The 72,089-nt window shown below is 27.5% G+C and overlaps 3 protein-coding genes across 3 annotated transcripts; all 3 read right to left on the bottom strand.

The window, feature by feature from the left end:
- Positions 1 to 6,624: 6,624 nt before the first annotated feature.
- Positions 6,625 to 8,401, bottom strand: LOC145835003 (kelch-like protein 7). The gene is made up of 2 exons (XM_082942533.1): positions 8,206 to 8,401; positions 6,625 to 7,967 (listed from the first exon to the last, which is right to left on the bottom strand). Exons 1-2 carry the CDS (start codon positions 8,399 to 8,401, stop codon positions 6,625 to 6,627), a joined length of 1,539 nt encoding a protein of 512 aa, XP_082798659.1.
- Positions 8,402 to 17,388: 8,987 nt separating this feature from the next.
- On the bottom strand, positions 17,389 to 19,236 carry LOC145835001 (kelch-like protein 7). The gene is made up of 2 exons (XM_082942530.1): positions 19,041 to 19,236; positions 17,389 to 18,848 (listed from the first exon to the last, which is right to left on the bottom strand). Exons 1-2 carry the CDS (start codon positions 19,234 to 19,236, stop codon positions 17,389 to 17,391), a joined length of 1,656 nt encoding a protein of 551 aa, XP_082798656.1.
- Positions 19,237 to 53,992: 34,756 nt separating this feature from the next.
- Positions 53,993 to 56,638, bottom strand: LOC145834997 (kelch-like protein 7). The gene is made up of 3 exons (XM_082942527.1): positions 56,434 to 56,638; positions 54,875 to 56,211; positions 53,993 to 54,079 (listed from the first exon to the last, which is right to left on the bottom strand). The coding sequence occupies exons 1-3, from the start codon at positions 56,636 to 56,638 to the stop codon at positions 53,993 to 53,995; spliced, it is 1,629 nt and encodes a 542-aa protein (XP_082798653.1).
- Between the last annotated feature and the right edge of the window lie 15,451 nt (positions 56,639 to 72,089).

Here is a 72,089-nt window from a genome sequence, read left to right as displayed (position 1 = left end):
TTTATACGGGTTAAACAAATTGTTATTTTAAACCAAAATTAATTAAATGAACAATTTTTTTAAACAATTAGTCTTGTATAATCGGAAATGTAAACATGTGTAGCATTTAACCAAACAGATAATAATCACTAACCTGTAAATAGTTCAAAAAGTATTTAGTGATTTGCTTGTTGAAATATGTTACTGTCTAAATTTATTTTTTATATATGCCTAACTACTTATATCATTTTATTAGTGATTTTTTCCTTATTTATAAGTTCAGAACTTTCATTCTAATCTTAATATTTTAATGCACATAATTACTTGTGTTGTAAGCAGCTTTAGTTGTTAACTTTACATAAGATGACATTTTGTTAAACTATTTATATCCACAGTTCGACGGGAGATACATAGTAAGCGGATCTTTGGACACTTCAATTAGAGTTTGGGATGCTTCTACAGGTAAAATATAAACTAACAAATAAATTGATTTATAAGTAAAAATTTATTTTGTTTTATAAAATTTACTTATCAATGAGAGTTTGGGAAGCTTCTACATGTATTTTATTATATTTTTGATTAATTTTATTACTAGTTGTCTTCAGATAGATATTTAACTACATGGTATTTTATCTATAATACATTAATATTTTGTTCAAACACTACATTGGATCAACAGGCAGATGTTTGCACCAATTGTTGGGCCACCAATCACTTACAAGCGGTATGCAACTGAAAGATAATATCTTAGTATCTCGAAATGCCGATTCTACCGTTAAAATATGGAACATACTCACTGGAAAGTGTCTTACTACTTTGGAAGGTTAGTTACTTATTTATTATAAGCTTTTGTTGAAAATATAGAATGGTTATGTTTAGTCGATCAATATTACTTATATGACTATTTTAACTAATGTTTCTTACAATCCACTTTTATATCAAGAAAATATTTTGGATTTATAAAAACAATATCAGGCCCATTAAGGTTAGTTTAAAGTTTAAAAAAGTTCAGATATTAATATTTTGCCTTCAAAGAGTTGCAACCCTGAACAGCAATAAATGTAATAAATAAACAAACCCTGTTACACATGGATAGTAAACACGAATCAGCAGTGAACCTTCACTCTTAATTCTTATTAAACAGTATGTATAAAAAAATATATAAAAATAAGTACGTCCTAATAGGAGATTCAAAACATAAAAATAAATAGTAAAATGAATATGTGCATCTACATAAATTTAAGTATTCTAACAGGAGACAGTAAACACGAATCGGCAGTGACGTCACTACAACTTCACGGAAAATTCGTTGTTACGTCATCTGATGACGGAACTGTTAAATTGTGAGACGCTAAAACCGGACAAGTAATTAAAGTTTGTTATTTTATTGTTAATACTGAACCATAATATTTTGTAACACGGTTGTCGAAAAATCTGGTATTCAAGAAAATTTAAAATAAATCTTGAAATTTAAAGAGTATTCACGTGTTTATTTAGATAATATACAAAACATGTATCATCATATGGAAAAACAAATTATCATAAAATTTAAGTTTTATTAAAAAACACATTTAATCTAATTTTACAGTATCTTTTAATGTTTTTATACTACTTAACACGGTTTTTAAACTTAACTTTAAACTAAACTTCGACCCTAAAAAGTGTACCTTAAAAAGATGGAAGAAGTTTTTTAAACAAAAATATTTTAACAATAATTAAATACCACAGATGTTTTTGTGTCAAAACTTTATTCTGACTAACGGCGTTTCACTGCTCTAAAATAAGTTTAAGAACAGATCTATGGAGTCTATAAAATATTAACACACATTAAAAAGTTAACACTTATTGAGACAAAAACATCTGTGGTATATATTCCGACTAACGGCGTTTCACTGCTCTCTAACAAACTTAAGAACAGATCTACGAAGTCTCATAAAAGCACTAAGAATTTTGAAACTCTGTAAATATGTTCTTAAACTTAGTCGGAATAAAGTTTTGACACAAAAACATCTGTGGTATATATTCCGATAAGAAAAAAAAAAAGGAAAAATTTCTCAAAAAAATACTGGCAATCTTAATTATGTTAATAATAATTAAATATATTTTTCAGGTGATAAGAAACGTAGTCGAGTTGGAATCCCGAGGCAGCGGAGGAGTCGTTTGGAGGATTTCCGCTTCCTCCTCCAAACTGGTGTGCGCGGTGGGCAGCAGGTACCAAACTGAAGACACCAAAATACTGGTGTACGATTTCGAGTGACGTCATAATACCTTTTCACCAGTCTGAAGACACCAAAATACTGGTGTACGATTTTGAGTGACGTCATAATAGCTTTTAACCAGTCTGAAGACACCAAAATACTGGTGTACGATTTCGAGTGACGTCATAATAGCTTTTCGCCAGACTGAAGACACCAAAATACTGGTGTACGATTTCGAGTGACGTCATAATACCTTTTCACCAGTCTGAAGACACCAAAATACTGGTGTACGATTTCGAGTGACGTCATAATAGCTTTTCACCAGAATGAAGACACCAAAATACTAGTGTACGATTTCGAGTGACGTCATAATAGCTTTTAACCAGTCTGAAGACACCAAAATACTGGTGTACGATTTTGAGTGACGTCATAATAGCTTTTAACCAGTCTGAAGACACCAAAATACTGGTGTACGATTTCGAGTGACGTCATAATAGCTTTTCGCCAGACTGAAGACACCAAAATACTGGTGTACGATTTCGAGTGACGTCATAATACCTTTTCACCAGTCTGAAGACACCAAAATACTGGTGAACGATTTCGAGTGACGTCGTAATAGCTTTTCACCAGACTGAAGACACCAAAATACTGGTGTACGATTTCGAGTGACGTCATAATACCTTTTCACCAGACTGAAGACACCAAAATACTGGTGTACGATTTCGAGTGACGTCGTAATAGCTTTTCACCAGACTGAAGACACCAAAATACTGGTGTACGATTTCGAGTGACGTCGTAATAGCTTTTCACCAGACTGAAGACACCAAAATACTGATGTACGATTTTGAGTGACGTCATAATTCGTGATGTCATAATTTTGTAATTTCGACATCATGTGTAAAACTACTACTAGGATTTTATAGTATGTGACTAAAACACAAGTTTTCTGGCGTCGCAGAAATATTTTGATTGTGACGTGTGTTTGTTCATGACGTCATAATTACAAAAAACGCCCATGAATTACTTCGTCATTAAAAGTAAAGAAAAATTCACGGGTAACAATGAACGAAAGCGTAGAAGTTGTTAATTCGCTTGATTCGTATTTTATTGAAACGTTTATGAAAACATATTTTTGAAAAAAAGTGATAAATAAAAAAAAAATATAAATTTTCAGCCTGTTTTTGCGCACGTTAACATAAAAAAAAAAAGTTAAATAACCTACTTGTAAAATGCAAGTAAAAAAAAAGAAGCAACACTTTTTTATTTTTTTTACCACGATATTATTGACTAATTTCAGCATGGTTTTAAATTTACTTAATTTTCACTTTTAATTTTTTTCATTGGGTGCTTTTTAAACGCCTTTGATTAACCTCTTTTATTGAACTTTTTTTGTTTGTTTTTTTTTCATTGACTGAAACTTTTTAGTAAATTACAAAATACGAAAACAAATACTTATTAATGCGAGTTTTACGTATGAATTTTTTTGTAATTTTGGACTGAATATGATTTTTTTTGCCAAAATGAACTTAATACGAATATTATTTTTGTTAAACAAAATATCAAAAACTATTTTCAGCATAAAATTTCAATTAGGTCCAATTTTTTATAAAAAGTCCTTTGGAAGCAAATTGTTTTAAATCATATCTTATTGAATATTTTAAACAGTTGACAATTTTGATATTTTTCTTGTATCGTGTTATTATTTGCTGGTGTTTATTTTTTTTTGCATGTTTTTATTTTTAATGTTTTTTTTTGTATTCGAATAATCAATAAACCTCTTACAGCTGTATATTATATTTGTTTTTTTATAACTTTAACAGTAAAATTTAATGTAAACTATGAGTTTTACTTTTTTTTAATCTGTAAGTAATATAAATTATTTTTTAATATTCAGGGTTCGTGCGCGTCAGGCTAAATCAGACTAAGTCAGGCTAAATCAGTTTTTTTATGTAAAAGTTCGACAATCTCAGTTTTTCTAAGTTCAAATGCTTTAAAATTTTTAATTAAAAGAATTGAGAAACCTTTTAAAAGATCAAATTGAGATGTGAATTTAGTTATTAGTTATTAAAAACAAAATCAGTCAGTATTTGTAAAAATAAATGCTTGAAAAATTTTGTTGGAACTCTATAAAATTTTTAAGAATCTTCATTATTTGGTTTTGAGTAAGTTATATACGTCATAATTTTGAAAATTCATTAAAAAATACATTTTAAATATTACAGTTTAGTTCAACAACTTAGCTGTTTGTTTGAATTTTAATACTCGTGTAAGCGTTTCATTTTAAATTTTAATAAAACACAAAAATGCACGTCGTTTTATTATAAATCTTCTGGTTGTAATGTTTTAACTTAGTGCTTAATTAAATTAAACAATTGTGTTTAGTAATATATAATATAACTTTTTACACTAGTAGTAGATCACTTATTTAAAAAATTATCACTGAATTTGTTATGTTAAGGGCAAAGGGGGGTCAATCACCTTTTTCACAGTTTAGCCTTATTTTATTGAGTTGTAACTAAGCTATGAAGTTCTTTTTGCAGATTTTTAAAGTTCAAAAAAGTTTATAAAGTTTTGATCTAAAGCTGGTTAAAGTAGGAGACAACAACAGTACTAATCAGATTCCCAATGCCTCAAATTAAATTCTAAAGTTATTTTCCTTACTTTGAAAAAATTTCAGGTTAAATTGGTCTCAGTCAGGCACTAAGTAATTTTTTTTTGTTTTCCAAAGAATTTATAGCTAGTTCCATCTACTAGTGTCAACATGAAAAGAGGAAAAGTTATTATATTATACCGAACCTATCTATTCTTAATCAACTGCAACTTTTAATTCAAGCTGTAAAATACAAAAATTTAATGTTATTTATTACCTCTGAATACCAGTTTTATACAAAAATGCAAATATAAAACATGCTAACATTTAATCAACAGACTAGTGAAACGTATAACTTTTATAAATAAATAAAAAATTTGCCAATGAAGAAACCAACTGCACAAATTAGAAACCACAAGTATAAGCTTTCTTTAAAATCATGTTTAAAATAATATCCCCATTAAACTTTTAGGTATTGTTCTTTTAGTAATGTAACTCTTAGATCAGGGTTTCCCAGAGAATTTAGGGGACTATAAGCTCAAAGGGGGCAATATTTTGAAACTTACACTAGTTATACTGAGGTTGGTGGTAAACAGTGAAAGTAGGTCTTGGCGTGTTTAAGAGTAGTTTTTTAACTTATACTAGATATTTTGGTAAAACTTCAGAAAGTTAGAGGTTCGTGAGATGTGAAAGGGGAGCCACAAGACCATAATTTGAAGCTTACTTTATATATTCTAGAGTTGATGATTAACATCCAACAAAGACCTTAGGTGTATTTAACATAAGTATTTTGAAATAATATGTTGAAGGGGGCCAGAGCTTTTTTAATTTCTTTAAGGGAGCCTTACCCAAAAAAAGTTTGGAACATCCTATATTAGAGCTATTAACTACCTAAACTACATAAAAGCTATTAGGTATTTCATTTTACATCAGGGGTGTGTTCTTTTTTGAAAAACAACTTTTACGACTCCTGAAAAAAAAAGGAAATTACTTACTAAAAACGTTTATTAAGCAGATACTTAACATGTTAGAATATTTTGCTAAATATTTAAACAAAAACTATTAAGAAATTAAAGTAAGTTAAAAATTTATTATTTGCTGGTGTTACACTTGCTAAAAGCAGAAACTGAGTTAAAATTAGAATTTATCTGTGATGTCAAAATGAATTTAGAGCTTGTGAGAGCTTTTTGTACTAATACTATTTACAAAGTTACATAACGTTTACAAATTCTACTATATTTGTATAAACAATGATTTTTCACTGTTTTCGATTTCGAAAGAAAAATTTACTTCAAAAATGTACAATGCTATTTATTAAACTTTGCTAAAATTAATTTATTGTAAAAAATACATTAGAGTTAAGCATAATTTTGCAAATTTTATAATTACAGTAATTAAAAATAAACTTGTAAAAAAACAGATTCTTAAACGTCTTTTACATTTATGATTTTATAATGTTATTTTATATTTTTCTTTAATTAATTAAGTTTTTAGCATTATGCTAAAAAATAAAGATTTTTAGTTAGTTTTTGAAGGCCATAGAGTTTCTAAAATTTTTTTCAAATACAATAAAAGCCCTTGTTTAAAAGCTTTAATTCTATACTATACGGTGCATTTTACAGAATAATAACAATAATTAACTTTTGATATGTAGTCATTTGTGGAAAATGTTTCCATATCATACTTAGTTGAAGTTTAAAAAGTTGTATGGTGCTATTCAAACTGCAAAAAAAAAGTGTTATTTTAGGGATTTAAATAACATAAGAAACATTAAAGGGCCACAATGTTAAGCCTTTGCTAATTTCAGTAGTAATTTTATTTTACACGGTAAAATAATCGAACCACCAAGCAAAACAATCAAAGAATAACATTAAATTTTGGATATTTAATGCAGTGATAATTAAGATGCAAATCGAATTGCCAGGAAGTAATTATCTTCTCCCATTCTGATTCCTCTGGATCGAAAACAACATATTCATATTTGTCAACAAACGCTATTATCTTACCGCCCTTCGTCAAACATTGAAAGTTAATAAAGTCTCCCCGAACGGGCGGAGCTTGAAGAAAAGCAAACTTCCTGCTGTAAAGATCAAAAACCTCGAAACTTTCCACTCCACTGATCACGTACATTTTGCTCCCGATGCTCATCGAGGCGTGACCGCTTTTTCCCTCCATCATGTCGGGCATGTCACGTGACCATTCATCCGCGCAGTGATCGTACGCTTCAACGGATGTCGGATGATCGAATCCTCCTGACGTCACAATTCTCCCGTTGAATACGGATGACGCGGACCCCTTGCTGCAACGTTTGGTATTTTCAAGCTCCCTTAAACTTTCAGTGCTGGGATCAAAAACAAAAAAGTTGGTTTCTGATCGCGCCAAAATGTAAATCTTTCCCTCCAAGCTGCATGTTGAAAAATTTTCGCAGTTTATCGAACAATCGGGAAAGTTCACTTCGACCCACGATCCAGTCAAAACTGAATAAGACCGCACATACACATTGTCAAAAAAACGCTCGTAACTGAAGAAGTATATGATCCCATTCACGAACTCAACTGAGACCACGCGGATATTTTCATTCATGCGTGCGATCTCAGTGATGAACGAGCGGTCCTCATTTTCCAATTTAAACACGTGATATGCGTCACGAAAGGAAGCATTAAACATACTGCCGCAAATCGCCACCTCGAAATTATCTTGAGCGCAATATCTCACTCGACAGTCCACAGAGCTCGGGTCAAGACTCAGAATAGTTTTATCTCTGATAGCTTTGAGTATAAACCCCTTACTCTCAGCACATTTTGAAAATGTTTTAGCATCTAACAGTGTGTTTAAGGCAGCAGTTGAGAGCAAAGGTAGACGAATTTTTTTCACCAAGCCTAATGTAAGCTTGCTTCTTGATTTTGGATCGTGTTCTATCCAACTGTTCACAGCTTTTGCTACCTCAAGTTCCGAGGTTATATTCAATCCTGAACTAGACAAGATCCTCACAAGGAGATCAAAGCTCAAACCGTCCAACATTTTGTTCTCGGCTAAGTAGCAGAACCACCTTGTTATGAAGTCGAAAGTGCACTTTTTAATTTGTTTGTTTTGGGCAATAATGGAAAATTGATGGTAGAAACAAACGTTATCAATATTCAGGTCAATCTTGAACGAGTCGAGCAAATGTTGCTTGGCGTTGTCGAAATTGAGTAGTTTTGCTATTTTGTAAAGTTTAAAGAAATTTTCGTTCGATAACTTCATATTGCCTACAAAAGATTATTTAATTCTAGTTTTATTAGTTTAATATAAAAAAACAGAAGTTAACGAAACTACATAGAGATGCAATCTATTATGAGTATATTCTTTATTTCTACGAAAAAACCATCATATAATTAAAAGAGAATAGAAAAAACTTTTTACCTATACGAAAAAATTCAGAGAAATTTTTCAATGCACTTTCATCAAAACACAAAACTGCATTTCTTTTGAAACTTTTCACAACATTTTCGTCTTCTGAATTTTCGTTTTCATCGAAGTTCCTGAGAAACTCTTCACAAAGTTCACGGTTCTCAGAGTTCGTGGTTTTTATTTTTTCAACACCAGGTGCGCTCGAGGCTTCAATGTTGCCAGTTGTGTTTTCAAAAATTGACATTTTATATATTTGTTTTAGTTCACTGTTGATAATAAGTTAGTTTAAAGTCATTTGTACGACCTTTATATTGCAAGTTTAATATCTAAACAAATATTGAAAGTAAATATTATATTGATAAGCTTGACGATCACTGATCTAAACAAAAAAAGAAATTAGTCTAATTACTCATAGCTTAAACCATCAAGCTAATCGAAATCTTTGCACACTGAACAGCAAAGAAAAATTATGTGCACCCAAAGATCTGATCTAAGAGAGCCTCTAGTGGCAGAAACACGAAAACACTTTTAATTGATTTTAAAGTACGTTCTTACGCTTAGGAACAATTAACTAAACTTATTTTAACATGTAATCAAACTAATATCAACTGAAAGCTGAATGCCATATCAACTATATCAAACTAATATCAATAAAAGATCAAATGCATCAACTGATATAATAATCTGATATACTGATCAAATACAGCAACTTTATCAACTTAAAGCCTTATATCAACTAAAGCTGAAATTTATAACAACTTTATCATGCAGTCCTCTTTATTATACACTTTTATTTCTACAGCATTAATATAAATTTCCTTTTACAATTTTAAATAAACACATTTCCGCTTACCTTAACAAATACCTAGTACTCTCAAATGTTTCACTAAGAACTAAACACAGACATGAAATAATTTCAACATTATTTTATAATATTTTCTGTTTTTTACATAAATGTTGAACAAAAAAGAAAGAACTAAACAAGTCCAGTTAAGTTTTAAAACTATGTATGTTGTTCTTCTGAGTAAAATATTACTTTAATTTGTTATTTTTCATACATGTACTAAATTTTGTACTCCATTAAGTTCAGAGTTGAAAAAGATTATCACTTCTTCTTTTTATAACAATTAAAAGTTGAAAATTAAGTTATTTCAAGCAGAAAATTTTTCTAAGATTTTTTCTAAACTAACTCAAATTACTTTATTTTAAGTATATAAGTTTATAGTATAACTTAATATACACTGTAGTCACTTCTTTGAGTCCAAAGTGAGTTCCTTCAAATCTAAACAAATAATCAAAGTCAATAAACACCAAGCATTTTAATAAAACTGGTTATAAACAAACAAAATATTAAACTAAGTATCATTCAAACTTTAAAAAAAAATCTGAGATTTTCAAAAAACCTTAAACTATCCTGAGCTTATTATAAAAATAATAATATTATTTTCAAGGCAAAAAACGATATAAATTCAAAAAACTTGCCTTAAAATTAAAAAAAAAACATTAACTTAACCTGTTTACTAAAAAACCCTTAACAGTCTAAGTTTTAGTTTAAATTACAAAAAAAACTCAAACTAACTTACATTATTCAAATTACAGAATAAAAAATCACTTAAATTCTTAAATTGAATAAAAGCTAACAGGTTTTCAACCAGGTGTTTAGGTTATTAAAAAATTAAACATCTATATAATTTTTAGAAACATTTGAAACCAAAGATAAACTTTCGTTATTTTAGAACAAACTTTAACTAAAAGACTAAAAAGTATTTTCTTATTTTACAGGGTATCGAAATTTTACTTGTTATTTTTTAAATTACAAATAAGTACAGAACAAAACAAAAATATATTTTTAAGTCAATAAGAAATTTTGCAAAATATAAACAAATAAAAATTATTATTTTGAGTTCTTATATTATAAAGTTAAAAAGTCCTAAAAGTAGTAAAGTTGAAACATTATAGTAATAAAGAATAATTCTTAGTTGATATTTTAGGTTAAATTCATAAATTATTTTAAATATAAATATTTGTTATAAGCAATATCAAAAAAAGTTGTGCATTTCTTAAAACCAAAACGAAGTCAGTCTGAGTAACCAATAACAGTTTTAGCAGAGTTGCAACTTGTCATATAAAAGAAAAACTTAAGAACTTAAAACTGTCCTGAGTCATCGTGAGTTTTTGAATTCTTTTGGAATATTTTTAAATACTTTATTTTTAAAAAATTTAGATAGAGTCTTTAAAATCAGTTTTTAAACTAAATTGGCTAAAAAATATAAGCATATTAAAACTTAATCAGACAAATTGATTCAAGATTTTGTTTCTAGATAAAAAATTGAATGAATTTTCCTAAAAATTTAAAATAATGCTAAGTTTTCTATAATAAAAAATCAAACTGTCTTTTTTTTTAATTTCAAACTAGTCTAACTTAGCCAGAACTATAGCATCATTACAATTTATCATCAAAAGTTCAGAAAATTATTCTAACTAGCTTTACTTATCTTGAGTATATGGCAACCAAGCATGAGTTACATCAAACTAGTGTGGGTAATCTTAAGTTTATGAAAAAGATAAAGGCAAAAAGTAAAAAAATTATATACCTAATTAATCCTTGATATCTCAAATTATCATTATTACAACAGGAAAAGTTAGATGTAATATTGAAAAACACTTTTCAAAGAAAAAACTGAATCATAAAAGCATTCGGAGGAACTAGCTAAAGTTTTGTAAATAAAAAAAAGACATCCTTAGTGAAATTTGTATTCTTAAGGAAATTTTTACTGGTATGAGTGTGTGGCATCCCTGATTCATACTAAAACCTAAAACTTGATTTAACTGATAATAAACAGAGTAACTATTTTTAAAAGTATAAATATTAGTCTAAGTAAAAAAAACAGCAAATATTTCATTAAATTAGATTGAGACTATCCTGACTTTCGGATAAAAAGAAAATAGTTAACATAACTTCAATAACTGAGAAATGTACTGTTAATCAAGAATAAATATCTTAAGATTTTCATTAAAATCAAAAGAACTGAACAGATAGAAAGTTATAAACAACTTTAAAAATAAGTTTTCAAAATCTGAAACTAGTAAATTTCTCTAGATTAAATTTATTTTAGAAAAGTTACCTAACTAGCCTGATATTTCTAAAAAGAAATTCAGAAAAACCTAAGGCAGTCTTAATTTTTCACAAAAGCTTTAAAAAGTTTAAAGAAGCCTTAGTTTGTGGCAACTCTGTATTAATCTAAACCTATATTATTTTGTATAAATTTTATACGTACTATTCAAATTCTATATAAGCAAAAAAAAAATTAAAAATAAATAGTCATTAATAATTTGACTTATTCAAATTAATGTTTGTTACAAAAAAAAAATTAGCGATTATCAAGATGTATTTGTGGATAAGAGTTTATATACTTTATTGAGAGTTTTTTTGTTAAACTTTGCTTTAAGTATAGTACTTAATATTAAGTAAAATTATTAAAGAAACTATTTATATTATAATGTAAAAACAGTTTTTTAGTGTAAAAAGTATAAAATATTAGTTAATTTATTTAAAATTAGTAAACTTAATTTAATAATATGAGAAAAGTTATTAAAAACAAGAAAAAAATTAGCCCTTTAGTTTAATACATTTAATTCCCTACCATTATTTTAGTTTGATGACAAACAAAACTTCCTCCATACTCAACCATAGACAATAAATGTAGCATCCACATATTTTCTTTACTTGAAAATGTTTTCTTAGCAACATTATGAACTTAAATATGACAATTGAGTTTTAGACTAAATATTGAAAGTAGAATTTTTATTGATAAACTTGACGACCACTGATCTAAACAATAAATAGAAATTAATCTAATTACACATAGCTATAAACCATCGAGCTAATAGAAATCTTTGCACACTGAACAGCGTATAAAAATTATGTGCACCGAAAGATCTATTTTAGGAGAGCCTAAAGTGGCAGGAATACTGAAACACTTTTATTTAATTTTAAAATACATTCTTACGATTAGAAACAATTAACTAAACTTAATTAAACATGTAATCAAACTAATATTAACTATAGTTGAGAGCTATATCAACTATATCAAACTATTATCAACTGAAAAATTAAAAATATCAACTGATATATTGAACCGATATACTGATCAAATACATCAACTATATCAACTGAAAACCTTAAATCAACTGAAGCTGGATTTTATAACAATTTTATCATGCAATGTTAATGCACATTTCATTTTTACAGCGTTAATATGGATTTCCCTTTACACAATTAAATAAAGACACCTCTGTTTATCCTAGTAAATACCAAGTGCTCTCAAAAATTTTATCAAGTACTAAACACAACAAAAACATTTCTAATATACCTGAAAATATTATTATTAAAGCTCAAAAGGTTTTGAATTCAAAAAACTAGCCTTAAAGTTTAGAAAAAAAAAAAAAACTTAACCTGATTACTAAAAAATCCTTAACAGTCTAAGTATTGATTTGAATCTTAAAATACCTCAATTAACTTACATTATTAAAATTACAGAATAAAAATTCACTTAAATATTTAAAATGAATAAAAGCTAACATATTTTTATTCAAGTCTTTAGGTTATTAAAAAATTTGAAGAACTATAAAAATTTTGAAACACTTAAAACAAAAAAATTACTTTAATTATTTTAGAACAAACTTTAACTAAAACAATAAAAAATAATTTTATATTTTAATTGAAGTTTTGCTTAGTATTTTCTAAATTATATATCATTATAGTACAAAACAAAAAATATATTTTTAAGTCAATTTCAAGAATTTTGCAAAAAATAAACAGTTAACAATTATTATTGTTAGTTCTTATATTATAAACTTTCTGATAAAAGTAATGAAGTTGTAGCATTATAGTAATAAAGAAAAATTCCTAGTTAATAGCTTAAGTTAAATTCAAAATAGTTTATGATTTTATATAAGGAGTATAAATAAAAGTTGTGCCTTTCTTAAAACAAAAACAAAGTCAGTCTGAGTAACCAATAACAGTTTTAGCAGGGTTGCAACTTGTCATATAAAAGAAAACTTAAGAACTTATAACTGTCCTGAGTCATCGTGAGTTTTTGAATTATTTTGAAATATTTTAAAAAAACTTATTTTTTAAAATTTAGATAGGGTTTTAAAAATCAGTTATCAAATTCAATTGGCTAAAAAATTTAAGAATATTAAAACTCAAACAAACAAATCGCATTCAAGATTATGTTTCTAGATAAAAACTTGAATGAAATTTTCTAAAAATTTGAAATAATGCTGAGTTTTCTATAATAAAAAATCAAACTGGCCTAAGTTTTTTTTTAATTTCAGACTAGTCTAACTTAGCCAGAACTATAGCATCATAACAATTTATCATCAAAAGTTCAAAAAATTATTCTAGTTAGCTTTAATTATCTTGAGTATATTGCAATCAAGCATGAGTTACATCAAACTAGCGTGGGTAATCTTAAGTTTATGAAAAAGAGAAAGGCTTAAGCTAAAAAAAATATATAACTAATCAACCCTTAATATCTCAAACTATCATTATTACAATATGGAAAGTTAGATTCAATATTAAAAAAAACTTTTCAAAGAAAAATCTCAGTCATAAAAGTTTCCGGAGATTTAATAAAAATATAAAACTATTTTAAAATTTGAAAAATAAAAGAAAGACATCCTTAGTTAAATTGTATTTTTAATGAAAGTTTTACTGGTATGAGTTCGTGGCATCCCTGATTCATACTAAAACTTAAAACTGAATATTAACTGGTTACTAACAGAGTAACTTCTTCTAAGAGTATAAATATCAATCTAAGTAAAAAAAAACAGCAAATATTTCATTAAATTAGATTGAGACTATACTGACTTTTGGATAAAAATAAAATAGTTAATATAACTTCAATAACTGAGAAATGTACAGTTAATCAAGAATAAAATCCTTAAGGTTTTATTAATATCAAAAGAACTGAACAGATAGAAAGTTATAAATAACTTTAAAAATAAGTTTTCAAAATCTGAAACTAGTAAATTTCTCTAGATTAAATTTATTTTAGAAAAATTACCTAACTAGCCTGATATTTCTAAAAAGAAATTTAGAAATATCTAAGGCAGTCTTAGTTTTTCACAAAACTTTTAAAAAAGTTAAAAAAGCCTTAGTTTGTGGCAACTCTGTATTAATCTAAACCTATATTTTGTATAGATTTTATATGTACTATTAAAATTCTATAAAAACATAAAAAAAAATAAAAAATAAATAGTCGTTAATAATTTGACTTATTTAAAATTAATAATTGTTACAAAAAAATTAGCTATTATTAAGATGTATTTGTGGATAAGAGTTTATATACTTTATTGAGAATAATTTGTTAAACTTTGCTTTAAGTATAGTACTTAATATTAATAAGGTTATTGAAGAAACTATTTATATTATAATGTAAGAATAGTTATCTAGTGCAAAAAGCAAAAAAAAACTAGTTAATTTATTTAAAATTAGTAAACTTGATTTAATAAATAAAATATAATAATTTGAGAAAAGTTACTAAAAACAAGAAAAAAATTAGCCCTTTAGTTTAATCCATTTAATTCCCTACCATTATTGTAGTTTGATGACAAACAAAACTTCCTCCATACTCAACCATAGACTATAAATATAGCGTCCACATATTTTCTTTACTTGAAAATGTTTTCTTAGCAACATTATGAACTTAAATATGACAATTGAGTTTTAGACGAGAATAGTCTTATGACCAAAATGGCCATTTTATAAAAAGCCAAATTAAACACAGGGTAAAACGTCACTTTATCGAAATATGGTAAAACTTTGAGGTAAAAGTAAAACCTCTCACAGTTGTATAACTTATTTGTTTTAAATGAAAAATTAAAGTTTAGGTAAAACTTGAGTTTCACATGATTCTCATTACTTATAAGTAAAATAAGTTATTTTTAAGGAAATACTGATCAAAATACGTTTTAAGTTTTTATAACAATACCTATAAGTATTAACAGCTATCATTAATAATTGTGCTGTTTAACTTTTGAAACAAAAAAATTTAAAACATCACCTGTTCTTTTAATAAAGTTAAGTTTTAAAATTACATTGTAATAAAATTATTATATTCTAAAATAATATCAAAATATGTTAACTAATTTCATCTACTAGTATCAAAATCAAGATGAATTTTGAAACTATACTAAACCTATCTATTATAAATCATTAAATACTTTAAATTTACGCTCTTAAGTCAAAAATATAGTTTTATATTTTACCTCTAAGTACCAATTCTCTACAAATATTCAAACAAAAAGTTTTGCCAATAATTTATATATAGTCAACAGACTAGTGAAACATATCACTTTGATAAATAACATTATTTATTGCAAATAAAGAAACCAACTCTATAATTAAGCTATCATAAGTAAATGCTTGCTTTAGCGGCTGCAGTTCTAAGGTCGCTTCTGATTGGCTAATATTCTTACTTTTATATAAGTATATGAATTTTTTAAGAAATATTTTTTATATATTTGGTTAGGTTGTAGATGTTTTTTATATTCTGCCGTATTATATCACTTAACCTCATTTACATAATGTTATGAATGAAAAAATTTCAAAAACATTACAACTGCAGCCGACATTTTTATTTTAAGTCATGTTAAAATAATATTTAAAATAATAAAATATTTACAACTTACTGATACATTAGTTGTTCTTTTATTAAAGTTACTCTCTGATCAGAGTTTCCGAAAGTGGACTGTATTAGGAATTTAGGGTCCAAAAGATGAAAAGGGGCGATAATTTGAAACTTACACTGGATAATTTCGAGTTGAAGGTGAGGAGCATAAAAGGTTATATACAACATTAGTGTTATGAGAATTTTTGTTAAAGGGCGCCATAGCTTTTTGGTTTCTTTAAGGGAGCCTTCCAAAAAAAGGAAACCCTGTCTTAGATCAAAGATTTCCCAGTCTTAAATGTTTTTAGGTATTTCATTTGACACCAGGGGCGTGTTTTGAAAAACAATTTTTACAAATTTTGAAAAAAAAGTAGATTACTTACTTAAAACGTTTATTAAGCAGAAAGTTAACATATGTAAATAGATTTTGTTGTGCTTTTTTGCTAACTGTTTGAATAATGAATGTTGAACTTAAAAGAGTTAAACATTAGATTCATCATTTGCTTGTGCTATCTTTACACATAGCAGAAAAAAATTTGAAATTTATTTTTGATTATGAAATGAATTCAAAATTTTTGATGGCAATCTGCATTGATACTCTTTACTAAGTTACATAAAGTTTGTGAATGCTAGTATACTTGTACATTCAAAAATACAATTTATAAATTCAATCTGAACTTCGTATATGTAAGTTACATTTAAATATGTTATTTCAATTCGGTATACTGACAATTCTTACACAATTTTTTTTTAATATCTATATCCTTTTCTTTATTTTTTATTATTTATTATTTATATATTACCGTAACCCCAAACCCTTATCTTTGGTCGGTAAGCGGTTCTCGCGTTTGACCAGGTGGGAAATGATCGCATGTTGACATAAACCAATGAAATTTTGATATTACTTTTAATGGTTGTAAAATGAAAGTTGCAATGAAATTAATATTTTATGAAACAATGAAAAAACCACTCAAAAGTATTTGTTCCAATGACCTAGTGTACAATAAAACCTTTTAGTTTATGTTATCAAGTAACACACCACGGATACCTTTTAACGTTTTGTTTGGAACATTAGACACTTACAATGTTTATAAACTTTCCATTTGAAGCTACTATAGAAAATACTTATTGTTTAAAACATTATTTTTTTAAACTTGTAAATTAATAAGTCTTTCGGTATAGTTTTCTTAAGTAAAGATAATATTTACTTAAACTGGTATCTAACTTAAAAAAATATTTTTTTTTGTTTTAATCTTTTTCAGTTAAAGTCTATTTTTAAAGTATCTAGTTTGATCAGTTCTATTTTAGATAGTTTCTATAAACATATAACAAAAAAAACGTGTCATTAAAAAAATAAAATTAGAAGCTATTTTACAAATATTTATTTTCTATATAAATAAACTGCATATTTTTAATAATTTATTTTTTTCAACTATATCTTTTGCATACTTTTTTCAGTTAAGATTCAAAAACTTATTTGCAGGAAATAAAATCAAGTTTAAATTTTCAGCAAAACTTTATTTAGCACTACAGTACAACAAAATAAAAATCACAACTAAAAAGTTTCCGGAAAAATACTGAGTTTGGGATATTTGACACAGTGATAATAATTATTATACAACTCGTTTTGCCTGAAACAAACTTCCTTCTCCCATTTTGATCCTTCTGAATCGAAAACAACAAATTTGAAAACAACTTGAAAAAATTTAAAGTTGCTAGAAACCACTATTATCTTGCTGCCAATCACCACGCACTGACAGATGAAATATTTCTTATTAACCCACGGAGCTTGAAGATGAGCAAATTTCCCGCTGAAGAGATCAAAAACCTCGCAACCTCCATATCCACTGATCACGTACATTTTGCGGCCGATGCTCACCAAGGTATGGTAGCCTTTTTGCTCCATCATGTCGGGCATGTCACGTGACCACTCACCTGCGCAGTAATCGTACGCTTCAACGGATGTCGTACCAACTCGACCTGCTGAGGTGACAATTCTCCCGTTGAATACGGTTGACGCGGCTACCTTCCTGTTCTGTTTGGCGTATTCCAGCTTCCTGAAACTTTTAGTGCTGGGATCAAAAAGAACAAAGTTGGTTCCTGGTAGGTCACGTTGATGACGGCTCCTGACGATTCTTGACGCTTTACGGAACTTTCCTCCTAAAATGTAAACCTTTCCCGCCAAACTGCAAGTTGAAAAATCATCGCAGTTAATTAAAGAATCGGGAAACCTTACTTGTTCCCAGGATCCAGTCAAGACTGAGTAAGACATGACCGATACATTGTCAAGTAAATCTTCGTAACCAAAAAAGTATATGATCCCGTTCACGAACTCAACGGAGGACACGTCGAAATTTTTATCTAAACGTGCGATCTCAGTGAAGGACGAGTAGCTCTTATTTTCCAGACTGAACACGCGATAGGTTGGGTACTTATTGCAGCAAAGTGCCACCTCAAAACTATCCTGAGAGCAATGTCTCACTCGACAGTCCACAGAGCTCGGGTCAAGGTTCTGAACAGGTTTATCGCTGATAGCTTTGAGTATAAACCTCTTACTCTCAGCACATTTTAAAAATGTTTCACATTCTAACAATGTATTCAGAGCAGCAGTTGAGAGCAGAGGTAGACGAATTTTTTTCACCAGACCTATTGTTAGCTTGCTTCTTGATTTTGGATCGTGTTCAATCCAACTGTTCACAGCTTTTGCTACCTCAAGTTCCGAGGTAATATTCAAGCCTGAACTGGACAAGATCTTCACAAAAAGATCAAAGCTCAAACCGTCCAGCACTTTGTTCTCGGCCAAATAGCAGAACCACCTTGTTATGAAGTCGAAAGTGCACTTTTGAATTCGTTGGTTGTGGGCAATCTTAGAAAACTGATGGTAGAAACAAACGTTATCAATGTTCAGGTCAATCTTGAATGAGTCGAGCAAATGTTGCTTTGCGTTGGCGAAATTAAGTAGTTTTGCGACTTTGTAAAGTTTGAAGAAATTTTCGTTGGATAACTTTGCATTGCCTAAAAAATTTAATTATTTCTAATTTTATTAGTTTAATAAAAAAGAAAAACAGAAGTTTATGAAATTAGATAGAGATGCTAACTATAAAAAGTGTGTTTTTTATTTCTACATAAAACCATCACATAATTCAGAGAGAGTAATAAAAAACTCGTTACCTATACGAAAAAAATCAGAGAAGTTTTTTAATGCACTTTCACCAAAACACAAAACTGCATTTCTTTCGAAACTTTTCACAACATTTTCGTCTTCGGAATTTTTGTTTTCATCGAAGTTCCTGAGAAACTCTTCACAAAATTTACGGTTCTCAGAGTTCGTTGGTCTTATTTCTTCAACACCAGGTGCGCTAGAGCATCCATTGTTGCTAGTTGTTGTTTCAAAAATTGACATTTTATAAATTTATTTTAGCTTGCTGTTGATAATAAGTTAGTATTAAATTCTTTGTAAAACTGTATATAGCAGGTTTAATATAAAAACAAAATAAAAATTATATTCATTAACTTCACGACCACTGATCTAAGCAATAAATATAAACTATTCTAACTACTCATAGCTTAAACCGTCAAGGTAATCGAAATCTGTGCACACTAAACAGCTAAATAGAAATTTTATTCGCCCAAAGACCTAATTTAAGAGAGCCTCTAGTGGCAGAAATACGAAAACACTACTGATCAAATACATCAACTTTATCAACTGAAGATTTATATCAACTGAAGCTTAAATTTATAACAATTTTATCATGCAGTCTTCTTTCTTAATGCACTTTCATTTCTACAGCGTTGATATGGATTTCTTTTACAAACTTAAATAAACACATTTCTGCTCAAACTAGTAAATACCTAGTATTCTAAAATATTTCATTAAAAACTAAACACAAACATAAAATAACTTAAACATTATTTTATTAATATTTTTAGTATTCTAAATAGATGTTGAACAAAAATGAAAAAATAAACTTAGTTTAGTTAAGTTTTAAAATTACGCATGTTGTTTATCTGAGTAAAATATTACTTTAAGTTGTTATTTTTCATACATGTACTAAATTTTGTACTCTATTAAGTTCAGGGTTGTAAAAGATTGTCACTTCTTCTTTTTATAACAATTAAAAGTTGAAAATTAAGTTTTTCAACCAAAAAAATGTTCTAAGATTTTTTTCTAAACTAACTCAAATCACTTTATTTTAAGTATATAAGTTTATAGTATAACTGAATATATACTGTTGCCACTTCTTTGAGTCAAAAGTGAGTTCCTTTTAACCTAAACAATTAATCAAAGTCAATAAACATCAAGCTTTTTAATAAAACTGGTTAAAAACAAACAAAATATTAAACTAAGTATCATTCAAACTTTGAAACAAGTCCTGAGATTTTCAAAAAACTTTAACTATCCTGAGCTTTTTATGAAAAAAATTATTTTCAAGGCTAATTTTGTTTTAAATTCAAAAAATTGCCTCAAAATTTAAATTAAAAATACTTAACTTAACCTGATTACTAAAAAACCCTTAACAGTCTAAGTTTTAGTTTAAATTACAAAAAACTTCAAACTAACTTACATTATTCAAATTACAGAAAAAAATTCACACAAACTCTTAAAATGAATAAAAACTAACAATTTCTCGTTCAAGTGTTTAGGTTATTAAAAATTTGAAGAACTGTAAAGTTTTTGGAAAAATTTGAAACAAAAAATTAATTTTCATTATTTTAGAACAGACTTTAACTAAAACACAAAAAAATAATATCATATTTCACAGAATGAAGAAATTTTACTTGTCATTTTTTAATTTACATCATATTTTAGAATGAAACAAAAAACTATTTTTAAGTCAACTTTAAGAATTTTTGCAAAATATAAACAGTTAACAATTAATATTTTAAGTTCTTGTATTATAAATCTTTTGATAAAAGTAAAAAGTTGAAATTAATATCTCAAATTATCATTATTTTAATATAAAAGTTTGATTTAATATTGAAAAAAACTTTAAAAAAAAATCTGAGTTATAAAAGTATCTGGACATTCAAGAAAAATATCAAAACTAGCTTAAGTTTTGCATAATAAAAAAAAGACATCCAAGCCAAGTTTTTTTATTTTTAAGGAAAGTTTTACTGGTTTGAGTGTGTTGCAACCCTGGTTCATACTTAAACCTAAAACTGGATATCAACTGATTATTAACAGAGTAACTACTTTTAAGAGTATAAATATTAATCTGTGTAAAAAAAAAGCAACTGTTTCATCAAATTAGATTGAGACTATCCTGACTTTTGAAAAAATAAAGAAAAATAGTTAAAGATAAGTTCAACAACTGAGAAGTGTAGAAATTATTAAGATTTTCAAAAGAACTAAATAAATAGAAAACTATAGATAACTTTAAAAAAGTTTTCACATTAGAAACTAGTAAAATCTCCTAGCTAAAACTTTATTTAAAAACATATTTACCTAACTAGCACGAAATTTACATAAAATTTCAGAAAAACCCAAGATAGCTTTAATCCTCATAAAACCTTTTAAAATTTCAAAGTATCCTTAGTGTATGGCAACTCTTTATTAATCTAAGAATATATTTTCTAAAACATTTGTGTATACAATTAAAATTATATTTTTATATAAATATACTTATAAATTGATAATAACATTAAAAAACAAAAAATCATATATAACTTCAATTGTTTGAAAAAAAATCTGCTATTTAAAGTTTATCTATTACTTATATGTATTTCTAAAGAAAAAATTATGTACTTAAGAAGATTCAAAAATATATAATTTACTTTGATTTAAAATATTTTGTAAAACTTTACTGTAAGTATAACACTTAATATTAAGTTTAATTATTAAAGAAACTATTTTCAGTATTATGGAAGAACAGTTACTTAGTACAAAAATTGTAAAAAATCAACTAATTTGTTTTAATGAATAAAACTTGATTTATTAAGAAAATATTATAATTTAAAATAGTAAATATAACAAGTAAATATTAAGTTTAGAATTTATTTTAACCAACTTCCTATCATGATTGTAGGTTGATGAAGGACAAAACTTTCTCCATATCAACTATGGACAATAAATGTGAGCATCTACATTTACTTTACTTGAAGATGTTTACTTAAATGACAGTTGAGTATTAGACGAGAAAAGTCTTACGATTAAAATAGCCAATTTATGTAAAGCCAAATTAAAAACCAGGGCTGGATATAACTAAAATATTTAAGTTTATCGCTTAAAATAAATAAACGTAACAAAAATGTTAACTTCCTTTTTTGCTTTTACCATAAAAATTTCATGTAACCCTATATTATTTTCGTGCACCCTACACATTTCCTGCCACCCACAAAAAAATTCTGTGTACACTATGACGACCACTGATATAGGCTATAGATATTAAAGTTTAAACTTTTTCTAAGCCTTAACTTTCAAGACTTAATTTAAATTATGCCTATAAACACATCTAGATAATTTTAACAGATTTGTATCATTTCATAATAATTTATACAATTTTAATGAAACTGTTTTATCAGGCTCGTTAACTTTTTCAGAATAAAAAAGCATTAGCTTTAAAATTTCTAATTATTTAAAAAATTGCATTTGAAACCAATATTGAAGATTATAAATAGAGATCGACTTTTCAAATGTAGATCTTAAAACTGAAGAAAGTACTGGATTACACCTAACAACTATTATAGTTTATCAAAAAACGATCATCAGAAAAAGTAACATTGATTATATAACAATTGAATAGCACTTAATAATGTTTTCTTAATACTTAAATACTTAGTGATTATCAATTTATCAAGACTACTATTATTATTTTTAATAAAGATTTAAAAATTGTAATAAAGATTAGTTGTTTAACTGGAAATTTCTTTACATTATAGAAACACATATAAGAAGATCAACTAGATATCATTAAAAAATAAATTACAAAAAGTATGTAGTGTATCTATAGTTGTCATAGAAAATGTAAGAATTTAATTTTTAATGAGCTTTATTTTTTTTTTCATAAACTTGTTTTTTTGATTAAATGTTTATAGAAACTATCTAAAACATTTACTCAAAACAGATACTTTGAAAGTATAGCTTAACTGAAAAATGTTTGAAACACAAAAAGACCTATTTTTAAGTTAGATACTAATTAGAGTAAATATTTAACTCCACTTAACAAAAACATACCTACAAACTAATTGAACCACAAATTAATCTATCTATAAAATATTGTTTTTTTTTAGAAAATCAACTAAATTCTTAATTCTATATGTTTCTTAAAACTTAACTAAACATTCATGGAGACATTAAGGTTTAGTTTACAAACTATATTAAAACACTTATAAAAACTTGTAAAAAAAACAGCAACAATGAAATGTGTTAATTGTTAATGTTTAAGGTGACTAAGGCTTATTAATAAAAACTAAAGAACCAATTTAGCTACTTTATAAAATTGTGAATGCTAATTTTTATTAAAAAAAGATAGCTTAATTTTACTGAAATGTGTTTGTAATTGTGAAAAAAGTGATAAACACCAGTAATAAAGCTTAATATACTTTTAACAGTACCATAAAAGAATTTGATGTTGACTTGTTGAATAACTTAAATAAATAAGGCATAAATGAAAAATTTATTGAAAACTGACAAACAATCTAACTACTAAGATAAGTCAGGATTTTCATTTCAAAATAGAAGAGTATCAACTTAAGCTTACAAAAAAAAAATTAACTTCAATAGTTTTAAAATTATCTGATAGTATACAAATCATAATTCGATAAGTTTTAAAGTTTAATGTTGCTCAAAAATGGAACTATATTAAACTTCTAAAATAAAAAGATTAAAGTATATGTTTAAAAAATAGTTCTTACTACATCTAGAATTTTTGATATACTCTATCAAGTTTTAAAAGCTATGTTAAGATATTTCTTATAAAATGAATATTTTAGTAGAAAATGGTCTTTTTACTCAATTGTAAGACAAAGCAAGGAATGAACTTTTCAATAAACTAATTGTAACAAGTTCCTAACAGAACCTTTACAAGCTTTTTTTCAGCGGTAATTGTTAACTATTTAAATTTATCACAAGATTTATAAAGTAAATTTATCAAAAACTGTATGTTTAAAAATATGTAACAAATATCACAAAAATACAGCTTTTTTAATTTTCATAAATAAAATTAGTGCATAATTTTTGACAATGTTTGTTAGAAACCAATTAAAGCTATTCTATTGCAACTAGTATGTCCTATATTATGCTGAAGGTTCAGTACAAACCAAATAAACAATTTAAATCAGGGCTTCCAAAACTAAGCCAAGTAGCCTCCTTGGTTGCCATGAGCAGCAAAGGGTACCATAAGGGGTCATGAATTAATAGTTTGAAACTTACACTAGATATTCTGGATTTGATGATGAAGAGCAAAAAATCGTTTAAGGCGCTTTTAATGGTAATTATTAGAGAAATCTTGTTGTAGAGGGCCATAGCTTTTTTATTTTCTTTTAAGGAAAAAAATTTAGGGAACCCTGATTTGAAAAAAACTGTTCTTAACAAGATTTTTAAATAAATAGTTAGCTGGTAAAAAAGAATGGGACGTAAAGAAAAATATAAACTGAAAGTGCTTCAATAAAACTAAAGATCTTTGTTAAATTTTCCAACCAATACAATTAAATAACTTTTTAAATAATTAAATAAAATGTATAATAAAATAAAAATCTAAGTAAAAAAAATGGTAAACTTAATAATTTTAATAACTTTACCATGCTTGACACAAAAACTTGAAATATCTTTTTAAGGTGTATTGAAAAAGCTGACTCAATCTTAAAACCAGAAAACTTAATAAAATACTTTTAGTTTTATTGAAACATTTTTTACTATACTTTTCTTCAGGTCCGATTCTTCTCTACCAGCTTACTATTTATCTAAAAATCTTGGTAAGGAATAGTTTTTTCAAATCAGGGTTTGCAAAGTTTTTTCTCACTTCAAAGTAATTAAAAAAGCTATAGTCCCCTTCACAAGATTTCTCTAATAATTACCATTAAAGCCGCCTAAAACCTTTTTTTTGCTCTTCGTCATCAAATCCAGAATATCTAGTGTAAGGTTTAAAATTATGAGCTCATGGCCCCCTGTGGTCTCTTTGTTGCTCATGGCACCCAAGGGGGCCACTTGGCTGAGATTGAGAAGCCCTGCTTTGAATTGCTTATTTGGTTTCCAACAAATATTATCGAAAATAATGTACCAATTTTATTGTTAGAAAACAACAAAAAACTATATTATTCTGAGATATTGTAACAAATTTGTAAAAATACAGTTGGTAATATTTTTACATTATAAACTTTGTGATAAACTTAAATAGTTAACAATTTCCGCTGAAAAAAAAGTTTGTAAAGGTTCTGTTAGAAACTTGTTATATTTTGTTTATTGTATAGTTTATGCCCTTGCCTTATCTTTCTATTGAGTAGAAAGACCACTTTCTACCAAAATATTCATTTTAATAGAAATATCAAGATAAAGTTTTCAAAACTTGTTTAGGTCAATTCGAAATAACTAAAAATATTTAGTACTATTTTTGAATATGCTTTTTGTTTTTTAATATTAAAAGTGAAATGTAATTTCATTTTTGAGCAATATTGTTATTCAAAACTTATCTAATTATGTTTTGTAAAGAATTAGATAATTTTAAATTGTACTGGGTAAAAGTAAAACCTTTTACAGGTGTTTAACTAATTTGTTTTGAATGTAAATAAAACTAACAATCTAGATCAGGGGTCGGCGAATTGCGGGCCAAATGCGGCCCTTTAAGTAGAAATATGCGGCCCGCGAGCTCCTTTTCACCAAAAAATATACATTTTAAAAACAATAAAAATTATAATTTTTATGATAAAAACTTACAAATAGACTCTAAATTCAATAAATGTTCTTTATTTATGGTTTAATATCACTTAGTTTGTAATACTTTTGATCTTAAATAATAATTTTCTACTGATTACTAGAATTTTTTAGATGAATGCGACCCTAAAAAGTTTTTTTTCTAAATAGTGCGGCCCGCGAGAATTATAAGGCTGCCGACCCTGATCTAGATCTATAAAAACTTTAAGATCCACGTAGTTCTCTTTACCTGTATTTGAAATAATTTATTTTTTAGAACTATTGATTATGCAAATTTTTAAAAGCTCACGTATTAATAATAACTCGTTTTATTAATTACTGTTTTACTTATGAAAATACTTAAAACGTCCCCAAGTTTTAAAACAAACTAAATTTTAAATTTACATTATAAAAATTATTGTTATCTAATGAATTTATAGCTAGTATCCAAATTAAAAGAGGAAAGCTTTCAAGTTATACAAAACCTAGCTATTATAAGTCAATAGCTACTTTTAATATAAGCTATAAAGTACAATAATTTAATATTCTATTTTAAATTTTAAATCTAAACACCAACTTTTTACAAAAATTCAAATATAAAACATGCTAATATTTAGTCAACAGATTAGTGAAATATTTAACTTTGATAGATCAATAAGCAAAATAACTTTTATTGCAATTAAAGAAACCAACTACATAGATTAGCAACCCTAAACATATCTTTGTTTTTGTTATCAAAACAATATCCCCAAGAAACTTACTGATGTAGTTCTTTCAGTAAATTAACTCTTAGATAAGGGTTTCCCAAAGTATACTCTTTAAATAACATAGGCTACCAAATTCTCAAAGGGGGCAATATTTTGAAAATTACACTAGTTATACTGAGATTGGTGGTAAAAAGCAAAAGTAGGTCTTGGCGTGTTTAAGAGTAGTTTTGTAAGTTATACTAGATTTTTTGGTAAAACTTCAGTAACTTAGAGGTTCGTAAGCTGTAAAAGGGGAGCCACAAGATCATAATTTGAAGCTTACTTTATATATTCTAGAGTTGATGATTAACATCCAACAAAGATGTTAGGTGTATTTAACATAAGTATTTTAAAATAATATGTTGAAGGGGACCATAGCTCTTTGGTTTCTTTAAGGGAGTCTTCGAAAAAAAGTTTGGGAAACCCTGTATTAGATCAAAGATTCCCTAGTTTTAAAATAGTTAGGTATTTCATTTTACATCAGGGACGTGTTTTGAAAAATAATATTTTAAACTCCTGAATAAAAATGTAGATTGTTTACTAGAAACGTTTATAAAGCAGAAACTTAACATGTTACAATATTTTATTTAATATTTATACAAAAAACTAAAAAGAAATCAAAAAAAGCTAAAGTTTTCTAATTTGCTGGTCTTACACTTGCTAAAAGCTGAAACTGAGTTAAAATTAGAATTTATCTGTCATGTCATAATAAATTTAGAACTTTTGAGAGCTTTTTGTAATAATACTATTTACAAAGTTACATAAAGTTTACAAATTCTATTTGTATAAATAATCATTATTCACTGTATCAAATTGGAAAGCTAAATTTTACTTCAAAAATGTACAATGCTATTTACTAAAGTTTTGCTAAAATAAGGTTATTGTAAAAAATACATTTGAGTTAAGAATATTTTTGCTAATTTTATAATAACAGCAGTTAAAATTAGAGATGTAATTAAACAGATTCCCTAGCGCCTTTTACCTTTATGTTTTTATAAAATTAATTGATATTGTTCTAAAATTTATCAAGTTTATTACAATATCTTGACAAATGAAAATTTTAGTAAGTTTATTACGGCCATAGGGTTTTCAACATTTTTTTGAAAAAATAACATTAGCACTTGTTAAAAGCTATGATACTGTATGGTGCATTTTACAGAATATAAAAAATAACTAACTTTTGATTTGTAGTCAATTGTAGAAAAAACTTCCACAGTTAGTTGAAAATTAAAAAGCTGTAGTGTACTATTCAAACTTCAAAAACACTGTAATTTTATGGATTTATTTGTCATTAGAAACATTGAAGGGCCACAATGTTAGGCCTTTGCTCATTTCAGTATAAAGTTTATTTAAAACGGTAAAAAAGTCGAACCACAGACAAAAACGATCAAAGAATAACATTAATTTTCGGAAATTTAACGGAGTGATATTTACGATGCAGATCGTAATACCAGAAACTAATTTCCTCCGACCATTCTGATTTCTCCGGATCGAAAACAACATATTCGTATTCATAGTTGCCAACAAACACTATTATTTTGCTACCAATTACTACGTAGTGACAGCTAAAAACTTTCTCCTTAAGTGGAGGAGCTTGAAGAAGAGAAAACTTCCCGCTGAAGAGATCAAAAATCTCGCAACATTCTACTTTGCTGATCACGTACATTTTGTTTCCGATGCTCACCGAAGCGTGACTTCTTTTTCCCACCAGCATGTCGGGCATGTCACGTGACCATTCATCTGCGCAGTGATCGTACGCTTCAACGGATGTCGGATGATCGAATCCTCCTGACGTCACTATTCTCCCGTTGAATACGGATGATGCGGCTTCCTTCCTGGAACGTTCGGTATGTTTCAGCTTCTTGAAACTTTCAGTGCTGGGATCAAAAACGAAAAAGTTGGTTCCTGATACGTTACGTAGCGCGTTTCCCGCCAAAATGTATATTTTACCCGCCAAGCTGCAGGTTGAAAAATCGCCGCAGTTTAACGAACAATCGATAAACTTCAATTCCTCTCAGGATCCAGTCAAAACTGAGTAAGACAGCACCGATACATTGTTAAGAAAATATTCGTAACCAAAGAAGTATATGATCCCGTTCACGAACTCAACTGAGACCGCGTGGATGTATTCATTCATACGTGCGATCTAAGTGATGAACGAGCAGTTCTCATTTTCCAGCCTGAAGACGTCATAGTTACGGTACTAAATGCCGCAAATTGCTACCTCAAAATTATCCTGAGCGCAATGTCTCACTCGACAGTCCACAGAGCTCGGGTCAAGAGTCAAAATAGTTTTATCGCTTATAGCTTTGAATATAACCCGCTTACTCTCAGCACATTTTGAAAATGTTTCAGCATCTAACAATGTGTTTAAAGCAGCAGTTGATAGCAGAGGTAGTCGAATTGTTTTCACCAAACCTAATGTAAGCTTGCTTCTTGATTTTGGATCGTGTTCTATCCAATTGTTCACAGCTTTTGCTACCTCAAGCTCCGAGGTGATATTCAAGTCTGAACTGGACAAGATCCTCACAAAGAGATCAAAACTCAAACTATCCAACATTTTGTTCTCGGAAAAATAGCAGAACCACCTTGCTATGAAGTCAAAAGTGCACTTTTGAATTTGTTTGTTGTGGGCAATGTTGGAAAACTGATGGCAGAAACAAACGTTGTCAATATTCAGGTCAATCTTGAACGAGTCGAGCAAATGTTGCTTGGCAATGTCGAAATTGAGTAGTTTTGCCATTTTGTAAAGTTTAAAGAAATTTTCGTTTGATAACTTCATATTACCTACAAAAGTTTATTCAATTCTAATTTTATTAGTTTAATAAAAAAAAACAGAAGTTAATGAAACTAGATAGAGATGCTAACTATTAAAAGTATATTCTTTATTTTTACGAAAAAACCATCATATAATTAAAAGAGAATAGAAAAAACTTTTTACCTATACGAAAAAAATCAGAGAAACTTTTCAATGCATTTTCATCAAAACCCAAAACTGCATTTCTTTTGAAACTTTTCATAATTTCGTCTTCGGAATTTTTGTTTTCATCGAAGTTCCTGAGAAACTCTTCACAAAGTTCATGGTTCTCAGAGTTCGTGGTTTTTATTTTTCCAACACCAGGTGCGCTAGAGACTTCAATGTTGCCAGTTGTGTTCTTAAAAATTGACATTTTATATATTTATTTTAGTTTACTGTTGATAATAAGTTAGTTTAAAGTCATTTGTAAAACTTTTATATTGCAAGTTTAATATCTAAACAAAAAATTGAAGGTAAAGTATTATATTGATAAGCTTGACGATCACTGATCTAAACAAAAAAAAAAAGAAATTAGTCTAATTACTCATAGCCTAAACCGTCAAGCTTTTCGAAACCTGTGCACACTGAACTGCAAATAAAAGTTATGTTCACCTAAAAATTCTAATTTAAGAGAGCCTCTAGTGGCAGGAATACGTAAACACTTTTAATTGATTTTGAAATACATTCTTAGTATCAGAAACAGTTAACTTAACTTAATTTAACATGTAATCAAACTACATCAACTGAAAGCTGAGAGCCATATCAACTATAACAAACTATTATCAACTGAAAGATAAAAATATCAACTGATATAATGATCCGATATACTGATCAAATACATCAACTATATTAACTGAAAGCATTATATCAACTGAAGCTGAAATTTATAATAACTTTTTCATGCAGTCATCTTTCTTATACACTTTCATTTCTACAGCGTTAATATGGATTTCCTTTTACACAATTGAATAAGGACACCTCCGTTTATACTAGTAAATACCCAGTAAACTCAAATGTTTCATCAAGAACTAAACACATACATGAAATAACTTTAACATTATTTTATTAACATTTTCTGTATTTAACATAGATGTTGAACAAAAAAGAAAAAACAAACAAAGTTCAGTTAACTTCAAAAAGTATGTATATTGTTGCTCTGAGTAAAATATTACTTGAAACTTTTATTCTTCATTTCATGTACTAAATTTTGTACACCAATAAGTTCAAGATTGTTAAAGACTGTCACTTCTTCGTGTTAGAAAACTAAAAATTGTAAATTAAATTACTCCAGGCATAAAAATAAAATAAAATAATTGTTACAAGTTTGTTTTAAATGACTTTATTTTAAATTTATAACTGAATGTACATTGTTGCCACTTCTTTTGGTCAAAAATAAACTCTTTCGAGTGACTACAACTGCCCTGAGTCCCTTCAAACCTAAACAAAAAATTAAAATCATTAAAAATCCAGCTTTTTAACAAAACTAGTTATATATAAACGAAAATTTAACCTTAATCAACCTTATATCATTTAAATATTTGAAAAAAACTCTGAGATTTTCAGAAATTCTCAAACTATCCTGAGCTCTTTATAAATAAACAAAAACATTTCTAATATGCCTGAAAATATTATTATTAAGGCTCAAAAGGTTTTAAATTTAAAAAAAAAACTAGCATTAAAATTTAGAAAAAAGAATTAAACTTAACCTTATTACTAAAAAAATCCTAAACAGTCTAAGGTTTGATTTGAATCTCAAAATACCTCAACTAACTTACATTATTTTAAATAACAGAATAAAAACTCACTTGAATACTTAAAATGAATAAAAGCTATCAGTTTTTTAATCAAGTTTTTAGGTTATTAAAACATTTGAAGAACTTTAAAAATTTGGAAACACTTAAAACAAAAAAAAAAATTTCATTATTTTAGAACAAACTTTAACTAAAACACCAAAAAATAATTTCATATTTAAATTGAAGTTTTACTTGGTATTTTCTAAATTACATATCATTTTAGTACAAAACATAAAACTATTTTAAGTCAATTTCAAGAACTTTTGCTAAAAATAAACAGTTAACAATTATTATTGTGAGTTCTTATATTATAAACTTTCTGATAAAAGTAATAAAGTTAAAACATTATAGTAATAAAGAATAATTTAAGAATAAAGAATAGTTTAAGTTAAATTAAAATAGTTTATGACATTTTATAAATAAAAGTTGTGCCTTTCTTAAAACCAAAACAAAGTCAGTTTGAGTAACCAATAACAGTTTTAGCAGGGTTGCAACTTGTCATATAAAAGAAAACTTAAGAACTTAAAACTGTCGTGAGTTTTTGAAATGTTTTGAAGATTTTTGAATATTTATTTTTCAAAATTTGATGGGGTTTTAAAAATCAGTTATCAAACTAAATTAGCTAAAAAATATAAGAATATTAAACCTTAAACAAACAAATCGCATTCAAGATTTTGTTTATAGATAAGAACTTGAATGAAATTAACCTAAAAACTTGAAATAATGCTGAGTTTTCTACAATAAAATATCAAACTGGCCTAAGTTTTTTTTTAATTTCAAACTAGTCTAACTTAGCCAGAACTATAGCATCATTACAATTTATCATCAAAAATTCAAAATATTATTCTAACTAGCTTTACTTATCTTGAGTATATGGCAACCAAGCATGAGTTACATCAAACTAGTGTGGGTAATCTTAAGTTTATGAAAAAGATAAATGCAAAAAGTAAAAAAAATATAAACCTAATTAGTCCTTGATATCTCAAATTATCATTATTACAAAAGGAAAAGTTATATATAATATTGACAAACACTTTCCAAAGAAAAATCTGAATCATAAAAGCATCCGGAGGAACTAGCTAAAGTTTTGTAAATAAAAAAAGACATCCTTAGTGAAACTGTATTTTTAAGGAAAGTTTTACTGGTATGAGTGTGTGGCAACCCTGATTCATACTAAAACCTATAACTGGATATTAACTGATTATTAACAGAGAAACTATTTTTAAAAGTATAAATATTAATCTAAGTAAAAAAAAACAGCAAATATTTCATTAAATTAGATTGAGACTATCCTGACTTTCGGATAAAAAGAAAATAGTTTTCATAACTTCAATAACTGAAAAATGTACTGTTAATCAAGAATAAATATCTTAAGATTTTCATTAAAATCAAAAGAACTGAACAGATAGAAAGTTACAAAAAACTTTAAAAATAAGTTTTCAAAATCTAAAACTAGTAAATTTCTCTAGATTAAATTTATTTTAGAAAAGTTACCTAACTAGCCTGATATTTCTAAAAAAAATTCAGAAAAACCTAAGGCAGTCTTAATTTTTCACAAAAGCTTTAAAAAGTTTTAAGAAGCCTAAGTTTGTGGCAACTCTGTATTAATCTAAACCTATATTATTTTGTATAAATTTTATACGTACTATTCAAATTCTATATAAACTAAAAAAAATTAAAAATAAATAGTCATTAATAATTTGACTCATTCAAATTAATGTTAGTTACAAAAAAAATTAGCGATTATCAAGATGTATTTGTAGATAAGAGTTTATATACTTTATTAAGAGTTTTTTTGTTAAACTTTGCTTTAAGTATAGTACTTAATATTAAGTAAAATTATTAAAGAATTTATTTATATTATAATGTAAAAACAGTTTTTTAGTGTAAAAAGTATAAAATATTAGTTAATTTATTTAAAATTAGTAAACCTAATTTAATAATATGAGAAAAGTTGCTAAAAACAAGTAAAAATTAGCCCTTTATTTTAATCCATTTAATTCCCTACCATTATTGTAGTTTGATGACAAACAAAACTTCCTCCATACTCAACCATAGACAATAAATGTAGCATCCACATATTTTCTTTACTTAAAAATGTTTTCTTAGCAACATTATGAACTTAAATATGACAATTGAGTTTTAGACTAAATAATGAAAGTAGAATTTTTATTGATAAACTTGACGACCACTGATCTAAACAATAAATAGAAGTTAATCTAATTACACATAGCCCTAAACCATCATGCTAATCGAAATCTGTGCACACTGAACAGCGTATAAAAATTATGTGCACCCAAAGATCTATTTTAGGAGAGCCTTTAGTGGCAGGAATACTGAAACACTTTTATTCAATTTTAAAGTACATTCTTACGATTAGAAACAACTAACTAAACTTAATTAAACATGTAATCAAACTAATATTAACTAAAGTTGAGAGCTATATCAACTATATCAAACTATTATCAACTGAAAAATCAAAAATATCAACTGATATATTGTACCGATATACTGATCAAATACATCAACTATATCAACTGAAAACCTTAAATCAACTGAAGCTGGATTTTATAACAATTTTATCATGCAATGTTTATGCACATTTCATTTTTACAGCGTTAATATGGATTTCCCTTTACACAATTAAATAAAGACACCTCTGTTTATCCTAGTAAATACCAAGTGCTCTCAAAAGTTTTATCAAGTACTAAACATAACAAAAACATTTCTAATATACCTGAAAATATTATTTTTAAAGCTAAAAAGGTTTTGAATTCAAAAAACTAGCCTTAAAGTTTAGAAAAAAAAATTAAACTTAACCTGATTACTAAAAAATCCTTAACAGTCTAAGTATTGATTTGAATCTTAAAATACCTCAACTAACTTACATTATTAAAATTACAGAATAAAAATTCACTTAAATATTTAAAATGAATAAAAGCTAACATATTTTTATTCAAGTCTTTAGGTTATTAAAAAATTTGAAGAACTATAAAAATTTTGAAACACTTCAAACAAAAAAGTTACTTTAATTATTTTAGAACAAACTTTAACTAAAACAATAAAAAATAATTTTATATTTTAATTGAAGTTTTGCTTAGTATTTTCTAAATTACATATCATTATAGTACAAAACAAAAAATATATTTTTAAGTCAATTTCAAGAATTTTGCAAAAAATAAACAGTTAACAATTATTATTGTTAGTTCTTATATTATAAACTTTCTGATAAAAGTAATGAAGTTGTAGCATTATAGTAATAAAGAATAATTCCTAGTTAATAGCTTAAGTTAAATTCAAAATAGTTTATGATTTTATATAAGGAGTATAAATAAAAGTTGTGCCATTCTTAAAACAAAAACCAAGTCAGTCTGAGTAACCAATAACAGTTTTAGCAGGGTTGCAACTTGTCATATAAAAGAAAACTTAAGAACTTAAAACTGTCCTGAGTCATCGTGAGTTTTTGAATAATTTTGAAATATTTTAAAAAAACTTATTTTTAAAAATTTAGATAGGGTTTTAAAAATCAGTTATCAAATTAAATTGGCTAAAAAATGTAAGAATATTAAAACTCAAACAAACAAATCGCATTCAAGATTTTGTTTCTAGATAAAAACTTGAATGAAATTTTCTAAAAATTTGAAATAATGCTGAGTTTTCTATAATAAAAAATCAAACTGGCCTAAGTTTTTTTTTAATTTCAAACTAGTCTAAGTTAGCCAGAACTATAGCATCATTACAATTTATCATCAAAAGTTCAAAAAATTATTCTAACTGGCCTTACTTATCTTGAGTGTATGGCAACCAAGCATGAGTTACATCAAACTAGCGTGGGTAATCTTAAGTTTATGAAAAAGAGAAAGGCTTAAGCTAAAAAAAATATATAACTAATCAACCCTTAATATCTCAAATTATCATTATTACAATATGAAAAGTTAGATTCAATATTAAAAAAAACTTTTCAAAGAAAAATCTCAGTCATAAAAGTATCCGGAGATTTAATAAAAATATCAAAACTATTTTAAAATTTGAAAAATAAAAGAAAGACATCCTTAATTAAATTGTATTTTTAATGAAAGTTTTACTGGTATGAGTTTGTGGCATCCCTGATTCATACTAAAACTTAAAACTGAATATTAACTGATTACTAACAGAGTAACTACTTCTAAGAGTATAAATATCAATCTAAGTAAAAAAAAACAGCAAATATTTCATTAAATTAGATTGAGACTATACTGACTTTTGGATAAAAATAAAATAGTTAATATAACTTCAATAACTGAGAAATGTACAGTTAATCAAGAATAAAATCCTTAAGGTTTTATTAATATCAAAAGAACTGAACAGATAAAAACTTATAAATAACTTTAAAAATATGTTTTCAAAATCTGAAACTAGTAAATTTCTCTAGATTAAATTTATTTTAGAAAAGTTACCTAACTAGCCTGATATTTCTAAAAAGAAATTCAGAAATACCTAAGGCAGTCTTAGTTTTTCACAAAACTTTTAAAAAAGTTAAAGAAGCCTTAGTTTGTGGCAACTCTGTATTAATCTAAACCTATATTTTGTATAGATATTATATGTACTATTCAAATTCTATATAAACATAAAAAAAAATAAAAAATAAATAGTCGTTAATAATTTGACTTATTTAAAATTAATAATTGTTACAAAAAATTAGCTATTATTAAGATGTATTTGTAGATAAGAGTTTATATACTTTATTGAGAATAATTTGTTAAATTTTGCTTTAAGTATAGTACTTAATATTAATAAGTTTATTGAAGAAACTATTTATATTATAATGTAAGAATAGTTATCTAGTGCAAAAAGCAAAAAAAAAAACTAGTTAATTTATTTAAAATTAGTAAACTTGATTTAATAAATAAAATATAATAATTTGAGAAAAGTTACTAAAAACAAGAAAAAAATTAGCCCTTTAGTTTAATCTATTTAATTCCCTACCATTATTGTAGTTTGATGACAAACAAAACTTCCTCCATACTCAACCATGGACAATAAATGTAGCATCCACATATTTTCTTTACTTGAAAATGTTTTCTTAGCAACATTATGAACTTAAAATATGACAATTGAGTTTTAGACGAGAATAGTCTTATGACCAAAATGGCCATTTTATAAAAAGCCAAATTAAACACAGGGTAAAACGTCACTTTATCGAAATATGGTAAAACTTTGAGGTAAAAGTAAAACCTCTCACAGTTGTATAACTTATTTGTTTTAAATGAAAAATTAAAGTTTAGGTAAAACTTGAGTTTCACATGATTCTCATTACTTATAAGTAAAATAAGTTATTTTTAAGGAACTACTGAATACTGATCATAATACGTTTCAAGTTTTTATAACAATACCTATAAGTATTAACAGCTATCATTAATAATTGTGCTGTTTAACTTTTGAAACAAAAAAATTTAAAACATCACCTGTTCTTTTAATAAAGTTAAGTTTTAAGATTACATTGTAATAAAATTGTTATATTCTAAAATAATATCAAAATATGTTAACTAATTTCATCTACTAGTATCAAAATCAAGATGAATTTTGAAACTATACTAAACCTATCTATTATAAATCATTAAATACTTTAAATTTACGCTCTTAAGTCAAAAATATAGTTTTATATTTTACCTCTAAGTACCAATTCTCTACAAATATTCAAACAAAAAGTTTTGCCAATAATTTATATATAGTCAACAAACTAGTGAAACATATAACTTTGATAAATAACATTATTTATTGCAAATAAAGAAACCAACTCTATAATTAAGCTATCATAAGTAAATGCTTGCTTTAGCGGCTGCAGTTCTAAGGTCGCTTCTGATTGGCTAATATTCTTACTTTTATATAAGTATATGAATTTTTTAAGAAATATTTTTTATATATTCGGTTAGGTTGTAGATGTTTTTTATATTCTGCCGTATTATATCACTTGACCTCATTTACATAATGTTATGAATGAAAACATTTCAAAAACCTTGCAACCTTAGCCGACACTTTTATTTCTAGTCATGTTAAAATAATATTTAAAATAATAAAATATATACAACTTACTGATATGTTAATTGTTCTTTCAGTAAAGTTACTCTCAGATCAGAGTTTCCGAAAATGGACTATATTAGAAATTTAGGGTCCATAAGATGAAAAGGGGCGGTAATTTGAAACTTATACTAGATATTTTCGAGTTGAAGGTGAGGAGCACAAAAGGTTTATACAACATTAGTGTTATGAGAATTTTTGTTAAAGGGCGCCATAGCTTTTTGGTTTCTTTAAAGGAGCCTTCCAAAAAAAAAAAGAAAACGCTGTCTTAGATAAAAGGTTCCTTAGTCTTGAAAGTTTTTTAGGTATTTCATTCGACATCAGGGGCGTGTTTTGAAAAACAATTTTTACGAATTTTGAAAAAAAAGTAGATTACTTACTTAAAACGTTTATTAAGTAGAAAGTTAACATGTGTAAATAGATTTTGTTGTGCTTTTTTGCTAACTGTTTGAATAATGAATGTTGAACTTAAAAGAGTTAAACATTAGCTTTATCGTTTGCTTGTACTATCTTTACACATAGCAGAAAAAAATTTGAAATTTATTTTTGATTATGAAATGAATTCAAAATTTATGATGGCAATCTGCATTGATACTCTTTACTAAGTTACATAAAGTTAGTGAATGCTAGTATACTTGTACATTCAAAAATACAATTTATAAATTCAATCTGAACTTCGTATATGTAAGTTACATTTAATTATGTTATTTCAATTCGGTATACTGACAATTCCCACACAATTTTTTTTTAATATATATATCTTTTTCTTTATTTTTTATTATTTATTTATATATTACCGTAACCCCAAACCCTTATCTTTGGTCGGTAAGCGGTTCTCGCGTTTAACCAGGTGGGAAATGATCGCATGTTGACATAAACCAATGAAATTTTGATATTACTTTTAATGGTTGTAAAATGAAAGTTGCAATAAAATTAATATCTTATGAAACGATGAAAAAACCACTCAAAAGTATTTGTTCCAATGACCTAGTGTACAACAAAACCTTTTAGTTAATGTTATCGAGTCGCACACCACGGATACCTTTTAACGTTTTGTTTGGAACATTAGACACTTACAATGTTTATAAACTTTACATTTAAAGTTACTATAGAAAACACTTATTGTGTAAAACACTATTTTTTTAAACTTGTAAATCAATAAGTCTTTCGGTATAGTTTTCTTAAAAAGATAATATTTACTTAAAGTGGTATCTAACTTAAAAAAATATTTTTTTTTGTTTTAATCTTTTTCAGTTAAAGTCTATTTTTAAAGTATCTAGTTTGATCAGTTCTATTTTAGATAGTTTCTTTAAACATATAACATAAAAAACGTGTTATTAAAAAAATAAAATTAGAAGCTATTTTACAAATATTTTTTTTCTATATAAATAAACTGCATATTTTTAATAATTTATTTTTTTCAACTATATCTTTTGCATACTTTTTTCAGTTAAGATTCAAAAACTTATTTGCAGGAAATAAAATCAAGTTTAAATTTTCAGCAAAACTTTATTTAGAACTACAGTACAACAAAATAAAAATCACAATTAAAAAGTTTCCGGAAAAATATTGAGTTTGGGATATTTGACACAGTGATAACAATTACTATCCAGCTCGAGTTGCTCGAAACTAACTTCCTTCTCCCATTTTGATCTGCTGAATCGAAAACAACGAACTTGAAAACAACTCGAAAAAAATTAAATTTGCTAGAAACCACTATTATCTTGCTGTTATTCACCACGCACTTAGGAATGAAAAATGTCCTGTTAGGCCACGGAGCTTGAAGAAGGGCAAACTTCCCGCTGAAAAGATCAAAAACCTCGCAACTTCCGGCTCCACTGATCACGTACATTTTGCTCCCGATGCTCACCGAGGCGTGACCGCTTTTTCCCTCCATCATGTCGGGCATGTCACGTGACCATTCATCCGCGCAGTGATCGTACGCTTTAACGGATGTCGGATGATCGAGTCCCCCTGACGTCACAATTCTCCCGTTGAAAACGGATGACGCGGCTTTCTTCCTCTTGTGTTTGGTGTCTTCCAGCTTTCTAAGACTCTTAGTGCTGGGATCAAAAAGGACAAAGTTGGTTCCTGATAGGTCACGTTGATGACGGCTCCTGACGGTTCTTGACGCTTTACGTAATTTTCCCCCTAAAATGTAAATCTTTCCCGCCAAACTGCAAGTTGAAAAATCATTGCAGTTTATCAAAGAATCATCGGGTAACCTTACATGTTCCCAGGATCCAGTCAAAACTGAGTGAGACCACACCGACAAACTACCAAGTAAATCTTCGTAACCCAAGAAGTATATGATCCCGTTCACGAACTCAACGGAGGACACGTAGATATTTTCATCTATACGTGCGATCTCAGTAAAGGACGAGTAGTTCTTCTTATCGAGCTTGAACACGTTATAGGTACGGAACTTATTGCTGCAAAAAGCCACCTCGAAATTATCCTGAGCGCAATGTCTCACTCGACAGTCCACAGAGCTCGGGTCAAGACTCAGAATAGTTTTATTGCTGATAGCTTTGAGTATAACCCCCTTACTCTCAGCACATTTTGAAAATGTTTCAGATTCTAACAATGTGTTTAAGGCAGCAGTTGAGAGCAGAGGTAGACGGATTGTTTTCACCAGACCTATTGTAAGCTTGCTTCTTGATTTTGGATCGTGTTCAATCCAACTGTTCAAAGCTTTTGCTACCTCAAGCTCCGAGGTGATATTCAAGTCTGAACTGGACAAGATCCTCACAAAGAGATCAAAGCTTAAACCGTCCAGCATTTTGTTCTCGGCCAAATAGCAGAACCACCGTGTTATGAAGTCGAAAGTGCACTTTTGAATTCGTTTGTTTTGGGCAATGTTGGAAAACTGATGGTAGAAACAAACGTTGTTAATGTTCAGGTCAATCTTGAACGAGTCAAGATAATGTTGCTTGGCGTTGGCGAAATTAAGTAGTTTTGCGACTTTGTAAAGTTTGAAGAAATTTTCGTTGGATAACTTTGAATTGCCTAAAAAATTTAAATTATTTCTGATTTTATAAGTTTAATAAAAAAACATAAATTAGTAAAACTAGATAGAGATGCTAACTATCAAAAGTATATATTTTATTCTACAAAAAAACCATAAAAAAGCTTAAAAGTGAGTAAAAAACTCTTTACCTGTACGAAAAAAATCAGAGAAACTTTTCAATGCACTTTCATCAAAAAACAAAATTGCATTTCTTTTGAAACTTTTCACAACATTTTTGTCTTCGGAATTTTCGTTTTCATCGAAGTTCCTGAGAAACTCTTCACAAAGTTCACGGTTCTCAGAATTCGTGGTTTTTAATTTTTCAACACCAGGTGCCATCGAGGTTTCAATTTCGCTAGTTGTGTTTTCAAAAGTCGACATTTATATATATATTTTAGCTTACTGTAGATAATAAGTTAGTTTTAAGTAGTTTGTTAAACTTTTATATTGCAAGTTTAATATCTAAACAAACATTGAAGGTTAAATATTATATTGATAAGCAAGACAACCACTGATCTAAACAACAAAAAAAAAAATAGTCTAATTACACATAGCCTAAACCGTCAAGCTGATCAAAATCTGTGCACACTGAACAGCAAATAAAAATCATGTGCACCCGAAGATCTAATTTAAGAGAGCCTCTAGTGGCAGGAATACGAAAAAACTTTGAATTGATTTTAAAATACATTCTTACGCTTAGAAACAATTAATAAACTTAATTAAACATGTAATCAAACTACATCAACTGAAAGCTGAGAGCCATATCAACTATATCAAACTAATATCAACTGAAAAATCAAATATATCAGATCAAGTACCTCAACTATATCAACTGTAGCTTAAATATATAACAACTTTATCATGCAGTCCTCTTTCTTTATGTAATTTTATTTCTACAGCATTAATTTGGATTTTCTTTTTCAAGTTTAAATAAACACATCTCCGCTTACCCTAATAAATACCTAATACTATCAAATGTTTTGTTAAGAACTAAACACATACATTAAATAATTTCAACATTATTTTACTAATATTTTCTGTATTTTACATAGATGTTGAACAAAAAAGAAAGAACAAAGTCCAGTTAAATTAAAAAAAAACAGTTTATTTTTGATCTGAGTGAAATATTACTTGAAGCTGTAATTGTTCATTTCTTGTGCTAAATTTTGTATACCATTAAGTTCAAGGTTGAAAAAGATTGTCACTTTTTTCTGTTAAACAATTAAAAGTTGAAAATTAGGTTATTTCAAGCAAAAAAATGTTCTAAAATTTCTTTTTAAACTAACTCAAGTTACTTTATTTTAAGTATATAGTATTATAGTAAAACTGAATATACACTGCTGCCACTTTTTTGAGTCAAAAGCGAGTTACTTCAAATCTAAACAAAAATAACTAAAGTCATTAAATATTAAGCTTTTTAAAAAAACTGGTTATAAATAAACAAAGTATTAAACTAAATCAACTAAATATCATTTAAAAATATTCATTTTTGAAAATCCGGTCAGAGATTCATTAAGTTAACCAAAATTCAAAACAAATTGTTTGCCATAAATTAAAAATTAATAAAACTAAATGTAAAACAACTTAAACTTAAACAACTAAAATATTAAAAATAAACTTTAAAAATACACAACTGAAAAAAAAGTGTTTTAAGTTTAATCATTGCCACAGATTAAGCAAAATTATGGAAACTAGTATGAATTCATATTTAAAATATAAAACCTATGTAACTATAGTGTTTTGAAAAAGTTGTTACATTGCTTTAGTTTAAAAAATTTTATATATAAAATAACTATTTTTAAAGTTATTATGAATAGTTTAAGTGTTTGACAATCCTGTTTTATATAAAATTAGTTGTCCTTACTCGCTTTAAATCAAAAAAAAAAAAAAAAAAAACACTCAAAAAGAATAAATAGGGCCAGTGGAAAAGTTGTGCTAAAATTAAAACTAGAAGTAATTTTAGGTAGGTATTAAACACTAAAATAGGGAACCGGTCTAAATTGCACAAATGGATTAAAATGCACAAAGCCAATTTTGCACGAAGGCCCAAAATTGGACGAAGACGATTTTGCACGAAGGGTCAGTTTTGCACGAGAGTAAAAAAGTATAATAAAAATATATGAAAAAAAAATAGAAAAAAAAAGTAACTGACCAAGGGTAAGGGCTAGGAGTAACAGTGATAGTTTAAAAATTAAATTAAAAAAAAATATAATTAATTACCCACCGAAAGTAAGGGTATGGGGGGTAACAGTAAAAAAAAAAAAATAAAAATAAAAAATAATATCAATAAAGATATTAAAAGAAAAAAATAATAACCCATGCAAAACTTTTTCCGTGCAAAATTATCTGCTTGTGCAAAAGTGTCTTCGTGCAATTTTATGCACTCGTGAAATTTTGTTCCTCGTGCAATTTTGTACACTCATGCAAATTAGAAAGCTACCTACCTAAATTAAATATAATCCTGTAGTTTTTTGAAGCTTATTTTTGTTTTTAAATATTTTGAAATTGTTGCAAAATATAATAAATTAAGTTAAATAAAATTCTAGTTGCTAGAAAATTTAAGTAAAAATGACATTTCAATAATTTGCAACTAAAATAAAGTTATTTCGTACTAATATCAGGAATGCTACTTTTTGAGACAAAATACTTTTTTATTAAGATAGTAGTAAGGGGGAAATACTGAAAGAAGACATTATTAATGAAGCTGAACACCTAAAATATAATAGATGTATAAGAGGCATAATATAAACAAATTAAAATATAATCTTTAAGGCAATAAAGGTTTTAAATTCAAAAAACTAAGCTGAAAGTTATAAAAAAGTCTGAACTTCGTCTAATTAATAAAAAATCCTTGACAGTCTGAATTTTAATTCAAATCTCAAATACCTCAAACTATCTTATATTAATTAAACTACATATTTAAGTACATATAAATTCTTAAAATGAATAAAAGCTAACAGTTTTTCTTTCAAGCATTTAGGTTATTAAGAATTTAAAGAATTATAAAATACTTTGATTTATTTAAAATAAAAATTAAATCTTGATTGTTTTAAAATAAACTTTATAAAATAACTAAAAATTCACAGGATATTGAAGTTTTACTGATACTTTTTAAATTACATATCATTATTGTACAAACACAAAAAGATATTTTTATGTCAATTTCAAGAATTTTTGCAAAACAAAAACAATTATTATTTTTTTAATAAAACTTCTGATGAAACTAATAAAATTGAAACATTATAATTATGAAAAACAAAAACTAAGATTCCTAGTTGATAGTTTAAGTTAATTCAAAATAATTTATGATTTGTTATAAGGAGTACAAAAATAAAAGTTATGCATTTCTTAAAACCGAAACAAGGTCAGTTCGAGTGACCAATAACAGCTTTAGCAGGGTTGCCACTTGTTATATAAAAGAAAACTTAATGACTTAAAACTGTTCTGAGCCATCTGGAATTTTTGAATTCTTTTGAAATATCTTAAATATATATTTTTTGATGTAGATAAAGTTTGAAAATTTTAACAAAACTGGCTATAAAATTTTAGAATATTAAAACTAAAACACAAAAATCTCATTTAATATTTAGAACAGCGATTCTTAACCTGGTATAAATTTCCTGGTTTTCAGGAAAATTTTTATCATTAACCAGAAGTTATTAAAGTAAGTGTTTTTAATTTTGTTTTAATTTATAAATAAATATTTAATTGCTGATTTTTTTGGCTTAAGTAAGCTCATTAAATTTTACCATTTTTAACATTTAATAAGCTTAAACATCCAAAATTCAAGATTTTCTCTTCAAAATTAAACACTATTTTGTATATGAAGAGTAAACTTGGTAATTACCTTTAAAAAATTGGTAGGTTTGGCAATAGCCTTTTTTAAAAGGAGTAACACATGAAAAAAGGTTAAGAACCACTGGACTTTTTAGATGAACACTGGATTGAAATTTTCTATAAATTTCAAATTATGCTGGGTTTTTTATTAAAAAAAATAAACTGGCCTGGGTTATTCTTTTTTTTTCAAACTAGTCAAAGTGAGCCTGAATTATAACAGAGTTATATTTCATCATAAATTTTTTTAAGAATTCTAGCTGGCCTTAGTTATCTTGTGTGTATAGCAACCAAGAAAAACTTACATTAAACAAGCCTCGGTCATCTTAAGTTTTACAAAAAAAAAGAGAAAGTCAAAAGCTGAAAAATTATGAAGCTAATCAACCATGACCACTAAAAATTATTATTATTACAATAAAATAAATATTAAAATTTATGATGGCATATCCGCATTGAGACTTTTTATTAAGTTACATAAAGTTTGTGAATGCTAGTATACTTGTACACTCAAAAATACAATTTATAAACTCAATATGCACTTGTATATGTCAGTTACATTAAATTATGTTATTCAAATCGGTATACTGACAATTCCCACTCATTTTTTATTTTAATTTCTTTATCTGTTTCTTTATATTTTATCTTTTTTATTTATTATTTGTTTATTTATTACCATTACCCCAAACACATACCCTTGGTCGGTAAGCGGTTCTCGGGTTCGACCAGGTAGGAAATGATCGCTTGTTGGAAATGAGCGGTTCCCTTCAAATCGTACCTTATGTTATTTAGAAAAAGAAACATAAACCAATGAAATTTTGATATTACTTTTAATGGTTGTAAAATGAAAGTTTAATATTGAAAAATAAATGAAAAGTTTTAAAGGTTATGAAATTAATATCTTATGAAACGATGAAAAAACCACTCAAAAGTATTTGTTCCAATGACCTAGTGTGCAATAAAACCTTTTAGTTAATGTTATCAAGTCGCACACCACGGATACCTTTTAACGTTTTGTTTGGAACATTAGACACTTACGTTGTTAAATAAACTTTCCATTTAAAGCTGCTATAGAAAATACTTATTGCGTGAGACATTATTTTTTTAAACTTGTGAATTAATAAGTCTGTCAGTATTGTTTTCTTAAGTAAATGTAATATTTACTTTAATTGGTATCTAACTTTAAATTTAGTTTTTTATTGTTTTAATCTTTTTTCAGTTAAAGTCTATTCTTAAAGTATCTAGTTTATTCAGTTCATTTTTAAATAGTTTAAGTTACAAAAAAAAACGTGTTTGTTAACTATAAAATTAGAAGCTATTTTATATATACTTCTTTTTATATAAATAAACTACATATTTTTAGTAAGTTTTTTTTTTCAATGATATCTTTTGCATACTTTTTTCAGTTAAGCTTTACAAACTTACTTACTAGAAATAAAACCAAGTTGAAATTTTCAGCAATACTTTATCTAGCACTACAATACATCAAGAAAATCACATTATAAAGTTTCCAGAAAAATATTGAGTTTGGGATATTTGACACAGTGATAACAATTACTATCCAGCTCGAGTTGCTCGAAACTAACTTCTTTCTCCCATTTTGATCTGTCTGAATCGAAAACAACGAACTTGAAAACAACTCGAAAAATATCAAATTTGTTAGAAACCACTATTATCTTGCTACCATTCACCACGCACTTAGGGATGAAAAATGTCCTCTTAGGCCACGGAGCTTGAAGAAGAGCAAACTTCCCGCTGAAGAGATCAAAAACCTCGCAACTTTCCGCTCCACTGATCATGTACATTTTGCTCCCGATGCTCACCGAGGCGTGACCGCTTTTTCCCACCAGCATGTCGGGCATGTCACGTGACCACTCACCTGCGCAGTGATCGTACGCTTCAACGGATGTCGTACCAACTCGACCTCCTGAGGTGACAATTCTCCCGTTGAATACGGTTGACGCGGCTACCTTCCTGTTGTGTTTGGTGTCTTCCAGCTTCCTGAAACTTTTAGTGCTGGGATCAAAAAGGACAAAGTTGGTTCCTGATCCCACGTTGCTGACGGTTTCTGACGATTCTTGACGCTTTACGTAGTTTTCCCCCTAAAATGTAAATCTTTCCCACCAAAGTGCAAGTTGAAAAATAGCCACAGTTTATCAAAGAATCATCGGGTAACCTTACATGCTCCCAGGATCCAGTCAAAACTGAGTAAGACAGCACCGATAAATTGTCAAGTAAATTTTCGTTACCAAAGAAGTACATGATCCCGTTCACTAACTCAACGGAGAACAAGTCAAAACTTTTATCTATACGTGCTATCTCAGTGAAGGACGAGTAGTTCTTCTTATCGAGCTTGAACACGCTATAGGTAGGGTACTTATTGCTGCAAAGTGCCACCTCAAAATTATCCTGAGCGCAATGTCTCACTCGACAGTCGGCAGAGCTCGGGTCAAGATTCTGAACAGGTTTATCGCTGATAGCTTTTAGTATAACCCCCTTACTCTCAGCACATTTTGAAAATGTGTCAGCATCTAACAATGTATTCAGAGCAGCAGTTGAGAGCAGAGGTAGACGAATTGTTTTCACCAAACCTAATGTAAGCTTGCTTCTTGATTTTGGATCGTGTTCAATCCAACTGTTCACAGCTTTTGCTACCTCAAGTTCCGAGGTGATATTCAAGTCTGAAGTGGACAAGATCCTCACAAAGACATCAAAGCTCAAACCGTCCAGCATTTTATTCTCGGCCAAATAGCAGAACCATCTTGTTATGAAGTCGAAAGTGCACTTTTGAATTTGCTTGTTTTGGGCAATAATGGAAAACTGATGGTAGAAACAAACGTTGTTAATGTTCAGGTCAATCTTGAACGAGTCAAGAAAATGTTGCTTTGCATTGGCGAAATTAAGTAGTTTTGCGACTTTGTAAAGTTTGAAGAAATTTTCGTTGGATAACTTTGAATTGCCTAAAAAATTTAAATTATTTCTGATTTTATAAGTTTAATAAAAAAACATAAGTTAGTAAAACTAGATAGAGATGCTAACTATCAAAAGTATATATTTTATTCTACAAAAAAACCATAAAAAACTTAAAAGTGAGTAAAAAACTCTTTACCTGTACGAAAAAAATCAGAGAAACTTTTCAATGCACTTTCATCAAAAAACAAAATTGCATTTCTTTTGAAACTTTTCATAACATATTTGTCTTCGTAATTTTCGTTTTCGTCGAAGTTCCTGAGAAACTCTTCACAAAATTCATGGTTCTCAGAGTTCGTAGTTTTTATTTTTTTAACACCAGGTATAATCGAGGCTTCAATGTTGCCAGTTGTATTTTCAAAAGTTGACATTTATATATATATATTTTAGCTTACTGTAGATAATAAGTTAGTTTTAAGTAGTTTGTTAAACTTTTATATTGCAAGTTTAATATCTAAACAAACATTGAAGGTTAAATATTATATTGATAAGCAAGACAACCACTGATCTAAACAACAAAAAAAAAATTAGTCTAATTACACATAGCCTAAACCGTCAAGCTGATCAAAATCTGTGCACACTGAACAGCAAATAAAAAATTTGTGCACCCAAATATCTAATTTAAGAAAGCCTCTAGTGGCAGAAATCCGGAAACACTTTTAATTGTTTTGAAATACATTCTTACGCTTAGAAACAATTACTAAACTTAATTAAACATGTAATCAAACTACATCAACTGAAAGCTGAGAGCCATATCAACTATATCAAACTAATATCAACTGAAAAATCAAATATATCTGATCAAGTACCTCAACTATATCAACTGTAGCTTAAATATATAACAACTTTATCATGCAGTCCTCTTTCTTTATGTAATTTTATTTCTACAGCATTAATTTGGATTTTCTTTTTCAAGTTTAAATAAACACATCTCCGCTCACCCTAATAAATACCTAATACTATCAAATGTTCTATTAAGAACTAAACACATACATTAAATAATTTCAACATTATTTTATTAATATTTTCTGTATTTTACATAGATGTTGAACAAAAAAGAAAGAACAAAGTCCAGTTAAATTAAAAAAAACAGTATATTTTTGATCTGAGCAAAATATCACTTGAAGCTGTAATTGTTCATTTCTTGTGCTAAATTTTGTATACCATTAAGTTCAAGGTTGAAAAAGATTGTTACTTTTTTCTGTTAAACAATTAAAAGTTGAAAATTAGGTTATTTCAAGCAAAAAAATGTTCTAAAATTTCTTTTTAAACTAACTCAAGCTACTTTATTTTAAGTATATAGTATTATAGTAAAACTGAATATACACTGCTACCACTTTTTTGAGTCAAAAGCGAGTTCCTTCAAATCTAAACAACAATAATTAAAGTCATTAAATATTAAGCTTTTTAAAAAAACTGGTTATAAATAATAAAAGTATTAAACTAAATCAACTAAATATCATCCAAAAATATTCATTTTTGAAAATCCGGTCAGAGATTCATTAAGTTAACCAAAATTCAAAACAAATTGTTTGCCATAAATTAAAAATTAATAAAACTAAATGTAAAACAACTTAAACTTAAACAACTAAAATATCAAAAATAAACTTTAAAAATACACAACTGAAAAAAAAGTGTTTTAAGTTTAATCATTGCCACAGATTAAGCAAAATTATGGAAACTAGTATGAATTCATATTTAAAATATAAAACCTATGTAACTATAGTGTTTTGCAAAAGTTGTTACATTGCTTAAGTTTAAAAAATTTTATATATAAAATAACTATTTTTAAAGTTATTATGAATAGTTTAAGTGTTTGACAATCCTGTTTTATATAAAATTAGTTGTCCTTACTCGCTTTAAATCAAAAAAAAAAAAAATTTAAAAAGTATAAATAGGGCCAGTGGAAAAGTTGTGCTAAAATTAAAACTAGAAGTAATTTTAGGTAGGTATTATACACTAAAATTGGGAATTGGTCTAAATTGCACGATTTGATTAAAATGCACAAAGCCAAATTTGCACGAAGGCATAAAATCGACGAAGACGATTTTGCATCAAGGGTCAGTATTGCACGAGAGTAAAAAAAGTATAATCAAAAAATATGAAAAAGAAAAATATCTAAAATAAAATGTAACTGACTGATGGTAAGGGCTAGGGGTAACTGTGATAGTTTAAAAAATAAATTTAAAAAATATATAATTAATTACCGACCGAAAGTAAGGGTATGGGGGGTAACAGTAAAAAAAAAAATAAAAATAAAAAATAATAATAATACAGATATTAAAAGAAAAAAATAATAACCCATGCAAAACTTTTTCCGCGCAAAATTATCTGCTTGTGCAAAAGTGTCTTCGTGCAATTTTATGCACTCGTGAAATTTTGTTCCTCGTGCAATTTTGTACACTCATGCAAATTAGAAAGCTACCTACCTAAATTAAATATAATCCTGTAGTTGTTTGAAGCTTATTTTTGATTTTAAATATTTTGAAATTGTTGCAAAATATAATAAATTAAGTTAAATAAAATTCTAGTTGCTAGAAAATTTAAGTAAAAATGACATTTCAATAATTTGCAACTAAAATAAAGTTATTTTGTACCAATATCAGTAATGATACTTTTTGAGACAACATACTTTTTTTATTAAGATAGTATTAAGGGCGAAATACTGAAAGAAGACATTATTAATGAAGCTGAACACCTAAAATATAATAGATATGTAAGAGGCATAATATAAACAAATTAAAACATTATCTTTAAGGCAATAAAGGTTTTAAATTCAAAAAACTAAGCTGAAAGTTATAAAAAAATCTGAACTTCGTCTAATTAATAAAAAATCCTTGACAGTCTGAATTTTAATTCAAATCTCAAATACCTCAAACTATCTTATATTAATTAAACTACATATTTAAGTACATATAAATTCTTAAAATGAATAAAAGCTAACAGTTTTTCTTTCAAGAATTTAGGTTATTAAGAATTTAAAGAATTATAAAATACTTTGATTTATTTAAAATAAAAATTAAATCTTGATTGTTTTAAAATAAACTTTATAAAATAACTAAAAATTCACAGGATATTGAAGTTTTACTGATACTTTTTAAATTACATATCATTATTGTACAAACACAAAAAGATATTTTTATGTCAATTTCAAGAATTTTTGCAAAACAAAAACAATTATTTTTTTTTTTAATTAAAACTTCTGATGAAACTAATAAAGTTGAAACATTATAATTATGAAAAACAAATACTAAGATTCCTAGTTGATAGTTTAAGTTAATTGAAAATAATTTATGATTTTCTATAAGGAGTATAAAATAAAAAGTTATGCATTTCTTAAAATCAAAACAAAGTCAGTCTGAGTAACCAATAACAGCTTTAGCAGGGTTGCCACTTGTTATATAAAAGAAAACTTAAGGACTTAAAACTGTTCTGAGCCATCTTGAGTTTTTTAATTCTTTTGAAATATCTTAAATATGTATATTTTGATGTAGATAAAGTTTGAAAATGTTAACAAAACTGTCTATAAAATATCAGAATATTAAAACTAAAACAAACAAATCTCATTCAAGATTTAGAACAGCGATTCTTAACCTGGGGGTTCAAGTTTTCAAGGTATATTTTTATTATTAACCACAAGTTAAGTAAGTTAGTGTTTTTAATTGTTGTTTCAATTTATAAATAAGTATTTAACTGTTGATTTTTTTGGGTTAAATAACCTCATTAAGTTTTACCATTTTTAACATTTAATAAGCTTAAACATCCAAAATTCAAGATTTTCTCTTTAAAATTAAACAATTTTTCGTATATTAATGGTAGATTTGGTATATACTTTAAAAATAGGTAGGTTTGGCAATAACCTTTTTAAAAGGAGTAACACATTAAAAAATTTTAAGAACCACTGGACTCTTTAGATGAACACTGGACTGAAATTTTCAATAATATAAATTATGCTGAAGTTTTATTAAAAAAAAAACTTTCCTTGGTTATTCTAAGTTTTGTTTTCAAACTAGTTTAAGTTTTTTAATATTATGAACCAAGGCATGCATTATATTTCATCATGATTTTTATTTTTAATTATAGTTACATCAAACTACCCTGGGTCATCTTAAGTTTTTGAAAAATAGAGAAAGTCAAAAGCTGAAAAACTTTAAACCTAATGAACCCTTAACATCTCAAATTACTTTTTTACAATACGAAAAGTTAAATTTAACATTAAAAAACACTTTTGAAAGAAAAATCTAGATTATAAAAGTGTCCGAAGATTTAAGAAAAATATCAAGCTAGCTTAAGTTTTGCAAAAAAAAAAGATATCCTTAGTCAAATTGTATTTTTAATAAAAGTTTTACTGGTATGAGTGTGTTGCAACCCTGATTCATACTAAAACTAAAACTGGATATTAACTGATAATTAACAGAGTTACTACTTTTAAAAGTATAAATATTAATCTGAGTAAAAAAATAGCAACTGTTTTATTAAATTAGATTGAGACTACCCTGACTTTTGGGAAAAAAGAAACAGTAAAGATATGTTCAATAACTGAAAATTTTTAATTTATCATGTAAATCCCTTAAGATCTATTAAAAACAAAAGAACTGATCAGATAGAAAACTGTAGACAACTTCAAGAAAAATTTTCAAAATTAGAAACTAGTAAATTTCACTAGATTGAGTTTTATTAAAAAAACATACCTAACTAGCCTGAGATTTGAAAAAAAATTCAAAAAAAGCAAGCAAGCATAAATTTTTCACAAAACTTTTAAAAAGTTCAAAGTTGCCGTAGTGTGTGGCAACTCTGTACTTATCTAGAACTACAATTTCTTTAACATTTTTACCTACTATTCAAATTCTATATAAATACATTAAAATAATTTAACAATATATAATCATAAATAGTTAGAATTGTTTAAATAAGAAAAATTCACTATAATACTATAAATTTATAAGATGTATTTGTATATAAAACTTTATATACTTTGCAAAATAAAAAAATATTTTTTTAATCTAAAATAGTTTGTTAAACTTTGCTGCAAGTATAATTTAAATTTTATGTAAGGTTATTAAAGAAATTTTTTTAGTTTCAAGTAAGTATAGTAATTTAGTGTAAAAAGTATAAAATATTAATTAATTTACTTAAAAAGAGTAAATTTGATTTATTAAGGAAAATTTTATAATTAAAAATAATTAATTAAAACAATGGAGTATTAAGCTTTAAAATTTATTTTATTTGACTCTCTATCATTATAGTAGTTTGATGACAGACAGGGCTTTCTCCATACTCAACCATAGACAATAAATGTAGCATCCACATATTTTCTTTACTTGAAAATGTTTTCTTAGCAACATTATGAACTTAAATATGACAGTTGAGTTTTAGACTCGAATAGTCTTATGACCAAAATGGCCATTTTATAAAAAGCCAAATTAAACACGGGGAAAACGTCACTTTATTGAGATATAGTAAAATTGTAAAGTAAAAGTAAAACCTCTCACAGTTGTATAACTTATTTGTTTGAAATGATAAATAAAAGTTTAGGTAAAACTTGAGTTTCACATGATTCTAATTACCTATATGTAAAATAAGTTATTGTTAAGGAACTAATGATTATAATCTATTTTCAGTTTTTAAAACAATAAATATTAACTCGTTTTATTAGTAATTGTGCTGTTTAACTTTTGAAACACAAAAAATTTAAAACATCACCTGTTCTTTTAATAAAGTAGAGTTTTAAGATTACATTGTAAAAACTTGTTATCTTTTAAAAAAGTTTAAAATATGTTAACTAATTTCATCTACTAGAATCAATATAAAGATAAATTTTAAGACTATACCAAACCTATCCATTATAAATCATTCAATAATTTGAGTTTACGCTCTTTAGTACAAAAATTTAGTTTTATATTTTACCTCTAAGTGCTAATTTTCTACAAATATCCAAACAGTAAGATTTGCCAATAATTTAAATATAGTCAACCGACTAGTGAAACATATAACTTTGATAAATAACACTTTTTATTGCAAGTAAAGAAACCAACTCTATAAACAAGCTATCATAAGTAAATGATTGCTTTAGCGGCTGCAGTTCTAAGGTCGCTTCTGATTGGCTAATATTCTTACTTTTAGAAAAATCTATAACTTTTTTTAAAGATTATTTTTATATATTTGGTTATGGTGTAGATGTTCTTAACTATGTGCTGTATTATCACTTTACCTCATTTGTATACTGTAATGAATAAAAAAATTTAAAAACCTTGCAATTGCAGCCAACCCTTTTCTTTTAAGTCATATTAAAATGATACTTAAAATAATTAAATATGTACAACTTACTGATACATTAATTGTTCTTTCAGTAAAGTTACTCTCAGATCAGAGTTTCCGAAAGTGGACTATATTAGAAATTTAGGGTCCATAAGATGAAAAGGGGCGATAATTTTAAACTTACACTGGATATTTTCGAGTGTAAGTGGTCTTATACAACATTAGTATTATGAGAGTTTATGTTAAAGGGTGCCATAGCTTTTCGGTTTATTTTAGGCGCCTTTCAAAAAAAGAGAAACCCTATATTAGATCAAAGGTTTCCCTGTCTTTAATATTATTAGGTATTTCATTTGACATCAGGGGCGTGTTTTGAAAAACAATTTTTACGAGTTTTGAAAAAAAGGTAGATTACCTACTAAAAACGCTTATTAAGCAGAAAGTTAACATGTGTAAATATATTTTGTTGTGCTATTTTGCTAACTTTTCATCTAATAAACTTAAAAGAACATTAACTTAATTTTTTCTTGTGATATTTTTACACTTAGCACAAAAAAGTTTAAAATTTATATTTGATATTGAAACTAATTTAAAGTTTATGATGGCATATCTGATTTGATACTCTTTACTAAGTTACATAAAGTTTGTGAATGCTAGTATATTTGTACACTCAAAAATACAATTTATAAATTCAATCTGCACTTCGTATATGTCAGTTACATTAAATTATGTAATTGAAATCGGTATATCGAAAATTTCCAACTGATCAATTCCCCCACAATATTTTCTTATTTTTTATCTGTTCCTCTATTTTTTATTAGCTATTTATTTATAATTTGTTTATTTATTACCATTACACCAAACCCTTACCCTTGGTCGGTAAGCGGTTCTCGTTTTTGACCAGGTGGGAAATGATCGCTTGTTGGAAATGAGCGGTTCCCTTCAAATCGTACCTTATGTTATTTAGAAAAAGAAACATAAACCAATGAAATTTTGATTTTACTTTTAATTGTTGTAAAATGAAAGTTGCAATGAAATTAATATCTTATGAAACGATGAAAAAACCACTCAAAAGTATTTGTTCCAATGACCTTGTGTACAATAAAACCTTTTAGTTAATGTTATCGAGTCGCACACCACGGATACCTTTTAACGTCTTGTTCGGGACATTAGAAACTTACATTGTTTAAAAAACTTTCCATTTAAAGCTACTATAGATAAAACTTATTGTATGAAACATTATTTTTTTAAACTTGTAAATCATAAGTTATTCGTTATGGTTTACTTAAGTAAAGATAATGTTTACGTAAATTGGTATCTAACTTAAAAATTTAGATTTTTATGGTTTTAAACACTTTCAATTGAACTCTATTTTTAAAGTATCTAATTTGATCAGTTCTTTTTTAAACAGTTTCTAAATACATACAAACAAACAAACAAGTTTATAAAATAACAAAGGTAAAAACTGTTTTACATATATTTGCTTTCTATAAAAATAAACTACACATTTTTTGTAAGTTTTTTTATGATATCTTGAGCATACTTTTTTCAGTTAAGCTTAACAAACTTATTTACAGGAAATAAAACCAAGTTGAAATTTTCAGTTATACTTTATCTAGCACTACAATACAAAAAATAAAAATCACAATTAAAAAGTTTCCGGAAAAATATTGAGTTTGGGATATTTGACACAGTGATAACAATTAATATCCAGCTCGTTTTGCCTCAAACTAACATCCTTCTCCAATTTTAATCCCTCTGAATCGAAAACAATGAAATTAAAATCTCGATGATTGTGGCTAGAAACCACTATCATCTTGCTGCCAATCACCACGCACTTAAAAGTGAAAAATTTCCTCTTAACCCACGGAGCTTGAAGAAGAGCAAACTTCCCGCTGAAGAGATCAAAAACCTCGCAACCTTCCCATCTACTGATCACGTACATTTTGCTGCCGATGCTTACCGAAGCGTGACCGCTTTTTCCCTCCAGCATGTCGGGCATGTCACGTGACCACTCACCTGCGCAGTGATCGTACGCTTCAACGGATGTCGGATGATCGGATCCTCCTGAGGTGACAATTCTCCCGTTGAATACGCATGACGCGGCTCCTTCCCTGGAGTGTTTGGTGTCTTCCAGTTTCCTAAAACTTTTAGTGCTGGTATCAAAAAGGACAAAGTTGGTTCCTGATAGGTCACGTTGCTGACGTTTTCCTCCTAAAATGTAAATCTTTCCCGCCAAAGTGCAAGTTGAAAAATTATCGCAGTCTATCAAAGAATCATCGGGAAACGTTACATGCTCCCAGGATCCAGTCAAAACTGAGTAAGACAGCACCGACAAACTATCAAGTAAATCTTCGTAACCAAAGAAGTACATGATTCCGTTCACGAACTCAACGGAGGACAAGTCAAAACTTTTATCTATACGTGCTATCTCAGTGAAGGACGAGTAGTTCTTATTTTCCAAATTGAACACGTGAAAGGTAGGGTACATATTGCTGCAAAGTGCCACCTCAAAATTATCCTGAGCGCAATGTCTCACTCGACAGTCGGCAGAGCTCGGGTCAAGATTCTGAACAGGTTTATCGCTGATAGCTTTTAGTATAACCCCCTTACTCTCAGCACATTTTGAAAATGTGTCAGCATCTAACAATGTATTCAGAGCAGCAGTTGAGAGCAGAGGTAGACGAATTGTTTTCACCAAACCTAATGTAAGCTTGCTTCTTGATTTTGGATCGTGTTCAATCCAACTGTTCACAGCTTTTGCTACCTCAAGTTCCGAGGTGATATTCAAGTCTGAACTGGACAAGATCCTCACAAAGACATCAAAGCTCAAACCGTCCAGCATTTTATTCTCGGCCAAATAGCAGAACCATCTTGTTATGAAGTCGAAAGTGCACTTTTGAATTTGCTTGTTTTGGGCAATAATGGAAAACTGATGGTAGAAACAAACGTTGTCAATGTTCAGGTCAATCTTAAACGAGTCGAGTAAATGTTTCTTTGCATTGGCGAAATTAAGTAGTTTTGCCACTTTGTAAAGTTTGAAGAAATTTTCGTTGGATAATTTCGCATTACCTACAAAAGGTTATTAAATTCAAATTTTAATAGTTTAATAAATAAAAAACAAAAGTTATTGAAACTAGATAGAGATGATAACTATCATAAGTATTTATTTTATTGTACAAAAAAAACATCACAGAACTTAACAGAGAGTAAAAAACAGAGAGTCAATCATCATATGATTAACAGAAAGTAAAAAAAAAAACGTTTTACCTGCACGAAAAAAATTCGAGAAACTTTTCAATGCACTTCCATGAAAACACGAAACTGCATTTCTTTTGAAAGTTTTCACAACTTCGTCTTCGGAATTTTTGTTTTCATCGAAGTTCCTGAGCAACTGTTCACATAATTCATGGTTCTCAGAATTCGTGGTTTTTATTTTTTTAACACCAGGTGCGCTCGATGCTTCAATGTTGCCAGTTGTGGTTTCAAAAGTTGACATTTTTATATATTTATTTTAGCTTGCTGTCGATAATAAGTTAGTTTTAAATCATTTGTAAAACTTTTATATTGCAAGTTTAATATCTAAACAAATATTGAATATACAACTTTTATTGATAAGCTTGACGACCACTGATCTAAACAATAAGTAGAAATTAATCTAATTACACATAGCCTAAACCATCAAGCTAATAGAAATCTTTGCACACTGAACAGCAAAGAAAAATTATGTGCACCCAAAGATCTGATCTAAGAGAGCCTCTAGTGGCAGAAACACGAAAACACTTTTAATTGATTTTGAAATACATTTTTACGACTAGAAACAATTAACTAAACTTAATTAAACATGTAATCAAACTGATATTAACTGAAAGCTGAAGGCCATATCAACTATATCATAATAATATTAACTGAAAAATCAAATACATCAACTGATATGTTGATCCGATATACTGATCAAATACATCAACTATATCAAACTAATATCAACTGAAAGATCAAATATATCTGATCAAATACCTCAACTATATCAATTGTAGCTTAAATTTGTAATAGTCTTATCATGCAGTCCTCTTTTTTTATGCAATTTTCTTTCTACAGCATTAATATGGATTTCCTTTTACAAGTTTAAATAAACACATTTCCGCTTACCTTAATAAATACCTAGTACTCTCAAATGTTTCACTAAGAACTAAACACATACATGAAATAATTTCAACATTATTTTATTGTTATTTTCTGTGTTTAACATAGATGTTGAACAAAAAAGAAAGAACAAACTAAGTTCAAATAACTTCAAAAAGTATGTATACTGTTGATTTGAGTAAAATATTACTTGAAGCTGTTATTGTTCATTGCATGTACTAAATTTTGTACTCCATTAAGTTCAGGGTTGAAAATAACCATCACTTCTTCCTTCCATAGCAATTAAAAGTTTAAAATTAAGTTATTTTAAGCAAAAAAAAGTTCTAATATGTTTTTATAAATTAATTTCAAATTACTTTATTTTAAGTATATAAGTTTATAGTTAAACTGAATGTACATTGTAGCCACTTCTTTGAGTCAGAATTGAGTCCCTTCAATACTAATGTATTTAGATAACTGGTTATAAATAAACAAAACATTAAACTAAATCAACTAAATATCATTTAAAACCACAATTATTAAAATAAAAAGCCTGTCTTAGATTCATTAAATTAACCAAAATTGAAAACAATATTGTTTTCCATAAATCAAAAGTTAATAAAACTAAATGTAAAACAACTTAAACAACTAAAATATCAAAAAAAAAATTTGAAAATACACAACTTAGAAAATTTTTTTGAAGTTTAATAATTAATCTTGGAGACATCCCCGTTCTAAAAACTGGCACCAATTAGACCTTATCTTAGTGAGACGCCATCGTATTAACGATGTTCTGTTAACTAGATCATATCAAAGCGCAGACTGCAACAGCGATCATTCTTTGGTCTGCTGTAAAATGCACATCTCAAAAAAGTTCATGCACAATTCAAACAATTTAGCTCGTAAAGTTCGACTAAATGTAGGTGCAATGCGGGACAAGGAAAATATCAAAAATTTCTCAACTCTGATGCCATCTGTCTCTTCGTCGGACACATCTGCTTCTGAGTCTTTGTCTAGGATCGAAAAAACTATATATCAGAATGCCTTTGAAACTTTTGAAATAACAAACATGCCAACAAAGACTGGTTCGAAGAAAATATCAATATTTTATCTCCTCTTTTAAAGAAAAAGCAACAGGCTCATGTTGATTATCAACGTGACCCAAGTAACACGTGTCTTAATAGACTTCGTGAAGCCAGAAAAAATTTTCGGAGGGCAGCTAGAAAATGTGCTACTGAGTTTTGGTTAAAGGCTAGTGCCCGTATTCAGGCTGCTGCTGACAGAGGAGATACCAAATCAGTCTACGAAGGAATAAAAAAAGCAGTTGGACCAACAAAGAGGTCAATATCACCTTTGTTATCTGAGACTGGTGAAATCTTACACAGTAGGAATGAACAGTTGAGTAGATGGGTTCAACACTTTTCCCTTCTGTATTCTACACAGAATATTGTTACTAATGATGCCCTTAACAGAATGGATAGTCTACCAATGATGGATGACCTGGATAGCGTACCAACTACTGAAGAACTCAGTAAAGCCATTGATATGATAGCTCCGTGGAAAGCTCCAGGTAGTTACGGCAAACCAGCGGACTTGGTCCGCAATTGTAAGTCATGCTTGTTACCTCATTTACATGATATTTTAGCCAAATGTTTGAGAGAAGGTATAGTGCCACAAGACATGCGTGATGCTAAGATCATAGTCTTATATAAAAACAAGGCTTCCAGATCGGACTGCAATAGTTACAGGGGAATTTCTCTTCTTGCGATTGCTGGTAAAGTTTTTGCAAGAGCGGTTCTTCCTCGTATTCAGAAGCTGGCTGAAAGAGTATATCCTGAGTCTCAATGTGGATTTAGGTCTAAAAGATCTACCACCGACATGATTTTTTCTGTACGTCAGTTACAAGAGAAATGTAATGAGCAGAACATGCCTTTGTACATCGCTTTCATTGACCTCACTAAAGCCTTTGACTTGGTAAGTAGAGAAGGACTATATGCTATACTGCTGAAAATTCGATGTCCTCCAAAATTATTCAATATTGTGAAGTCTTTTCATACAAACACAAGGGCAACCATTCAATATGATGGTAGTGTATCTGATTCATTTGAAATCAAAAGTGGGGTAAAGCAAGGCTGCGTACTTGCTCCAACTTTGTTTGGAATCTTCTTTCCGATGCTATTAAAGCATGCTTTTAATTCATTAACTACTGGAATCAAGCTTCATACAAGAACTGACGGACACCTTTTCAACCCTTCAAATCTAAGAGCTAAGCGAAATCTGAAGAAAGTCACCATACGTGATCTTTTATTTGCTGACGATGCTGCACTCGTGGCTCACTCTGCCCAAGACCTGTAGACACTGCTGAATCAGTTTTCTTCGGCATGCTCGGATTTCGGCCTTACTATAAGCCTTAAGAAGACTAAAATTCTAATTCAAGGAACAAATATTTTACCATCAATCAAGATCAATTGTAAGGATATCGAGAATGTAGATAACTTTGTATACCTTGGCTCAAATATTGCGTCAAACGCATCATTGGACAAAGAAATAAATAGTCGCATTGGCAAAGCATTAGGAACTTTCGCTCGCTTGACTGCAAGAGTTTGGGATAACCAAAAGCTAAGCATTCGAACAAAGGCTAACGTTTACCGTTCTTGTGTCTGCAGTACTCTGCTTTACGGTAGCGAGACATGGACGTTACCTAGCGTACAGGAGAAGAAAATCAATACCTTCCACCTACGATGCCTTCGTCGCATCCTTGGAATTACATGGCAGCAAAAGATCACCAATGAGGAAGTATTGAGACGTACTGGTCTTACCACTATGTACTTTACCCTCAGTCAGCGCAGGTTTCGCTGGCTCGGTCATATCCTGAGAATGAATACTGAGCGGATCCCAAAGTTTCTATTGTATGGCGAGTTCGTCGTTGGCAAACGAAATCGAGGACGTCCAAAATTACGTTTTAAGGATGTATGCAAGCGCGACTTAAAAAGCTTGAACATTGGAACTGATGATTGGGAGTTGCTTGCAAATGACCGTGCCAAATGGAGATCAACTATACACAAAAGACTGCAAGAAAGAGAAAAGGAATATTTTAGAAAAACGAAGAAGAAGATGAAGAAATAAGAAGCAGAATGAATTTAATTGTTTTTTTTTTTTTTAACATGTAATTTTTTTATTTTTTCTTCTCTGTGCACAACACGCATAGCCGATCTCGGCTGATAGCGGGCCTTATTATTACTATTATTATTATTATTATTAATAATTGCCACAGATAAAGCAAAAATATGAAAACTAATCTGAATTTATATTTAAAATATGAAACCTATGTCACCATAGTGTTTTTGAAAAAGTTCTTACATTGCTTTAGTTTAAAAAAATATATATATATAATATAACTAGTCTTAAAGTTTTTATTAAGTGTTTGACGATCCCGTATTTTATATAATTAGTTTTGCTTACCTGCTTTTAATTTAAAAAAAAGAGAAAATATTTAGATTAAGTTATGCTAAATTTTAATAAATCTTTTAAATTTGCATTAAAAATATAAATAACCACATTTAAAATTAGAAGTAATTTTGGGTAAAGTTGTTCACTAAAATTGGTAACGGGTGTAAATTGCACGAAGACCGAATTCCACGAGGGTACAAAATTGCACGAAGACAATTTTGCACTTAGAGTCAGTTTTGCACGAGTTAAAATTTTGCACGAGAGTAAAAGATACAAAAATAAAATAAAATAAAAAGGAAAAGGAAAAACTAAAAAGAATTGATAAACAAAAAAAAGTTAATGACCGAGGGTTAGAAGTAACAGTGATAGTAAAAATAAAAATATAACTGATGAAAGTTATAAAAAAAAAGCTACCAACCGAGGGTAAGGGTTTGGGGTAACAGTGATAGTTAAAAATATATAAATTTAATTAAAAAATTTAAAAATAAAATAAATAAATAAAATACCGACCGAGGGTAAGGAGTAACAGTGAAAGTAAAGAAAATTTAATAAACTAAAAAAAAATAATTAAAATTTATACAGATATAATACAAAAGTAACCCGTGCAAAATTGTCTGCTCGTGCAAAAAAGTCTTCGTGCAATTTTGTACACTCGTGCAAATTAGACAGCTATCCACTAAAATTTATGTTTATTATGTTTTATTTATGTTATCCACTAAAACAATCTATAATTGTTTGAAGCTTGTTATTTTTTTAAATATTTTTTCATTTTTGCATAATATAACAAACTAAGTTATATAAAATTGTAATTGCAAAATATAATTAGTAAAAATGACATTTCAATAACTTGCAACTAAAAAAAAGTTATTTTGTACCAATATCAGGAATGCTACTTTTTGAAAAAAAAAATTCTTTTATTAAAATAGTAGTAAGGGTTAAATACTGAAAGAAGATATTGTTAGTGAAGCTCAAGAACCTAAAATATAAAAGATTTTTAAGAGGCATGATATAAACAAATTAAAACATTATTTTCAAGGCAAAAAAGGTTTTAAATTCACAAAGCTAGGCTTTAAGGTAAGAAAAAAAAAGTCTTAACATGACCTGATTAAATAAAAATTTAAAACAGTCTTAGTTTTAATTTAAATCTCAAAATACTTCAAACTAACTTATATTATTAAAAATACAGAACAAATGTTAACATAAATTCTAAAATTGAATAATAATTGACAATTTTTGCCTCAAATATTTACATAAAGTAAAAATTTGAAGAACTATAAAATATTACGACACATTTGAAACAGAAAATAAAATTTGGTTGTTTTAAAATAAACTTTATAAAAACACTAAAAACTGATTTCATATTTTACAAGATACTGAAGTTACATATCAATATAGTACAAAACACAAAAAAAATATGTTTTTAAGCCGATTTCAAGAATTTTTTGAAAATATAAACATTAAAATTTTTTTTAATAAGTCTTTTGATAAAATTAATAAAGTTGAAACATTATAGTTATGAAGAATAAAAACTAAGATTCCTAGTTGATAGTTAGAGGTAAATTTAAAATAATTTGTGATTTATCGTAAGGAGATTAAATAAAAGTTGTGCCTTTCATAAACCCAAAACAAAGTCAGTCTGAGTAACCAATAACAACTTTAGCAGGGTTGCCACTTGTCATATTAGAGAAAACTTAATGACTTGAAACTGTTCTGAGCTATCTTAAGTTTTTGAATCTTGAATATGTATTGTTTTATGTAGATAAGGTTTGAAAATTCAGATTTTAAACAAAATTGGCAATAAAAATATAAGAATATTAAAACTAAAACAAACAAATCTCAATCAAGATATTTAATGTAGTGTTTTAAATTGTTGTTTTAATTTATAAGTAAGTATTTAACTGTTGATATTTTTAGGTTAAATAAACTCATTAAGTTTTACTATTTTTAACATTCAATAAGCCTAAACATGAAAAAATCAAGAATTTTTTCCTCAAAATTAAACTGAATTCTGTATTTTATGGGTAAATTTGGTAATTACCTTTCAAAAATAGGTAAATTTGGCAATTAACTTTTTAAAAGGATTACTGCATGAAAAAAGGTTAAGAACCACTGGACTCTTTAGATAAACACTGGACTGAAATTTTCTTTAAATTTCAAATTTTTCTGAGGTTTTTTATTAAAAAAAATAAACTGGCCTGGGTTATTCTATTTTTTTTTTTTTCAAACTAGTTTGAGTTAGCCTGAATTAAACCAGCATTATATTTCATCATAAAATTTTTTAAGAATTCTAGCTGGCCTTAGTTATCCTGTGTGTATAGCAACCAAGCAAAACTTACATTAAACAAGCCTCGGTTATCTTAAGTTTTACAAAATAAAAAAAGAGAAAGTCAAAAGCTAAAAAATTATAAAGCTAATCAACCATGACGACCAAAAATTATTATTATAATAAGTTAGATTTAATATTAAAAAATATACTTTTAAAAAAAAAATTTGATTTATAAAAGCATCCGGAAATTTAAAAAAAATATTAAAACTAGCTTAAGTTTTGCAAAAAAAAAGACATCCATAGTCAAATTGCATTTTAAAGGAAAGTTTTATTAGTATGAGTGTGTGGCAACCCTGATTCAAACTAAAACTTAAAACTAGATATTAACCGATTATTAACAGAGTTACTACTTTTAAGAGTATAAATATTAATCTGAGGAAAAAAAAGCAATTATTTCATCAAATTAGATTGAGACTATATTGACTTTTGAAAAAAAAAAAAGAAAAATAGTAAACATAAGTTCAATAACTGAGAAATATACAGTTAATTAAAAACAAATACCTTAAGACATTCAAAAAAAACAAAATAAATAGAAAACTATAGATGAATTAAAAAAAGTATATACATTAGAAACTAGTAAATTCTCCTTGGTAAAAAATTATTTTATAAAATACTCACCTAACTAGCATGAGATTTACATAAAACTTCAGAAAAACCAAAGACAGCCTTAATCCTCACAAAACCTTTTAAAATTTCAAAGTATCTTTAGTGTGTGGCAACTCTGTATTAATCTAAGACTATGTTTTTTAGAACATTTATTTAATTAAATTATAATTCCATATAAAAATACTAATAAATTAATAATTAATAATTAGAAAATATATAACCATTATTAACTTTAATTGTTTAAAATAAAATTTGTTACTTTGAATTTAATTATTACTAATATGTATTTGTAAGAAAAAAGTTTATGTACTTAAGAGGATTCTAAAACATATATATTCTTTAAATCAAAATATTTTGTTAGACTTTACTGTAAGTATAACACTTAATATTAAGTTAAATTATTCAAGAAACTATTTTCAGTATTATGGAAGAACAGTTACTTAGTATAAAAGTTGTAAAACACCAGTATATTAAAAAAATAAATAAACTTGATTTATTGAGCATAATTTCATAATTTAAAATAGTTACCTAAAACAATAAAATATTAAGCTTTAAAATTTAGTTCATTTAATTCCCTATCATGATTGTAGGTTGTTGAAGGACAAAACTTTCTCCATACTCAACCATGGATAATAAATGTGAGCATCTACTTTTTCTTTACTTGAAGAGAATTACTTAAATGACAGTTGAATTTTAGCCTCAAATAATCTTATGATTTAAACGGCCAATTTATGAAAAGCCAAATTAAACACCAAGGCTGAATATAACTAAAATATCTAAGTTTTTTTCTGAAAAAACTATAAATTATTTTTTATGTTTATCCTAAAAATTTCATGCAACCTACAAATTTCCTGCACCCCACAAAAATGTTCTGTGTAAACTAGTGTACACCCGTGTACACTTTGACGACCACTGGTTTAAGCTATATATATTTAAATTTAAACTTTTTCTAAACCTAATTTCTAAGATTGCATTTAAATTACGTCTATAAATACACCTATTTAATTACAACAGATTTATATCATTTCATTATAATTTATACAATTATAATGAAACTTTTTAATCAGGCTTGTTAACTTTTTCACAGTAAAAAACCATTAGCTTTAGAACTTCTAATTATATCAAAGATTGCATTTAAAACCAATATTGAAGATTATTATTAGAGATTGACTTTTCAAATGTAGATCTTATAACTAAAGGAAGTACTGGATTACACTTAACAACTATTATACTCAATCAAAAAACGATCATCAGAAAAAGTAATATTGATTATATATCAATTGAAAAGCACTACTTGTCCAGTTTTCTTAATACTTAATTGCTTAGTATCTTCCAATTTATCAACATTACTATTATTACTTTTAATATAGTTAATTTTTTATTTAAAAATTTCTTTAAAGTATAGAAACACAGAAAAGAAGATGAAATAGATTTCATTAAAAAATAAAATTACAAAAAATATGTAGCTTATCTATAGATTTCATAGAAAATATAAATATGTAAAATAGCTCTAACTTTTTTTTTATAAACTTGTTTTTTGATTAAATGTTCATAGAAACTATCTAAAAAAGAACTGATCAAAACAGATACTTTGAAAGTATAGCTTAACTGAAAAAGTTTAAAACACAAAAAGACCTATTTTTATATAAGATACTAACTATGTTTCATTCAGAAAATTATTTAAGTTCTTAATTCTATATGTTTCTAAAAATTAAACTAAACATTCATGGAGACATTAAGGCTTAGTTTACAAATTATATTAAAACACTTATGAAAACTTGTAAATAAAACAGCAATAATGAAATGTGTTAACTGTTAATGTTTAAGGTGATTAAGGCTTATTAATAAAAACTAAAAAATCAATGTACCTACTAAATGAAATTGTGAATGATAATTTTGATTAAAAAAAGAGATAGCTTAATTTTACTGAAATGTATTTGTAATTGTGCAAAAAAGTGATAAACAGCAGTAAAAAAACTTAATATACTTTTAACAGTACCATAGAAGAATTTGCTGTTAACTTGTTAAATAATTTGAATAAATAAGGCATGAATGAAAATTTAGTGAAAACTGACAAATAGTCGAACTACTAAGTTAAGTCAGAATTTTTATTTCAAACTAAAAGAGTATCAACTTAGAGAAAAAGAATTTTGACTTCGATAGTTCAAAATTAGCTATTAGTATACAAAACATACTTAATTGAATAAGCTTTGAATAATAATGTTAATCAACAGTAAAACAATATTATACTTCTTTAATAAAAAAAAATAAAACTTATGTTTAAAAATAGTACTCACTATTCTAAATTTTTTGATTTACTCTCTCAAGTTTTCAAAATATGTTAAGAAATTTCTATTAAAATGAATATTTTGGTAGAAAATGGTCTTTTTACTCAATTGAAAGGCAAAGCAAGGAATGAACTAAGCTAAATATAACAAATTCCTAACAGAACCTTAACAGGTTCTTTTTTTCAGCGGAAATTGTTAATTATTTAGGTTTATCACAAAGTTTATAAAATAAATTTACTACAAACTGTATTATTACAAATTTGGTCCTAAAACCTCAGCAAAATATAGTTTTTTGATGTTTTCTTACGATAAAATTAGTACATAAATTTTGACAATGATTGTTAGAAACCAATTTAAGCTATTTTATTGCAACTAGTGTTATAAATGTATTATGTTTAAGTTCAGTACAAACAAATTAAACAATTCAAACCAGGGCTCCATAAACTTGGTCAAGTGGCTCCCCTGGGTGCCATGAGCAGCAAAGGGGCCACAGGAATGGCCATGAGCATTAAAGAGACCACAGGGGCCATTAGGTCATAGTTTGAAACTTACACTTGATATTCTGAAGTTGCTGATTTTAGCAAAAAAAAGTCTTAAGCGGTTTTAAAGGGTGCTATAGCTTTTTATCTTTTCTTTCTTTTAAGGAGAAAAAATCTTGGGAAACCCTGATTTGAAAAACTTTACTTACCAACATTTTTAGGTAAATAGTAAAATGGTAGAAAAAAATCGGACCTGAAGAAAAATATAATGAAAATTTCTCGAACATGACATTAAACTGTTTTGGTCTGGTGTATGACTCGATAACCGAAAGGTTTTTTGTGCACCAGGTCCTTGGACTAAACTTTTTGAGCTTTTTCAACATTCAAAAAACAAAATAAACTGAAAATGTTTCAATAAAACTGAAGGTATCTTTTAAGTTTTCTGTTTCAAAGATTAAGTCAGCTTATTCAAAAGATCGTAAAAAAATATTATAAGATTTTGGAACAAGCATGGTAAAGTTATTTAAACTGTAAAGGTTAATAACATTTTAATTACTTGAATTTTTATTTTATTATACATTTTATTCAATTTTTTAATGATTCAAATAATTTTTTCATGCTTACGGCAAAATCTTTCTAAATTTTTTTTTAAATTTATTGAAAAAGCTGTTTCAAGCTTTAAAACAGATTTTTTTTTTACTGTTTTTCTAAAAATCTTGGTAAGGAATAGTTTTTTCAAATCAGGGTTTCCCAAGTTTTTCTCACTTCAAAGTAATTAAAAAAGCTATAGCTCCCTTCACAAGATTTCTCTAATAATTACCATTAAAACCGCCTAAGACCTTTTTTTTGCTCTTCGTCATCAAATCCAGAATATCTAGTGTAAGGTTTAAAATTATGACCTAATGACCTCCTGTGGTCTCTTTACTGCTCATGGCCATTTGCTGCTCATGGGCCCCAAGGGAGCCACTTGGTCTAGTTAGGGAAGCACTGATTTAAATTGTTTAGTTGGTTTGTACTGAACCTTCAACATAATATATGAAACACTATATATAAAATAGCTTTAATTGGTTTCTAAGAAACATTGTCAAAAATTATGTACTAATTATTTTTTGAAAACAAGAAAAAAATATTTTTGCTGGTCTTTTGGGACAAAATTTCTAAAAATACAGTTTGTTATATATCTAATTTATGAACCTTGTGATAAACTTAAATGTTTAACAGTTTCCGCTGAAAAAAAAAATTGTAAACATAAAATGTTTGATCAGTAACTTGGGGTCCAAAGCAAAGATGTTTCTCCCAATGTTTGCTGAATCGTCAATTAAAGTTTATTTGGCTTAATGTTTTTCAATATTTATACCTTTAACCCTAACCCTCCTAACCCAAACATATCAAAAACTAATTAAAACATAAGTTTTTTATAACTTTTTATGCTGAACCAGCAAGTATTGGGGGATTTCCATCACATCGACAAAAGGACTCAAATACTCATTTTAATAAAAATATCATGGTAAAGTTTTCAATACTTCTTAAAGTCAATTTAAAAACACTAAAAATAATTAGTACTTATTTTGAATATACTTTTAATTTTTTTAATATTGAGAGTGTAATGTTATTTCATTTTTAGCAACATTGTTATTCGAAAACTATCTTATTATGTTTTATATAGTAGTAAATAATTTTAAAAGCAAATGTCAAAGTTTTTTTTTTATTTGTAAACACAACTTAATATTCTGATTATTCTAGATTATTTGTTAGTGTTAATTTAGTTTTTTATTCATACCTTATTTATTTTAAAAATATAACAGAATACGTTTCATTTTTCTTAGATTTATTTTAGCACTTTCGTAGTAAGGCTCATCAGAAATAGTAATTTACTAATGTAGAATGAATACAAATTGAAATAAAGTCATACTGTAGTTTAAAGCTTTAAAATTTAAAATAACGTAATAATCGAATGTTAAAAAACTAACTAAGTGCTTATGCTATATACATTTGGTATACTAATAGAACTCGTTAGAATTTAAAAAATCTAAAATACACAAGCGATAAAAATTAAAATTAAAACTATACTAACTTAAATGTGTTTTTTAATAAAAGTTAATCATATGATAATTTGTTTTTCCATATGATGATATATGTTTTGTATATTATCTAAATAAACACGTGAATACTCATTAAAATTCTAAATTTATTTGAACTTTTCTCAAATAGGTTTTTTTGGCAAGCTTGTTACAAAATATTATCGTTCAATATAAGCAATGTAATAACAAATATAATTACTTGTCCGGTTTTAGCGTCCCACAATTTAACAGTTCCGTCATCAGATGACGTAACAACGAACTTTCCGTGAAGTTGTAGTGACGTCACTGCCGATTCGTGTTTGGAGTCTCCTGTTAGAATGCTTAATTTAATTTTATCTTTACTTATTACATTTACATTTTTGAATCTCCTGTTCTGACGTATTTATTTTATTTTTATATTATTAGTTATACAAACTGTTCAAGTGAATTAAGAGTGAAGCTTCAAATCGGGTTTACTATCTCTGTGTAACAGGGTTTGAAAATTTATTACAATTATTGTTGTTCAGGGTCGCAACTCTTTGGAGGCAAAATGTTAATATCTGAATTTTTTTAAAACTTCAAACTAACCTTAATCATGGTTGCCACTGATCGAGCTGAGAAAAATTTCCTGACATTTCCCTGACATTTTACCAAAATTTTTCTGACTTTTCCAAAACAAACTCTTAAATTAAACTTATCTTAAAATACATAATCTAAAACTTAAAACTATGTAAAGCTTTCAATCTAATTTCAATACAGGTTAAAAACAACAGTTTTTTGCTTCCAGTACATAACTTGAACCATCTGTGTATGATTGATGTTTGTAATAAACAGTTCTATCAGCAAAATACTTGTATTATTACAAACACAGCTTGTTGAAAAAAGACACAATTTTTTAGTATTTTTAGCATTTAGGGAGCGGGTCAAAATGACACAGCGACAAAACGACACGGTCGTCAAATAGACACGGTGCGTCCCTTTGGCACAGCGACAAAATGACACGGTGCGTCAGTTTGGCACGGAGGGTCACTTTGGCACGGCGACAAAATGACACGGTGCGTCAGTTTGGCACAAAGAGTCACTTTGGCACGGCGACAAAATGACACGGTACGTCACTTTGGCACAGCGACAAAATGACACGGTGCGTCACCTTGGCACGGTGCGTCAGTTTGGCACGGAGTGTCACTTTGGCACGGCGACAAAATGACACGGTGCGTCAGTTTGGCACAGAGAGTCACTTTGACACGGCGACAAAATGACACGGTGCGTCACTTTGGCACGGAGGGTCACTTTGGCACAGCGACAAAATGACACGGTGCGTCACTTTGGCACGGAGGGTCACTTTGGCACAGCGACAAAATGACACGATGCGTCACTTTGGCACGGAGGGTCACTTTGGAACAGCGACAAAACGACACGGTGCGTCACTTTGGCACGGAGGGTCACTTTGGCACAGCGACAAAATGACACGGTGCGTCACTTTGGCACAGCGACAAAACGACACGGTGGTTAATAAGGGAGAAAACGATTTGTTGTGAAACTTCAATCTTTGTTGTTATGGACAACGATCTTATTTTTCTAAGAAACTTTTCGGTTTCCTGTCTTCTAACCGGTTTTGTAGAATCAGCAACAATCACATTGATTAACTTTAAAAACAAAGACCGCAGGAATTTTTGATCGTGACTTCATAAAACAAAGGGAAACACGTAATGTTTATAACTTCCATTCTCATCGTCGTACTTATAAAAAACATACTCATTTTTAAGCAGTAGCAAGGTGTTATGTGTCCTAAAAGCTGTGCTTAATAAACGACAACTAGTTGTTTGTATCAAACAACGTTCACAAAGATGCAAAAGCAGCAACTTTTTTAACAAAATACGACTGCCAAAATTAAAGGGAATTTATTTTTGATTTTTTTCGAATGGAAAAACTTAAACACAGTTTAGTACTAGAACTTGAAACGAGTATTAAAAATTAGAATATGACTTGCCATTTTACGACTAAAAAGTTCATATAAACATATTTTTTAAACTTCAGCAACATTCTTATTTAAAAAATACAATCTTCATTTTAGATCAATCATTCAGTACATCAAAACAAAAAACTAGTAGATGTAAATACGGAGGAAAATTTGTTTTAAAAACTAAAACTCAGACGTTATCGAAAGCAACTTTTCTGGTGTTGTAATTCTAAATTCTAATGCGGTTCTTATTTTACGTTTTATGCTTAAAAAAATTAATACTTGCGCTCTTTTGGCGACTTAATAGGTTGCAATTTTGAACTAAAATACTGCATTCCCTGACGAAAATATAATAATATATATTTTTTTTTATACTTTTTCACCAGAAAGAAATTAACTCCTAATTAATAAACAATATTGTTTTAAAATTTTAGAAAAAAGTTTTTAGAAATCCTAGAAAATGTATTTATTTTTACAAAAAACTACTTTTTTTATTCGCAAGATTAAATATATAAAATTAAATATTATTTTCATAACAGAGTTAAGACAAAACCGAGTTTTTCAAAACTTTGTAATAAAACTCAAGAATGTAAAGCAGAAGAAATGTTTTACAAGCAAACTAAAATCTGCTTTTACTGTATTATTATGAAATTTATTTACTGATTTTGTATTAAATATAAATGCAATTAAATCCTTATACGCAATAAAATACTATAATATCTATCATACTATAAGTTTAATTTTTTATATTTTAGACTAAAAAGTTTTGTAATAATAAAAAAGACTTAAAGTATTAACTTTAATAGAATGGCTGCAGCTTTAATTAGAAGGCTGCAGCAGCAATGTTGTATGTATAACCTCTTCTAGTGATTAATTTTTTTTAGATTGATAAATATTTAAGTGCGCATGAATGGTTGCATCAGACTCTTAATTTTCTCTGAACTGTTCATAATACTATTTTTAACTTTTTCGTAAATTTAGGCTCCAGGTCCGTGTATTTAAATTATTTGCTTTTAAACAAGTTTATTATATATTTTCAATACAAAGTTTTAAGTAAACATCCTAACTTATTAACTTTTGTTGAATATAAATATATACACATATTTAATATAAATGGCTAGTTACTACAAAAGCAGCTTAACTCTGTATTTTTAAAAACTAGAGTTAAAACACGCATGACTTATTCTTACTACGAAATAATTCTGTATTAAATTAAATCTTAGTTATTTTTTATAACAATTCCTGATAATAATTAATTAAACTTTTAACAAAAAGTACTAAATTTTATTCATTACATAAATATGAAGAGTCGTGAAACGTAAAAAATAAAACTTAAGAATATTTTTGTTTTTATACTATGACTTAAATTTAAAAGCAATGTATTATATATAGTTTCAAATGTATCAAGCTACTATAGTTTGGAAAAAAATATAATAAATCTTTTGTTTAAATAATTACTATCAAAATTTTACAATTAAAAGTTATGTTACTGAAGAAGTTTAGTTTTGCTTATAAGTTTGTTAATCCATGCTATAGTGACGCACCGTGTCATTTAGTCGCTGTGTCAAAGTGACGTATCGTGTCATTTTGTCGCTGTGCCAAAGTTACGCACCGTGTCATTTTGTCGCCGTGCCAAAGTGACCCTCCGTGCCAAAGTGA

The sequence above is a fragment of the Thalia democratica genome, chromosome 4, assembly GCF_965202585.1.
Source record: "Thalia democratica chromosome 4, ktThaDemo2.hap1.1, whole genome shotgun sequence".
Lineage (NCBI taxonomy): Eukaryota > Metazoa > Chordata > Thaliacea > Salpida > Salpidae > Thalia > Thalia democratica.
Note: the sequence above shows the minus strand (reverse complement) of the source record. Positions and strands in the feature narration are given on the sequence as shown.

Bases quoted from the DNA above. Each gene is read 5' to 3' on its own strand.
- LOC145835003 (XM_082942533.1), bottom strand. From the start codon at position 8,401: ATGTCAATTTTTGAAAACACAACTGGCAACATTGAAGCCTCGAGCGCA. The intron at 7,968-8,205 runs GTGCATTGAAAA...TTTACAAAATAG, and splicing joins AGTTTTGTGTTTTGATGAAA to CAAAACTACTCAATTTCGAC.
- LOC145835001 (XM_082942530.1), bottom strand. From the start codon at position 19,236: ATGTCAATTTTTGAAACAACAACTAGCAACAATGGATGCTCTAGCGCA. The intron at 18,849-19,040 runs GTGCATTAAAAA...TAAATTTTTTAG, and splicing joins AGTTTTGTGTTTTGGTGAAA to GCAATGCAAAGTTATCCAAC.
- LOC145834997 (XM_082942527.1), bottom strand. From the start codon at position 56,638: ATGTCAACTTTTGAAACCACAACTGGCAACATTGAAGCATCGAGCGCA. The intron at 56,212-56,433 runs GTTTCTCGAATT...AACCTTTTGTAG, and splicing joins TCATGGAAGTGCATTGAAAA to GTAATGCGAAATTATCCAAC. The intron at 54,080-54,874 runs GTTAGTTTGAGG...TACGATTTGAAG, and splicing joins GATTAAAATTGGAGAAGGAT to GGAACCGCTCATTTCCAACA.